This window comes from Lactuca serriola, chromosome 9 (assembly GCF_051521515.1).
Source record: "Lactuca serriola cultivar US96UC23 chromosome 9, Lser_US96UC23_V15, whole genome shotgun sequence".
In the NCBI taxonomy this organism is placed as follows: domain Eukaryota; kingdom Viridiplantae; phylum Streptophyta; class Magnoliopsida; order Asterales; family Asteraceae; genus Lactuca; species Lactuca serriola.
In genome coordinates this window covers 46,763,577-46,835,665 of record NC_136416.1, presented here as the reverse complement: position 1 = coordinate 46,835,665, position 72,089 = coordinate 46,763,577, and the positions used below count along the sequence as shown (strand labels likewise).

At 38.1% G+C, this 72,089-nt stretch overlaps 1 protein-coding gene across 1 annotated transcript; it reads left to right on the top strand.

Annotated features, from left to right (window-relative positions):
- Positions 1-37,946: 37,946 nt before the first annotated feature.
- Positions 37,947-60,635, top strand: LOC145075656 (uncharacterized). Its single transcript, XM_079021817.1, has 5 exons — positions 37,947-38,198; positions 59,057-59,192; positions 59,410-59,855; positions 59,968-60,358; positions 60,445-60,635. The coding sequence occupies exons 1-5, from the start codon at positions 37,947-37,949 to the stop codon at positions 60,633-60,635; spliced, it is 1,416 nt and encodes a 471-aa protein (XP_078877943.1).
- The last annotated feature ends 11,454 nt before the right edge of the window (positions 60,636-72,089 follow it).

The window sequence follows — 72,089 nt, the reverse complement described above, 5'->3', positions numbered from 1 at the left end:
CCTGAAACAAAACACTGAACTGTAAGCCCGAAAGCTTAGTGAGTTAACCGCAAAATACCAACCACACATCAACATACTCATAACATATCACAAATAGAACACCCGTGCACATCGGGTCTACTGTGTGACTGGTCCGCCCGCACCGGGCCTTCAGTCCACCTGGTCCACCCTCTGAGTCTAGCCATGTACATCGAGTCTACAGTATGACTGGCCCACCCACACCGGGCCTTCAGTCGGCCTGGTCCACTCTACGAGCCTCGGCACGTCTGGTCCGCCCTCTTGGGGCCTTCAGCTTATCCGGAACACTCGCTGGGCCTTCGGAATATCCGGTCCACCTGGGTATGTTGGCCTACAGCACAAAGCAGGACCCGCCGCAACCCAACCCCGTCAAACAACCATGTGCACATAAAACAATTAATCACATAACAAATCCTTAACCAGAAAAACAGTCTAACAGATCACATAGCATATCAACATCCTAACCAGGATACCGACCTAACCGACCACTAACACAGCATCATCCTATATACCAGGATACCGACCTAAACCAGATCACTAACATAATACTGTCCTAATTACCAGGACGTCGATCTAAATAGATCAATAAGCACATCAAATAGTACACGTACAGATATCAGATATAACTATCTCACTGATCATCGATCATAGTAATCTCTCATAACCAAAACACCAACCTAACCAGGTCACTAACACACCAATCCTAACGGATCATAAGAGCATGACAACATATTGTCTATCCGTATACCGATCTAACATATCATAACCATATGTAGCATACTGTAACCATGATAACAACTAAAAGGGCCTGCCTTGGTGCCTTAGACCCTATTGATATAGTGAGGATAACTCACCTTGCAACTGCCGAACCGAATCACGAGAGCACAATCCCGAAGCACTGCATCAAACTCCAACACCTATATCCATCAATAACCATTGACGTAAATATCCAAATTACCATAATACCCCTGAAGGTCAAAGTCAAAGTCCTCAGTCAAAGTCAACCTTCCTGGTTGATTCTACTCGTCGATTCAACCCATCGACTCGTCGAGTTCCTATACCCAGAACCTCCCACAACACGACTCAACTCGCCGAGTCGCCCCAAGACTCATCGCGTCCAACGATCTCCGAGTCTCATCCTACTCAACTCACAGAGTCGTCCCTCGACTCACCGATCCGAAGCTTTAACCAAAAGGGGTTAGGGTTCCACGACCAGACTCGTCGAGTCTAAGAACATACTCGCCGAGTCCAAGGTAATCTTCAACAGACTCGCCGAGTTGTCCTTCCAACTCATCGAGTCCATGCACGTGTTCATACAACTCATCGAGTACACCCATGTGACTCGCCGAGTCTCTCCATTTCTCAATCCATTGAGAGGCATTTCGAGCCATGCTGAGGCTCCAATCCGTAGATCCACCCTTCTACAATATATCCCTCATATAAAGTTGCAAACTTTACGTGAAACCAAAGAGATATAGGCCCAAAACACAATAGGGCTTGGGTTTTGGTCAAAAGGGCTTCACCCACAATTCAATAACTGATGCTTTATGACTTTCTGGACCCATACAAGTCTAGATCTGAAGTAGCAACCTCAGATCTGGACTCCAAACCCGAAGTGGATCCCAATCATACAAAAATGGCCCCAAATCTCATTCAAGAAGAAATCTAGGAGCAACAAAGGAAAGGTAACAGCTCATTACCTCCAAGATGTGCCCAAAACTGCAGTAGATTTTGGATCTACACTACTTTCTTGATGTAAACCCTTTTGATCTTCAAGTTTCTTCCACTAGAGCACCTCTCAAAGCTTCAATCTCCCTCCAATGGCCTTATACACATGAGCTAGGGTTTACTGGATCTCAAAGGGGGCTAAGGGAGCTGAGGGGAGGACATTAAGTCCTTTAAATAGGGTGTAACCCTAAGATTATGGTTTTTCTCATCCCAACACCAACTCGTTGAGTCCAGCTTCCGACTCGGCGAGCTGGTCACTTAATTCGCGACCCAAACCCGCTCCGACTCGACGAGTAAGCGTACCTACTCGTCGAGTCCCTTCTTCGAAATTACACTATAAAGTGTTAAGTCGTACTCCTGAAATTTGGGATGTTACACAAAGACAATATTTTGGGTTGACTAACTTGCCAAGTCGTCCTATAAACTCGCCGAGTTCGTTAACTCACAATCCTGAAGTCGTGACCCAACTCGCCGAGTCGCCTCCTCCCCCCTCCCCCCCCCCCGACTCGTCGAGTTCTATCGGGCTGCTCATAGTCGTGATTTAGCAAATCAACTCGTCGATTCCCTTCATAAACTTGTCGAGTTCTATCTTAAGCTGAAACGGGACAACACGACCCAACTCTTTGAGTTCCCTTATGGACTCGACGAGTCCCTCGGTCTGTTTGGGCCATCTTAACAAATTAAGCCTCTACTCTCCAGATCCAAGGTCCATACTTGGTCTACTCACTGGAAATGCCCTTTTAGGGGTAAAGTTTCCAATTTTACCCACTAATAACCCTTTGTTAATGGGTTGAGCTAAAATCATAGTTCCTTAGGACATAGATCTTTGTCCAAAAGCCTTATTACTCTAACCCAAAGCATGAAAACCGAGATCCAGGTCCTAGACACCAAATGAACATGTAAAGTCTCAGACTTTGCTTCCATGCATGACCTTTTGGGCTTAAAAGGGCCACAATGACACTCTATGGCTCACATGGGGACTCCTATGGCATAAAGTTTGCACCTTTATGCCATAATAGTCCTTCAAGGTCCTAGATTTGGAAGAATACCCACTTGGGTCGTCCATTCTTCACATGCTAACATACTTGGACCAAAACCCTCATAAAGATGAAAAGAAGATATCAAGGAAAGCATTGAGCAAGGTTGGGACTTGCTATCTCCTTCTTGAGCCCTCCAACTTTCTCTTCTTCCACAAGATTCAAAAACACACAAAGATCACTCAAAATGGCTCACAATCTCAAGCAAAGCACTAGGGTTTCGTGGATTAGGTTTTGGGATTTGGAGACTATAAATGAAGCTGAGGGATGGGGATTAAGATGCTTAAATAGGGTGCAAAACCCCAAATTTAGGGTTTCATCCTGGAAACCCTACTCGTAGAGTCAAGTCCTTCAACTGGTTGAGTAGGCGACTTAAGATCCAGCGTCAAATCTGATTTCTACTCGACGAGTTTGGGACCTCCAACTCGTTGAGTAGATCTAAAAATGCGGATAAAGTATAATTAAATGCGTATCAGGAACCATGCATTACAAGTTATGACTATGTCAAGTTGGAAAATAGGTGGAAATCCTTCGCTATGAGGTGGTGAGCAGATCACCACGACGTGGTGGTCACCATGAGGGGGTGAGTAGGTCACCACGAGGTGGTCGTTGTGTAACCCAAGCCCATGAATTTTAGGATTTCAAGGTATTTAAAGGTAAGGTTCAATGTTTTAGGTTATTTTCTCAGCTTCGATCACATCTAGAGTTCCTTAGGAGAAATCCTAGCCTCATTTTAATATATTAAGCTTCGTCCTTCTCCCCTCATTATATTTTTGTTTTGGTGCATTCCTCATGAAGGTGGTGTTAGTTGGAGCATCAAGAAGGAGTCTTCCAACGTAGTTTTTGATGGGTTTTATGTACTATAACATTCCTATGGTGCACATACAACCCTAATGCTTTGGATCTAATTTTTCTCTAATTATACATGCAATAAACATTTTCCAAAGCATGAAGCCTAAACTAGCATGCAAGGTGATATTTTTTTGGAAACAGTAAAAGAATTAAGTGGAGCCTACTCACAATATTTCAACGAGCACCCCGGGTTCGAGCTCTTTACAGGGCAAACCAAGCCCCCATAGGGATTTCCAGGGAAAAATTCCCCATATGTGGCACCACAAGAGGTAGTTTAAGGGAATAGAACTCCCGACCTCACGCCCCACATGGGTATAAAACCCGGTGCATCAACCCAACTAGGCTGGATATCACTTGCATGCAAGGTGATATTTGAATCATAAAAACTAGTAAGAATATTACCTTGTGTAGTAACTTGTAGAACTTGGCCTTAAGAAAGCTTAGCACCTCAAGTGTGATGCCTCAAATGGTTCACAAAACACCAAGAGCAATTGGATGAATATAGAAGAGGTTAAGGAGACTCAAAATCGGTTATGCCTTCTTCTAATACAAGTAGTAACCGATTTTAGGCACTAGGGTACATATTTGTACTGTAGAATTCTAAGAGTCACATGTAAACCTAATTCACACACTTAGGTTTATGATCCAATTGATTTGGATTACCACTTCATGGATTAATTCATAAGCTTAGCCCACCAATAAATCAATCATGGATCATTCGCCCAATCCAATGTATGACTGATTTACATAATCAGTCCCCGTTAATTTAATTAGTCTCTTTTGATCACTAAATTAATTCCAAATTAATTCTTGATCAATACTAATTAAATAATATGATTTCTTAATTAATATATTATACTTAAAAAATATTAATAAACCACAAATAACCTCTTTCTCAAATATCCATCCTATCAAATTGCTTTAATAAATGCAACCCAAATGGACCATGCTACTATCGGGTCAAGTATATACCAATTATAGTTATGGACTTAGACATATAATCCAACAGTCTGCCACTTGGATAAGTCTAATAAATAGAACTGCCAATGCAACTTAAAATCCAATTAGCAATCGTAGCTTTCAAAAATCCCATGTCTAACATTCACGCGTCCATTAGATAAGGGATCATATAATCCTCTGTTCTACAAGATATCATATGGACAAAGACACGGAATAAAGTCATACTCATTGTCCAACAGTTTGTTTCCCAATTTCCGATTTGTTTGACATTGAACTTAACTGAACACATCAATAGAGTTCTGACCGGGCCCGAAACATAAGTCAAAACAAAATCATCGAGGGGCCCAAGATATCGCTTTAATCCTCTTAAGATAAAATGAACAGATAAACTTCGACTTATATGCTTGTACAAACTATTCGTTGAATCATACACAAAAACACGTTTTATAACATCGAGTTACACATGTGTTTTCTCACTATAATTGTACAACCAAATCATAATCGCCAACTCATATATCTTGCTTTGAATACTATACGATATTATCGTCTCATAATCACCCATGATAAATTCCATGAAGTGATTCATGTGAGCGTGGATTTAATCCAATACTCAAATATTATTTCAAGAGCACTCATGAATGTTTGTAGCAATATTTTGCTATGTCTAAAACCTTAGACAATCTTACAAAAACCCATTCATGATAGTCTACTTTCATAACGTAATTCCAAAGTATGATCGACTATGGATGGTTGGAATAATCTTATTATTTTGGAAGTCAAAACATGCAAAATGAAACAATAGTAATAATTGACACAAGACAATAACTTTACTTATAAATAAAAACTCCTTTTATTCAAACATCAAATTTCAATTACATTTTAGCTATTACAAGTTTCTAAATGTCTATCTAATTATTAAAACTATTATCGTCCTTCAGCCCGATACTTCTTGCATGCTGCAAGTGCTTAACCGTGCTCAGTCCCTTCGTAAGGGGATCTTCTGGGTTTTCTTCTGACGATACCCTCTTCACCACAAGGGGTCCCTCTTCTACTTGATGTCTAATGAAGTGATATTTTCTGTTGATGTGCCTGGATCTGCTATGATCTCTTAGTTTGTGGGGACGATCCTAATCTAAAACAGGCCAAAAACTCGAAAATTCTGCTCACTGAGGACCCAACTCATCGAGTGCACTGATGAACTCGACGAGTTCATCATCATAAGGCACCTACTCGCCGAGTTCATTGATGGAATCATCGAGTAGGCTCTGGTAGAATCAAGAATTGTAATTTTTCAGATTTTGAAAATCACACAATTGCATCAATATAATAGAAAACACCCATGGCTCTGATACCACTGATGGGTTTTATGTACCATAATATTTTCTCATGGTGCACATACAACCCTAATGATTTGGATCTAAGTTTTCTCTAATTATACATGCAATAAACATTTTCCAAAGCATGAAGCCTAAACTAGCATGCAAAATGATATTTGAATCATAAAAACTAGTTAAAATATTACCTTGTGTAGTAGCTTGTAGAACTTGGCCTTAAGAAAGCTTAGCAACTCAAGTGTGATTCCTCAAATGGTTCAAAAAGCACCAAGAGCAATTGGATGAATATATAAGAGGTTAAGGAGACTCAAAATTGGTTATGCCTTCTTCTAATACAATTGGTAACCGATTTTAGGCACTAGGGTACATATTTATAGTGTAGAACTCTAAGAGTCGCATGTAACACTAATTCACACACTTGGGTTTATGATCCACTTGATTTGGACTACCACTTCATGGATTAATTCTCACCAATAAATCAATCATGGATCATTAGCCCAATCCATATGTATGACTGATTTACATAATCATTCCTCGTTAATTTAATTAGTCTCTTTTGATCACTATTAATTCTTGATCAATACTAATTAAAGAATATGATTTCTCAATTAATATATTATACTTATAATATATTATTAAACCATAAAATAACCTTTTTCTCAAATATACATCCTATCAAATTGCTTTGATGAATGCATCCCAAATGGACCATGCTACTTTCGGGCCAAGTATATACCAATTATAGTTATGGACTTAGATACCTAATCCAATAATTTTTTCTACTTCTCGTCACCTTCAGGGCCTTTGTAAGTTATAAAGTTCCTTGCTTTTTGGTGTGTTGTCTTTGGATCTTGAAGTATTATGAGTTTTATTCAAGATAGATGAGTTTTGAGTGTGTTTTGGGAATAAAGTTTGCAATTTCATTACTGGTCCCAATAACATTTTATGTTTCAGATCTGGACTCACAAGTTTTTTTTATGTCATTCATGGAATTTTGACTCCATTTCTCACCATTTGGACCTAGTTTTGGGAAGGACACGTATTGGAAATTCATGCCCATAACGTAGGGATTTTTATGGACCATTTGGATGCAAAGAAGCCTTCTAAAAAGTTTGAGTGGCTAACTTATGGATTAAGGACATAATGGAGTTTTGGATCTGTTGCTTTGCCACAATGTAGTTAGTTGATGACCATGACGTAGAGGGAAAATACATCGTGATCTTCTTTGGACGGACCGTGGAATGGCCATGCTATTTCCATGACGTGGTGGTTTGCGAGTTGACTTTAACCGTTGAAATTTTGACCAATGTGACTTTTGGTCAAACTTTGGTAGAATTGAGTGTTTAGCTAAGAACTAGTTCTATTTTGGCTTTAGGTAGCTATTGTTACTTGTTTCTGTTGCTGAGGTTTTTGTAAGATTCTGTTGGTTAACCCAGGTGAGTTTTCTTAGTTCTGTGTGCTGAAGGTGAGTTTTCTTAGTTTCTTACTATACTTTGTATTGTAGTATGTATCCTTTGTTTGTTAGGATATTGATACGTTGTAGTGATCTGTTAGACTGGTAGTTCTATTATGATTACATGTGTTTTCTTGTTTTTGTGGTTTGTATATGTCAATATGTTATGATTGGTTTGAGGTGGTCTAACTGTGTGCTGAAGGCGAAGAGACCCGGGGCGGTCTGATTTATATTGTAGGCCCAATGGGAGTGGCCCTGCTTGGATGATATAGGCTTCGGTGGCGGTCCAACCTTGTGATATAGGCCTTGTGTGCACGCATTGTATGTGTATTGTTGTTTGTGGTATTTTAGGGAATCACTAAGCTTTGGGTTACAGTTGTTGGTTAAATGTTTTTCAGGTACTTTATTAGTTCGTAGGAAGGCGAAGACATGATTTTACTCACACGTCAACGGTTTTATGATTCAAGATTCTGTATTGCTTTTCCGTTTAACTCTGGTTTTTAAATTATGGTTTATGAATAAATGATCTTGCCTCATATGTGTCTTTATAAAATGGTTGTTTATTTTATTTTAAAAATTAATTTTTATTATGAAAATTAGGACGTTACATAGATGAATGTGATGAATAGTAGTGTATGCTATTAGATGAAGAGTAGATAAACATGAAAACATATTAGAATATAAATCACCATACATTATTGTTTGATGTTGTAGGGATGTTTCATGTGTTGTAGGTTCAAGTAACAGCCGGTGTATGTGAAGAAGATAGGAGCACAAGGACTTAGACTAAGTTTTTATTTTAGTTGTATTTCCTTGTTTTTCTTTTATGACGAGATTTTATTGTAAACTCGTGATTAAACTTCGGATTTAAAGTGTTTTGATTTTTATAGAATTATACATTGTAGATAAAACTCTAATAACCCCTTTAGATATTATGTTAGAAAAATTTGGGTCGTTACAATGTATGTGTTTGGTGTTTAAAAAAAAAAGACTAATAATTTTTATATACAAAAAAGAGCTAATAGTTCTTAATCATTACAAAGTTAATGATTATAGGCTAAGTCATGTTTCCATGTTCCTTGATCATCCATCCTAGTCAAAATATAGTCTAGGAAGATTATTTTCAAGATCATTTAGAAATTTTACTTGTTTTTGCATAATGTGACTCAAGTCTACAATGTGATATTCCTCAACCCTTTGATGCTTCTCAAGATTTTGGTGTTTCTCAACCATTATATACTCCTCATATAAATAGTCTAATGCTCTTTAACCGTTGTGGCTTCTCTAAAATAGTTTGGCCCTCCACACATTAATGATCAACATGCTTATGTAAGTTTTGGGTATGTTAGTTTAATCTTATAATACTGAAAAATATTAATTGTTGTACATGTTTAATTCTAACAATTCTTTTTACCCACCTTTCATGTAGACTTTACAACAATTTTTTTATCTGAAATATGTTGGTCCATATTATCAGTGTACATTAAGTGTGACAATTGGTAGTTATATTTTCTCATGTAAGTCAATAAAACTCTATAATTTTTGTGACAATTAGTTTGAAAGAATTTTATCTTTTTATTTAGAAATATATGTTAGTCAAACTTTCATATAGTTTGTATTATTTTATGTTATTTTAAATTGTGTACCATCTAGTCATGTACCTTTTATGAGGGTTGTAGGAGTCCATTTATCCCATCCCTTTCAATCTACATGTTGCATATGCGTCATATTCTATCTCTCTTTCTTTCTATCTCTGTCTCTCTCTGTCTCTCCCTCTCATTTCCAAACCCCCCACCCCTAAACACCGAAGTTCATCATTCTAAACCCATATACTTTGGCACAAGTATACAAGCACAAATTAGAACTACATACTACATAATTTTGGAGGGTTGGACAGGTTCAGTAAACAACAAAGCCCATACATTCATGCGGTACCACAATGGATGAATGGTGTTCCCTTAGGTACCGACTATACCATAAACCATCCCACACCATCTTTCATGACTTCGTGCACTCTAATGATCTACCTGAAGCTTTTAAGGAATCTTGTGTTTAAGTAAAGCGACCAACTAGAGTAGTAGTGCTTGTGAAGAAACCAGATTGTCGAGTCATAACTTTTTTTGTGACCAGTTCGTGTTCAATCTAGGTGATGACCTGATAGTGTTAATGGGCGACAATGTGGTGTACCAATAATATTTTCGGTTACAATGGAAAATATTACTAACATATAATCTACCATATGTAAGATTTTCATTGTACTACTATACATAGATTGTTTATTATTTACGTGCGTGTGTAGTTCATCAGTGAACTTATGGATGTATAATTGCTCCAAATAAAAACTAAAAGATAAAACTAATAATCATCCTTGTCTCCTTATGGCCCACTCGTTCTGGTTCCGTCGCCACATATTGTCCATAACTCCTCCCCAGTAGGAATGTAAGGGTAATGAGGTGGCATTGTTGGAGGTCGCTCCACATTAAGATGCGTAAATAAGACATCAATCGCTTGGTTGTGGTAATTGACACCCTCACAGAGATTGTCCAAATAAGTATCCACCCGACTTTGAAATGGGTCGGTTGGCACTCCTTCCTCAAATGGTTGAGGGGGTTGTTGTGGTTGGCCTCTTTCTCTGCAGGCTCTAACATTGCACCTTCCCATTTTCCTAGGTAGTTCCACTTGCTGCCCTATGGGTTGCTCAACATCCTCTGGAGTTATAAAAAATCCTCTACCCGTGTTCACCACCACCTGCATAACACTCAATACTTGGACCGTCAAATCATTGTCCTAGAAGCGTGTAAGGTTCCTAACAAAATTAGGACTCAAAATACCATAAGACCGGGCGAGCCGGTGATAAAATGTTCACCTATAATGGGACTACCGTGTCGAGAACTAGCAGCTTTATTTCCCAAAAATTGTGCAAGCATATAAGGAAGGTCACAAAAACTCTGGGTGTAATGATGCTCCAAAGATAAAATAAATTTCGAGTAGGCACCGTATCCCAATGATGTATATGGTTGATTGAGAAATTGATAAGACGATGTAGAAACCGGTAAATGGGAGACCGGATTTGTCCTTCACAAGCATCACGAGAATTGTACTCATGATTTGAAACGCTCCTCTAAAATTAGACATCTATAACTCCCGAGGTGAGGTCCCGAACACAACCTTGTAAGAATAATATAAAATGAGGTGATTACGTCTCTTTTTTAGTATAAATCCCCATTCGCCACGAAAACTCACGAAGGCTACACTCTTGGTATACACCTACCAAACGGAACGCAAGAGCCCAGTTGTATTTTGGATCAGTAGTTTTGTCTTCAAAGTTCATGGTAGCAAAGAATTTGACTGATAACTCCCGATAAATGGGTTCTTGAATAGAGAAAAGATTCCTCCATACGTTGCATGAAAATGTAAACTTGTCTCCAAAAAATAACTTAGACCAATGTCTCTCCATTTCTACAACCATTCCTACCCTACGTAGCCATGCCCAATCCACTATTGGAGCAATTACAAACTCTTGGTTATACAACCACCCTAATTTGTTCATATAATTGTTGAACATTGCTTGTGAAATGTTCTGCAGAAATTGGTAAAGTGGATGAATGCTTGAAACGTTAATGTGATCTTGCTACTGTAGAACTGTTCGATGAGGACCCATTATTCTTGAAAAATAACGAATAACAAAAAAAAAGAAGCAAAACACCAAGGAATTAAATAACAAAGAAAAACAGAAGGTTGTTCGTCCAGATTCCACGTCGTGGCTTGAAGTCCTTGTCGTGGAGTTGGTTCGTGACGTGATTCTGATCGGTCCAAGTAGGGTCCAAACAAACTAAAATTTTCACTTGGGGTTTGTCCAATCTGTCATTCTAAGGCTCTATATCACACATACAATCAAAACTTATCAACCAATTGACTCGATTTGGGCATTGTAACTCCGAGAACAACCTTAGATTCTAAATGTATATAATGGGTAGAAATTAACAAGAACTTGAAATGGATAACTTACCAAAGGTAGACATGAGACTAAATCAATAAATTGTGGAAGAAAAGTGTAAAAATCCGGAATGGGGTTGCTATCCTCGTTCGTCCGTGCGTAATGACTGGTATAAGTTATGGTCAAAGGCTAAGATAGTATAGAATGGTCCCCCCTGTGACTTTTTAAAATTCACGTTGTGAATTAAAATTCACGTCGTGAAGTTGATAATCGGGCTAATAATTTTCCGGCCAAATCAAATGAACACGAGGTGGGTTGTAAACCCACGTCGTGTTATCGAGTCCAATTGCCAAAAATCCCATTTTTTAAAAAACTTCTATTTATTCCTAATAAAATTCTACCACTCAATACTTAGGAACCTCACACTTGATTTTTACCTTGTTCTAAAAAGTAAAATGACTTGGGTGATTATTTAACCTAAAATTTAACTAAAACGCAGAAACTAAAAATGCAAATAACAAAAAGATAAATTGCAAACCAAGCTCAGGTTGCCTCCCGAGAAGCGCTTCTTTTTGTTGGAGTCGTAAGCTGGACTCTGTGCCGCCTCACATTGAATTTTCAGTAGTTTCCATCACCAATTTCACCTTTTGGTCCTTCCATCGTTTCTTGTAAGCCCGCACCCTCGTAAGATAAGGATTTTTAGAATTTTCCTTTTTACCCTTTGCTTCACCCTTTTCAAGCTTCCTTTTTACCCCTTTATCCACCACAGGTTGAGGTTTTGCTCCTTATTCACCCTTTAGCCCCATAGGTTCAACCATCTTTTCCAAAGTTAGCTTTTTTATTTCTAAAGTAACATCGTCCTCATCACCCGATACTAAGTCTTCTTCACTCTCCTTACTCACCAAAGATGTTGGAGTTTTGTAAACAAAAACTTTAAAAACTGTTTGAATGGATGCTCTTGGCTTCGTAAGTTTGACTTATTGAATTGACTAAATTTATTCTTCCATTAACTTTTCCAATTCTTCAAGCTCATTTTCTTCATCAATGTTAAAAACTTCACCTTGATAATTATTATTCTGAAATCCATTCGCCACTCCAAAGGTAACCTCTTCATCTCCAACTCTCAACGTACATTTGGACTCACATATATCTGCCAAAGCTCTAGCAGTATTGAGTAAAGGGAAACCAACAATTATTGGTACAATGGTATCTTCTTTCATTTCTAAAACAGCAAAATCAATTGGAAAAACAAATTTCCCAATTTTCACCAATATATCCTCCACTATGCATTAAGGATGAGTCACTGAACGATTAGCCATGTGAAACATCATTATAGTAGCCTTCAAATCTGGAAGATTTAGCTTTTGATGGAACGAGTAAGGAATTATATTTATGCTTGCCCTGGAATCGGCAAAGAATAAGTCTTCATGTTATTTCCAAATTCACACGGAAGAGTCAGGCTTCCAACATCTCCCATTTTCTTTGGTAATTCGCCTATTATCACTCTAGAACTCTGCTCACTAAGGATCACCTTAGACTTCTTGTCTAAATGATGGCGAGTATGGGGCAAGTCTTTCAAAAACTTAGCATATTCAGGAACTTGGGACAATGATTACATAATAGGAATGTTTATTGGAATGTCCTTCACTTGTTTTATAAAATTCAAATGATCCTGCTCCAGTAGGTAAATATTAGCTCTAGACAAAAATGGAAGCGGAGGACGAAAAACCCAAGTATCAAAATGAAAATATGTCCAGACTCCCTCCATGTCGTGGAGACTGGATCTCCACGTCATGGCGTCGATATTTCAGCAACAATATTTCCTTCTATTTTCGACCTCTTTGGTTGTGGTCCAGGCTGATGTGGCTCAAATTCAAGGGCTTCAAAGAAGTCAAAGATGGTATCTTCTTTAGTTTCAATCACCATTACTGTAACATCCCGAGACCAGGTATATCTCAATAGCCCTTACTTTATTGTAGTTGTCAAGTTTGGCCCTTAATTCAGAAAATGTGGTAGCTGAGTACGCAGAGCGTACGCATGTGAACATTGAGCGTACTCATGTGTGTGTTTTGGACGTGAAAGCCACCTAGTACACTGGGTATACCCGAGGGTACGCTGGGCGTACTAGGCCCAAAATGGAAACCCTAATTTGTGGTGTGTCCCTATTTAAGGAACATGATGGCTCCATTTTAGCCACCATTTCCAGTCTTCAACTCCCCTCAAAACCCTGGTTTTCGTTTTCAAGCTTAAGTGGCTATTTGAAGCTTTTTGAGTGATCTTTGTGGGATTCCTTAGGTGAAGAAGGAGCTTTGAAGAGAGTAGAGTTGGTGTGCAAGCTTTGGATCTGAGTTTCCCTGTGGTTGGTGCATCATTTGGAGGTATGAAGCTCAAAGCTTTCTCATTGTTTTGATTTGTGCATATTGTGGTTCATTTTAGGGTTTATGTCCCAAAGCTTGAAGCTTTATGAGTTTGTTGAACTCCAGATCATAATATATGTCCCTTTTAGTGTCTCTAGTTGTGTGGACTCATAAAAATGGGATCTTGAGCATCAAAATCTCCCCATGCATGATATATGAGAACTTTTGTGATAAGGAGTGAGAGTTAATGAGTTTTAGACTTGCTCAGCCATGCTAAGGCTTAAAGTCACAAACTTTATGGAGTATTAGCCTTTAGTGAGTTCAGATATGAGATTATAGCTATGGTAATAAGGGATTAAGACTAAGAGAGTGGGAAAAAATAAGTCTGGGATGTACGCTAAGCGTACTCCCAGATATGCACATCGTAGCGTTGAAGTTTCCCCATGCATGCATGGTGAAGTAGTACACCCAGCGTACGCACTTGCTGTTGACTTTCAGGGTTTGGTCAAACTGTGGACTTTTGAGGTCATGGAAGGGTAAAATGGTCTTTTATCCTTCTGAGAGTTAGTAGAGGGTTTAGCCTAACATCTTTGGGGGTCATTTATTAACTAGAGTTAATTAGGATATATGTTAGGCGGAGGCTAGACCAGTGGTTCGAGTACATGACATACTTGCTTTACTTACGAGGTGAGTTTTCTCACTATACTTACCTGAGTGGTAATACTGTGTGACAAGAGGGTCTTATTTGAGTTATCGACCGGAGGGTCCTATGTGCTTATATTGAGTTATGTGATATCATGCATTTTGTATTTGTGATATATGCTATATTATTTTGTGCCTTACTGAGTTAGGACCGGAGGGTCCAATCGAGTTGTGAGAAACGGAAGGTATTCACTAAGATACAAGACTGGAGGGTATGTGAGACCAAAGGGTCTTCACTGAGACACATGACCGGAGGGTCCACACCGAGCCATGAGACCAGAGGGTCCTCATCGAGACGGATGACCGGAGCGTCCATGCCAAGCTATAACCACGAGAGGCTTATTATTTGTGTATGTGGTAATTTGGGGAATTGACTAAGCTTCGTGCTTACCGTGTTGTGTGATATGTGTTTTAGCCTTTTAGGTACTTCTCAGGATCACGGGAAGGCACCGACTTGATTATACACACCAGTTAGAGATCATGATTTTGAGGATTCTGGGATTTTATAAAACATTTGTTGACTTGGGTTTTGACAACTTATACATTTTGTAGTTTTTTGGAAATGTGATATGGAGTTTATGTGATTTTAAAAATGAAAATTTTATTTGAAAATTAACAGTGTTATAAGTTGGCATCAGAGCCTTGGTTTGAGAGATTTGGATGTACTCTCGGGTAAGTCTAGACTCAAACTGAGCATTTGAGAAAATTTTCTAAAAAGAAATGATTTTTTTAAAACGATGATTTCCCAAAATACCATCAGCTAGAGCTCGAACGGTGATTTCCTAAAATACCATTATTTGTTTATATTATGAGATACTTATGAGGTATTAGCAGTGTTGTAAAACTCGCCGAGTTGGCCGGTTACTCCTCCGAGTACTCGCTACTTGGCCCTTTACCGAGGCGAGTTACAGAATCCTTAGTACTCCCTAATTGGCCCCTTACTGAACTGAGCAGTGTTGTAAAACTTGGTCAAAACGGTGATTAATATGTATAATATACTTAATGATTTATTATTTAACACACACACACAACATGTGATTATTACTACATATACATCTTAAAGTTTCAATAATTATTCACGAAGTGAGACCATTATGTGTTTTTAAGTTTTTGTGTTATTCACATGTATTTATTTTTGTTATATATTTCAATCAACTTATGATTTGAGCTTACGATTTTGACGTATATAATTTCCCTAAAAATATTTCTACATGAATTACCGAATCCGAGTACTCCCCGAGTACTCGGTACTCGGTAGTCGGCCGAACAGGCACCGAGTAACGATTTTTACAACCTTAGGTATTAGAGCTGCATGCTAGAGGATAGGCTAGGTATTTTAGGAATTTAGAGCTAGAGTTGCCTGATTCATGATGCCTTAGCCTAGGAGATGCTATTGATTGATATTATCTGCTATTTGCTCTATGTATGTGCTGAGTAGGAGTTCGTAGCAGGAATCTTTTAGAGAGAGCTTTGAGTAGAGGAGTAATATAGGAGAGATACCTAGATGTGTATTTGAGGAATCTACTGAGAGAGTAGTTAGATACCCATGAGAGGTAGGGTTGCCTGAGTTCGCTGATGCCTTTTGAGTTGTGGATAGAGCGAGTGGAGTTGTAAGGTAGAGTGGATTTATGTGCTGTTAGAGGATATTTGATGCCCGAATGCTGCTTGCTTTGTGCTTTGTAGAACTCTTGATGATTGGAGTCAGCTACTAAGTGAATATGACGATATTTAAGAGGTAGATGGTTGGCACCATGAGGAGTTCTTCAGCAGCTGATGGCAAGGAAGTGTGACACCTGGGAGAGACTAGGGAATAATTTTAGTGCGATGAGTATGCTGTTTAGAGGTGAGTATTCACTAGAGAGTGAGCATGCATAAGGGGATGGGTGATCGAGGAGTTCGAGTAGCTACTTAGGAAATTTGGGATGATCTGTGTGGAAAGTATGGGTAGATGTGGCAGGTAGTATGGGCTCGTACTATTGAAAGCAGAGGAGCCATACTCGAAACAGGGAGAATTCAAGAGGTTCTAAGTAGCTGATTGAGGGGGAGATACTATGGTTCGAGTACCATGATGTGTAGCAGAGAGTACTTCCATCCTTACCAGTTATCCCGTGGTGGTTGTTCAAACTGAGAGTGGATATGGTAGATTGTGGGGCCAAAGGGACATGTCGGTCGAGCTTCAATGGGGGTGTACCTTGCGAGGAAAATTGAGTTAGATCCCGAAGGGTTTGACTGGTGAGGTGTCAATTGGAGTCGCAGGACTTAAGGAAAAGTAGACGTGATGCTTTATGGAGGATTACGGTCTGGGTTAAGTGATCGGCCGATGGTTGTGGTGTTACTTTTTGTGATGAGAACTACACTATTTTCGTTTCCCGCGTGGATCGAAAGAGATAACGAGCTTCAAGTTTCAGAGTTTGGAGGTAAACCCCGTAGGGTAGCATATAGTTGTGAATTTTTGCCAGAGTATTTGTGGTATGTCTGCCACGAGGTATTTCTTATACCTTTAGAGAGCCATCAGAGGGTACTGAGATGGATAAGGACAAGGATATACCTTAGTTGAGTATAGTAAGACATATTTTAGCAGCAGTTACATGTAATCAAGAGGAGTATATCGGGGCGGCGACCCTCGTTGTCTACGTTGTATAACGACTGTGAGAGTGAGGTCTCTTGGTTCTATGATAATTCAAGAGATGGAATGTTGGTAGAGGAATCGGAGATGAGGTGTGTATGACAGTTCATTATTTTTAGGTTGAGAGTCGTAAGTAATTCGGGACAGTCGGGATGTCCGATGACGTTTCGATATGAGATTTTGGGTGACTTAGAGGCAGTCACATTGGGAAGATTCCGAGGTTTTCATCTGATATACGCGATATTTGGGGTTATTTGTTCATTATCTGGAAGAACATCGAGTGATGCATGTACGTTCCATGAGTCAGGAATGGTACATCGAGTGAGCCAGTCTTAATTGGGGTCTGTTGGTATATCAATGGACAATGGTTCGAACCCTAATTGGGGGAGAACTGGGTATTCTGTAGGGGAGAATCCTTAATCTGATGTGGGGCAGAAGTTTGGGTTATGGGGATCCGTCGTCCAAATATATTGGGTTGGGGTCGTGTGGTAGTCAAGGCAACACACATAGCACGATGATGCATGTTACATATGCTTAGGAGAGAATGAGTGTCTTCACAGTAGGTGGCCATTGGACAGGAATCCGATTAGGGTCCATGTTTCTTCAGAAGTGCCAATGTTTGAGTTTCGAGACGGTTGGGTCGCTGAGGTCAAGATTCGATTGCTAAGAGATTGATAGTTCGACATATAGATTGTTATCTGTCCTCCAGGAAGGGAAACAGTTGATTTGTCAATATACTTCAGAGTCGGTATGAGTAGTTCCGCATGGGCTTGATCAGTAGAGGATGGGGCTTTGGATTGTCGTCAACGTGTTGTCAGTCATTGATGATTCCTCCGTGCTTCACATTATGAGTTGGATTATTTCAAAGTTTCGAGTTATGTGAGTGGAGGATTAGTGGTTGTGGTAAGACATCGTGAGATTCTGTGATGGTGTATCGAGGTATCCAAGTATGATGCCCTAAATTGTTTGATTATTACGAGACATGGGTTGTCAGACGACAAATAGGACATCAAGCGACTATATTACCAGATGTGAGATCATCAATTAATTGTCGCTAGATAGGGATTATCCAAGGGTGTGACTGTACTGAGGAAAATTCCTTGTCTACGAGAACTTTCGTCAAGAGTAGTGATGCATAATAGGGGTAGGTGTGTGCACCTAACTATGTGGACCGCAGAGCATGAGAGAGTTAACTCAATGTGGTGACGACTTGATGATGAGATTGTGGGGTGATAAGAGAGAGAGAGAGAGAGAGAGAGAGAGGATCCGGGTGGGAGTAATCACTTAGGAATGTAAGGGAAAAACCGTGGGGTGAGCCTATGGCGAGTGAGAGAATATTATAAGACAGCGGAGGGCCGTAACATTCACGATTCAGTGAGAGGGAGTATCGTATAACTGCAGGGAGCTGTAGCATACATGAGTCAGAGAGAGAGAGAGAGTATTGTATGACTATAGGGAACCATAGCATACATGAGTCAGAGAGCGAGTATCATATTACTGTGGGGAGCCGTAGCATATATGAGTCAGAGAGAGAGTATCGTAAGACTGCAGAGAGCCGTAGCATTCATGATTCAGCGAGGGAGAGTATCGTAAGACTGCGGGGAGCTGTAGCACTTGTTAGTCGGTGAGAGAGTGTTATAAAACTACGGGACCTGTAGCCTTTACTAGTCAGGGTGTGACGCAGAGGGGTTCTTAGGCGTGGGTAGCATTGACAAATGAGTCTGTGGGAACCTGGTGGCCAGACCAGGGGCGAGATTGGGGTCTTTGTGATGGTAGGAAACCGTATTATCTTGACTGAGGGAGAATTTATCGCAAATCAGAAGGATCAAAGTGTAATGCATGCGTAGATTCGTGGAACATGTGTCATGAGTTGAGTATCAGATTGGATATGAGTGGTTCGAATTCTTTGTCGGACCAAACTCTTGTGTTGAGTTTAGGCTCTATCTGTGTGGAGGACGAGCAGGTTGGGATTTAGGATTTTTCAGATGGATTAATTCTAAGTGGGAATGTTTCTCATCTGATGTTTTAGACTTGGGAGAATCGGTTCAATGGTTTGAGGAGGACCATGACACACATGAATTAGCAAGTAGTGGACAACAGAGGTCGGAGGTGAGGTGCTAATATATTAAAGGAGAAATCATATAGTTTAGTTAATATTAGACAAGAATTAATTAAGAATTAATTGTGTGGCTAAAAGAGATTAATTAAATAAAAAGGACTGGAACTGTCAATTGTGTGATAGTTGATTTTGGCTGAGAATCCTTTTGGAATTAAGGGGTGGACGAAAATTAGAGTGGGAGCCCATCTAATTTCGTCCAAGGCCTTTATTCTGGAAGGTTCTTTGGACTGCTTAAGGCCTAAGCTATCCTGTTAGTGTTTTGACTGAAACCCTAGCAGCACAAGTATAAATAGACCACTTAGGCTTCAGAAATCTGCTAACCCTGCTTCTAAGAGTACCAGAGCCAAATTCTAGAGCTTCCAACCTCTCTCCAAGATTATCGTCATGCTTGTGGTGTTTGTAAGCCATTAGAGGAGTGACATTTGTGACTCTAAGCTCCAAGGACAAGAAGATTCAAGCTTTGAAGAAGAGGTAATCATCTAGATACGTTTTGTTATGTCAAATTCGAATTATATACACTAGATCTAGGGTTTGTAAGTCTTGGATGAATTGTATGTATAATATAGAAACCTAGATCCAAGCATTAGGGTTTGCATGAGTACATAGGATGTTCTTTTGGCTCAAACCCATCAGGTGCAACTTTAAATCGGTTGTAGTAATCACTTGGGGTAAAGCGAACTTCATGGTTTTATAGTTCAAGTGTGATTAGTTGAGACAACTCGGTTTGATACAACGACTCTGAAGTCGTATGGTCGGATGTGCTAGGGTAGCCTTGAAGGTTCAACTTTTAGGTCGATAGCTGACCTGGTACTCAGAGAGGGAAGGAACATTTGAAGGGAAGTTGAGGCTTACGGTTATGGATATCAAAGGATATTTCCGACAAGGTATAGTCATTCTTATATTGTCGGAGGGCAGAGTATTGAGATTCATTCTTCAGATTCGTTCTGATTGTAGTGCCGGTGGTTGGTTCTTGGCGAGATGTGACCCCTCTGTTCCTTTTGAGTTACGGTCTGGTTTGACTGATCTGTCTGACATGAATGATCAGGAACTAATTATGGTCAAGGACTTGTCCTTATATGTCGCAATGAGATAATCAGAGCTAGAAATGTTTTATCAGTCCGTGATTCGATGAGTGATTGACATAGTGATATTCCGTATGGCGGTCTGTCGGGAGGACATACCACTACAGTTTCCAAGTTCAGGAGAGATAAAGCTGATACTGACATAAAAAAGGGGGTCTGTCCCTCTTCGGGCGGAGGATTCCTATTTGGATATGGAGTGTCTTAGTGAGTCCAGATCTGAGATTATAGTTATGGTCTTAACAGATTAAGACCAAGAGAGTGGGAAAAAGTAAGTCTGGGACGTATGCTAAGCGTACTCCCAGATACGCGCAATATAGCGTCGAAGTTTCCCCATGCATGCATGGTGAAGTAGTACGCCCAACATACGTGCTTGCTGTTGACTTTTAGGGTTTGGTCAAACTGTGGACTTTGGAGGCCATGGAAGGGTAAAATGGTCTTTTATCCTTCTGAGAGTTAGTAGAGGGTTTAGCCTAACATCTTTGGGGGTCGTTTATTAATTAGAGTTAATTATGATATATGTTAGGCGGAGGCTAGACCGGTGGTTCGAGTACGAGACATACTTTCTTTACTTATGAGGTGAGTCTTCTCACTATACTTACCTGAGTGGTAGTATTGTGTGACCGGAGGGACTTATTTGAGTTATTGATCGGAGGGTCCTATGTGCTTTGTTAACATGCTGTCACGCACGTATTAAACAAATAAATTTATCACTGTTGGTTGCACTAAAAATATAGCATAGGGAAGCAGGGTCGAATCCTCAGGGACATAGCCTAATGGTCAATGCCTTTTTGCATCAGGCACATCTTGTCAAGAAACAAAAAGTATAAAAGGGGGATTTTGAATTTAAATAAAAACTAAAAACTAAAAATGCAGTGATATTAAACTAAATGAAAATCAATAATAAAAATGATTTCAGTTCTGCTGTGACTTTCCTAATCATGTAACTGATCCATATCTGAATATTAGAGATACGTTCTATCTAAGCTGGTACTGAGAAAAACTAACAAGCTCTAGTAATTTCTCTTTTACCTAAATTAGTTAATCAAAACAAGCTCTTCAATTAACCCTAACTTTTTACTGTTCAATTCAACAAGCTCTTAATTGAATCAGAAAAATTGCTTTAAGTTCTTTGTAAAATTCCCATCAATACCCAATACTTCTCACAAGCTCGGAAGCGTAAAGATATGATTTGTCAGTTTATACCAGAGTTAAATCCCAAAACGGAACCAGTCTGATACTTGTTACTTTTACCAATTTATTAGAACAATTACGGATTCTATTAACTGATTAACTAGAATGATAAGACCCTAGCTAGGTGATCAGACTAACAAGAATTCAAATCAAACATTCATTAAGCTTAAAACTGAAGAATCTAGATAGAAACACAAATCAAAAACCAGATCTAATGATCAATCACATGAAAAGTACTTGTCTTTTTCAGAACTGAAAACTAGGGTTTAGCCAGACATGGCTAAAATCATATCTAAAACAATAAAAAGAAACATTAAACTACTAAATCTTAATAAACTAAACGTAGGAGATGATCCACAATCTTCAGATCTTCAGAAATTGTTGAAATCGGAGAAGAAACGCCTCCAAAATCATACTTTCGTCGTCTAGAACCTCTGGAATCGTCAACTTAGGTTACAGGATTGCTATCAGGGCCTATTTATACGTCCAACAACAAAAACGGCGCACCTGCGATCGCATGTACACAAGCTGCGATCGCAGGTTTTGAAATAAACGTGTATGGTGCCTTTTTAATGAAGTAGGATGCTATTTTGACACTTTTTGGCCAACCTACGATTGCATGTACACAACCTGCGATCACAGGTATTGATTTTTCACTCCTGGATGAATTTTGGGCACAAAAGAACCTCAAAGACAACCTGCGACCAAACCTGCGATCGCAAAAAGGGTCACCTGCGATCGCAAGGAGGCAACCTACAATCGCATATTATGCCTATGACGTCCGAAATTTTGTCTACTTTTCAGATCATTTTGAATCGCGTCAATCAGAGTTACGGTTCTCGAGGTATGGTCAAAATACTGACAGGGGGTCAAAGCTGCCAGCAACATCCTTTAACTTTAGATTGCAGATTCTATCTTCGTGTGATCAATTCGATCGAATGTTTCTTAACCATAACATCTTGAAATCATTCCTCAACATACTCCATAAGTTCCAAGCTCCATTTTATGTTCCAAATGTGCATCCAACTGCTCCACTCGAACTATCTGAAATTGACATAAAAACATAAACAGTACGGGAATTCTAACAAAATACATGAGCTGAACATTATTTAAATAAATGACATGCAAATGTACAAAATATGATGCTAAAATGATGATAAAAACTACCCTATAAGATGCATAAAATGGCATCTAACATGCTTATATTGGGTTATGTGATATCATGCATTTTGTCTTTGTGATATATGATATATTATTTTGTGCCTTACTGAGTTAGGACCGGAGGGTCCAACCGAGTTGTGAGACCAGAGGGTATTCACTAAGATACAAGACTGGAGGGTCCAACTCGTGCTGTGAGACCGGAGGGTCTTCACTGTTACACATGACCGGAGGGTCAACATTGAGCCGTGAGATCGGAGTGTCCTCACCGAGACGGATGACCGGAGGGTCCATGCCAAGCTATAACCACGAGAGGCTTATTATTTGTGAATGTGGTATTTTGAGGAACTGACTAAGCTTCGTGCTTACCGTGTTGTGTGATATGTGTTTCAGGTACTTTTCAGGATCACGGGAAGGCGCCAGCTTGATTGTACACACCAGTTAGAAATCATGATTTTGAGGATTCTCGGATTTTATTAAACATTTGTTGACTGGGGTTTTGACAACTTATACATTTTGTGGGTTTTTGGAAGTGTGATATGGAGTTTATGTGATTTTAAAAATGAATTTTTTATTTGAAAATTTAGTGTTACAATTACTTGCGGTTGAGGCTTTTTGTCGGTAATGTTTGGATAAAGTCACTCATAAACCAAAGTGGTTAGTTGTCCAAGTTGAGCTTTGATGTTTTGGAGTGATTCTTGATGATTCCATAGCAAAGCTTGCTGGTCCATCATGAGAATTTTCTGGTCTCTTATCATCGCATCGGTCTCATCATCTCTTTTTTTCGAAGCCTCCATGAATCAAGTGAGCATGGACTCTAAATCGACCTTCTTTTCAGGTGATTGCTCTTTTTGATCAAATCCTTGGCCAGTTTGCCTAAAATTTTCTTCTTTTTTCTTTTTATACTCATCATATGGCAACCACTCTTTCTTTGGCTTCCTCCAATCTTCATCGTATTTGTCTCCACTAGAGTAGCATACTTGAACCTACTTATTTTTGTTCTTGTCTATTTGGCAATCTTTGGTCAAATGTGGACCATTGCATCTTTCACAACCAACTCGAATAACATGTATGGATTGGTCCATTTTTGTCATTCTTTGGTCCATAGTGTTTAGCATAGCTAAAAGCCTAAAACAACATCCATATATTCATAACTTCCACTCCCAATTCCTTTTGCTCTATCATGTCTCAGATTGTAGTATTTACGCGAACTCTTCAATCAATTCCTTAATATCACATGGATTTTTCTTGGTTAACGGTCCTTAAGAGTCAGGGAGTTGCCCTGTCATCACCTTTACTCCATCATAGAAGATTGATACTTCTTTTTCCTCATTCAAATCATTTTGGGGACAATTTCTTATCAATCCTTTGTAGCGTTCCCATGTCTCGTAGAGTGAATAACCCGGTTGTTGCTCAAATTTTGCTATGGATTTCTTGACTTTAACAACTTTAGAAGGTGCGCAAAAATGTTCAAGGAATTGTTCGCGCATTTACGCGCAAGTAGTAATTAAACCGGGTGATAGTGCCTTCAACCAATCTTAAGCAACTCCCTTCGGGGTGTTGAAATAATCAGTTATATCTTTGACTTCGTCAAGGTGCTTGTAAGCATCCTCATGATCTTTCCTGGAAAATGGGACTTCCTTAAGCACGAAAATAATCTGTCCCTTTAGCTAGAATGTTGCGGTAGAAGGAATTGCAGGTTGCACGTGTTGAGTCTTGTTATGTTGCGTCATGGGCTTATGTTTTGCATCTAAATTGGACCTGTCCATCTGTGATTATCTAGTAGGGTTTTACTATAAATAATGCATGCATGTATGCATTAGAAAATAGTTGTGATTATCATTAATTGTTGTTTTGTAACCGTAAGCACCTCTACAGTCGAAGTTCTTAATCGAGCTCTTATGAGGTGTTGAAGTTTTAATCATACGACATATTTAAAGTCATTCTTGTGTTCATAATTACGTTCTTAATTGTTTGCCTGCATAGAATCTACCGATCCTAATAGAACTTTGTTCTAACAATTGGTATCAGAGCAGGAGACTGTGTGATCAATACAGATTCCTTCTGTGTTAAGAATTCTTTAGGGTTTCTGCTTTTATAGAATATAAAAGAAGTTGTCTTCTTCTTGTCGATGGTAACTCTGTTTCTGATAAAACCCTAATCTAAAGTTTACATGTCTGATTCTAGCGTCTCACCATGTCTCACGAAGATTCTCAAACAAATCCCATCAACATCTCTAACAGTATTGGATCCACTACCAGGATTCATATTCTTTACACTCAAGACTATGAAGTATGGGCGCACCACTTTGAAAATTATGTGGTCGGATCTGAAGATAATGGTTATCTCATCTGGGAACTCATCACGCTTGGGCCGTTCGTTCATTCTAGAATGAACACAACTGTTAAGACCCAAAAAGAATATAAAAAGCTGGTGGCAGACGTAGACAAGATGCCACAGGATGAGAAGGACAAGTTGCTAAGTAATGTGAAGGCCATGAGAATGATCAGATTCGCCTTGCAATCTGACACTTTTCGGTTAGTTGGTTCATGCACAACGACCAAAGAAATCAGGGATAGGTTGAAAGAACTTTACTCGACCGATGAAGATCTAGAACACTCCATTCAAACCTTGTTGCTCCCCCAATTTGGAGTTTTCAAACAGAAACCAGAAGAAAAACTGATACAAACTTTCGATGGGTTCAATCATCTCCTAAGTAAGATGATCAAGCATGGAATAGAAAGAAAGTTGATCGAGCAGAAGGTAACCTTCATGAACAGTCTGAGACCAGAATGGATGGTTGTGGTTTCAACAGTGAAAGCTCATGAACAGTTTCAATCTTACTCATTGGCGAAACTTGTGGGAATACTTAAGGCCCATGAAAGTGTGGTAACCAAGGAGGCGAAAGTTGTTTTGGGTGTGGGATCGTTGGCCCTTGTCTCAAAAGGAAAGAGTATTGTAGAAGAAGGAGAGGAATCGGATATATCTGAGTGTGACCTTACAAGCGAAGAATATGCTATGATGGTCACTAATCCAAAGAAGTTTGCACGAAGAAAATTTCATGTCAATAAGAATCGAAACTGGCAAGGAAGTTACAGTTCTGAGAAGGTGAAAGATGAACCAAAAATTACTTCTCAAAAGGATGATGACAAGAAGGAGAGCAAGCTTACAGGAGACTCTAGGTTCGACTGCAATTACTGTCACGGTAGGAACCACTTTGCCAAAGATTGCATGCTAAGGAAAATGGTTGAGAACAGAGATGGTGAAGACGATGAGGCGTACTACATGCGAAAGTTGGAAGAGATCAAGAAAAAGAAGGCTTCTAATAGTTCTATGAATGCCTTGATTGTGCAGGAAAATGCAAAAGAAGATGAGTTCGGCGGCGTTGAAGTTTGGTCAACCGATTCTGAAGATGAAGAGGTGAGAAAGCCCACTCATGGAAGAGCTTATGTGGCAAAGGATGCAGGTTCGGCAGGAAGATGTTTAATGGTCACAGCTGGTGGATCAACCGAAAGTGAAAATAAGGAGCCGAACCTAACTGAGGACAAATGCTTTGCAACCAAGCCTGTGAGCGAGAAGATCAATGATTGTGATCGGCTGATCAAAAAGGTACACTCCATCCTTGAATCAGTTAAAGTTCTAGCAATAGATTATAAAGAAGAATTAAATGAATTAAAATTTAAATTTTCTAACTTAAGTGGTAGTCTCATGCAAACTCGCTTAGCGAATTCTAACCTAACTGAACAACTCACCAGGGTGTCTTTAAAAAGTGAGGAGAAAAGGATGTGGATTGAGCTGAAGGAGGCAGAGTTAAATAGGGCTAGGGATGAAAGTATTTATTTGCAACGAGACAATTTAAATTTTTTGAAACAAAGGAATGTTTTTTGTTTAATTGCTAAGCGCTTATATACTAATATTGCTCAATTGCATTTAAGTTGTGAAATAGGGAAAAAGATTCATAAGATGATCTTACCCTTCCTTGAATTTAAGGAGGATGAGGTCATTGCTGAGTGTGAATCAATAGTGTCCTCAGAAGCTACATCCAACGCTTACAAAATTGGACTGGATAAGATAGAGACCTTCATTGACTCTAAGGAACATAAATGTATGCTAAAAAAATCTTTTAGATGAAAATGATACGTTAAAAATTAAGTGTGAAACCATTCAATCATTTGACTCTTCCAACGTTAAATTAATTTCAGAAAATAAAATGAACATAGAAAATACGTCTGAATTTGATGAGGGAAGTGAGATAAGCGAAATCTCAGTTGAAGACGTAGTTGATTGCTCTGTGTTTATGAAGAGCGAAACCGAAAATGAGAAACCCCTCATTTCTGAAAATTCGGTTGAATACACTCGCCTGTCAAAGGACAAGCCACAGATACTCAAGGAGAAAGCCATGGTTTATCATAAGGTTCAAACTGTGCCGAATCAAGTGTATGTTGTTACAGGAGACACTACAAAACAAACGGCAGAATTAAAAATCTTGGTTGACAAAGACAATGTTGAAGGGTGCGACAATTACTTATGGTCAGCCCCTATTGACAACGTAGACGAAACCATTGGCTTATCTGAGCAAACTTCATGGAGAGTTAAAGGAAGATACGTTGCTGAACCTATCAACAAACCCTCAAGTTTCGACAAATCAAGCACAAGTGGAACAAAAGAAATCCCTGAAAAACCAATGAGAGAACCAGTTGTTCCAACTAAGACAACTGAAACTCAAAAGAAAAATCCAAAATCAAGTTTCAACATTCACAAATCTCAAAAGGAGTTAGCTGAACAGAAATGCCAAAGAAATCAAAGATACAATAAAAATCTGAATGAGTGAAAACATTATTGGCAATCTCAAAATCCCAACTACGTACCTTCTAAGGAAGAATCAATTGACAAAGGAAAGGAAAAGCTAAAAGGAAAAGAAAACTTCAGTCCAAATTCCTAGTATTCCAAAGCTCAGAACTGAACGTCTACTTTCGGTTCCAAAACTGCGCGCAGAACCAAATGTCTAGTTTCGGTCCAAACGTCAAAGCTAGAAACCAATCATCTCAGAACCGAAAGTCAAGTTTCGGTCAAAAGTGTAGTTTCGGTCCTTCCAACTCCCAAAGAAAATTCAATTCAGTGAAGGACATCAAAGGAAAGGGAAAACTTGATTCTAATTTTGATATCAATAATAAGAAAAAGTCAGCTAACCCTAGGATTCAAAAGAAAATACCAAAATCATCTAACAACACACCATCGAATACACCAAAATTTAAACAAGATAAAACCAAAATCAAGGTGTATACCATCAAAAGAAAAGATCAATCCACTCTAATAAAAAGAACTTATTTGGTTGATGTTTCTACTGCAATTCCTTTTTCTATGAAAAACTCACCAGGACCCAAGAAACTTTGGATTCCTAAATCGGCTTGAATTTGCAGGTGATAAGTGATGAGTAGTTCGATGATGAATTGTATATAGACAGTGTCTGCTCGCGTCACATGACAGGAAGGAAGGAAGAGCTGAGGGATTTTCGGTCCCTAAAGGATCGTGGATGTGTGAAGTATGGCAATAACTCATATGGCAAAATCAAATGATATGGTATGATAACCAACGGAGACTTCTCGATTCGAAAAGTAGCGTATGTGGAAGGATTGCAGCATAACCTCATCAGTGTGTCACAATTAGTTGTTGGAATAGGTTTGAAGGTTTCATTTGATGATGAGGGATCTGAAATAATTGAGAAGCAATCCAAAAAGGTTATGTTGAAGTCTGAACGCAAGGGAGAGATGTAGCCTTTGAATCTCAACCCAATTCGAGGAAAACCAGCAATATGCTTGCTATCAAAGGCAAACACTGATGAAAGCTGGTTGTGGCATCGACGCCTATCACACCTTAACTTCAAAGACATTAATCAATTGGTGCTTGGTGACCACGTTCGAGGCCTTCCTCTTCTCAAGTTTGATAAGGAACATTTGTGTGCAGCGTGTGAGATGGGAAAACAAAGCAGAAAGAGCCATCCTACATGAATCAATACAAAGATAGTTGAAGCTCTTGAACTTCTGCACATTGACTTATGTGGACCTTCGGCTATCGAAAGCTTCAGTGGTAGTAAGTTGATTCTTGTCATAGTAGATGATTTTTCATGCTTCACCTGGGTTTTCTTTCTTAAACAGAAATCATATGTGACGCCCAAGTTGATGACATTCATCAAGCAAGTGGAAGTACAGTTGCGGAAGCTGGTGAGAAACATTAGAAGCGACAACGGGCTAGAATTCAAGAATAAAGATTTTGAGGATTTTCTGGCTGACAAGGGGATATCTCACAACTTCTCAGCCCCTTATACCCCACAACATAATGGGATTGTTGAAAGACGAAACTGTTCCCTATGTGAGCCAGCTAAAACCATGCTAAGCTTTGCTTCTCTTCCACTATACTTTTGTGTTGATGCAGTTGCAACCGCGTGCTACACTCAGAACTGATCCTTGCTCAACAAAAGAGTCTCAATCACTCCATATGAGATTTTGAACAATCGAAAGCCCAATCTTAAATTTTTCCATGTGTTTGGTTCAAGGTGTTTTATCTTTAATTCAAAAGAGAACCACAATAAGTTTGACGTCAAAGCCAATGAGGGAATTTTTCTTGGTTATTCACTCTCTTCAAAGGCATACAGAGTTTTGAACAAACGCTCCAAATGAATTGAAGAACATATTATGTAACCTTTGACGATAATTACATAAATAAAGCTCAAAGGAGAGAAAGTGCCTTGGGGGAAATATTTCTTGAATCAGGACAAGTCTCAGTTCCAATATCTAACTTGTTTGAAGAGTACATTTGGTATTTGACGAACCAACGAAAGCAGCACACTCAGAAGCGAAAACAGCAGACAACAAAATCGACAATCTCAAAAAGATCATAGATGAAGCTGCCAAAGAAATGGAAAGTGAACTTCCTAAACCGACAGATGGTCAACCCTCCAATGACTCTCCAAACAACGGCTCATGTTCAAGGGGGAGAGTTCATCAGCACCAAAGACAACCAAAATGTCTTTCGAGGGGGAGAATCCAATTCCATCTCCAACTCAAAAAGGTCCAAGCGAGGGGGAACATACAACTCCAAACCCACCCAATAATAGTCCAATCGAGGGGGAGAATTCGACTCCCACAGAAGATGAAAACTCTGATCCTGACACAGGTTATACTTCGCCAGTCGAGGGGGAGAAAGAGAATATAACCGACGAAGATGATCCATCAGAACTTGAAGAGGAAGTAAATGCAGAGTTGGATCCAGTCTATGACCCAAATTATCCTCCTTTAGTGAAATGGATCAAGTGTGACATCCCCAAAATCTCGGCCAGAAAAGACCGATTTTCATTTATGCTTTTAAATATTTTCAGAGTAAATCCTTTTGATTTGAAAGAGTTGCGGAATTTGTTCCCCAAAACAAAACATGATAAAATAATATTTATCAAAGCATTTCATCAAGAGATGCATTTCATTATATAATCAAAACTCGGGATGTCATGTTCCGATACAGACCATAAAGCATAAACGATAAACATTACAAGTCATTCAACAAATATATACATATACAGACTTGTAAACAAAACAACAAGATGATCCATCCATCTTACGCCCTTGTGCCACTTCCTGTAATACAAATAAAACTGAGTGGGTCAGGCTTGGGAGCCTGGTGAGCATATAGGGTTTTCAACCCACAATAAATAAGTTATATTTAATTTCACCAACCAATCACTATCCCGATTACCCATTCCAGTTATCCTCACTTTACGTCCCTAAAACAACTATCTCAAGGGACCTAATCTAGGATTTTCATCGGGACGGACATCACTGCGAAGGGGTTTCCTCAACAATAGATATCCTAAAGGCAACCATGAGGGGGATAGAGTACACCGGTGAACACATCGTTCACAACACCTACAGGTTATGAACCTGCTAGCGTTCCACTGGACTGTCTAGAAAGAGTCCGTGGTCGTTATCCATACTCTGCTGAATAACTAGATCAACAACAACAACAACATCGAGGCCTCTCATCTGTTTATTACACACCAACTATCTACCCATGTTCTACCTAACATATTAGTAGATAAAAATATACATTTGTATACATAGTTTAAAGAAAACCTGTATAGCATGCTTGAATCAACACATATATCACATACCAGACGAGGCACACACACATAACACATATCTCATAAAGAAATAAGCAGATCTATAAGATAGAAGAGAGTGAATACTCATTCACACATAACACAACCAAATATATACACATAGCACGTATTTTTATATAAAATACATCGTATTATTGTATTAGAAGAAATAACTACACACTCACTTGATCAGAAGATGATCGGACAACGCTACGGCTTATAGAAGTAGTATTCCACAGCAGATCTGGAAGATCTCCTCGAAAATCGAACTTCTCGCGGGCAGAGCTTCGACTCGGGAACCGCGCTTCTCAGGATCTTCGGGGTCTCGAGACTTGCCTCGGGGCTAGAGTATGATACCGGGGCTTCGGGGTAGCTTCGGCACGAAAAACGATGCAAAAGACTAGAGAAAAGAGAAGAAAATGAACAAGAAATGAGGCTGTCTTCGGATCCTTTATATAGAGGCTGGAACCTCGGAGTACGCGGGGCGTACAGGCGTACGCAGCGCGTACGCGTCCGAAATCGTCATTGCATGCGTCATCCGAAGTGTCGACACTATCGGAGTTACACGATAGCGTAACCTCGTACGCGGGGCGTACTCCGGATTACACCGGTGACTCGGCTTCGGATAATGCCTCCGATTTTGAATTAAATAAAAATATAAAATGATTAATAAACTTCGGAAATTCATAACTTCCTCATACGAACTCCGTTTTTGACGTTCTTTATATCCACGCGAAGGTGAGACTACGCTCTACGACTTTCGTTTAGACTCCGTCGGCTAATTTTGACTTTATTTTTATTAATTATTTTTAATAGGCCGCGACAGAAACTTTCGTTATAATTTCATAACTTCTTCGTTTGACGTCCGTTCTCGCCTAACTTTTATCGCTTCGATACCAACAATGAGATCTTCGATTCTCATTTAGATTGCTTCGGCTAACAACCGCTCGATCTCAATTCGAGTATAACAGGCTGTATACCGCTAAGCCGGAACTTCGATAAATCATAACTTCCTCATACGAAGTCAGATTTGGGCGTTCTATATATATTCGGAAACCTCGTTTCGACTACTACAACATTAACCAAATATATTAAGTTCATTTTACACTTAAAATTTGACGCTTATTTTTATTCTTAATTAATCAGACCGCATAATTAAGCAATTAAGCACAAAACACATAATACTCAACTAATACATTCTTATTATTTCAAAACAGGTTACAAAGGTTAACCTAGACTATTATATTGCTAAATATGGCAAGCCCGGAAACACAGGCGTTACATCAAGGATCATCCCAAAGCACAAATCATTGGTGAATCATTTGAGAAAGTTCTCACTCTTTCTTAATTGAAAGCGAAACAAACTGCATTATTCTCTAAAGTTGAATTATGTATGTTTAATTCGTTTGTCTCCAAAGTCGAACCGAAAACAGTTAATGCTGCACTTGATCATTCTGATTGGGTACAAGCAATGCAAGATGAGCTCCATGAGTTTGAACGCAATCGAGTTTGGAGGTTGATTCCCACACCAAAGGATGCTTCTGTGGTTGGCTTGAAATGAGTCTTTAGGAATAAATTGGACAAAGTGGGGAGAGTTATTAGAAACAAGGCTCGGTTGGTAGTAAAAGGATATTGCTAAGAGGAAGGTATAGATTATGAGGAAACCTTCGCTCCAGTAGCAAGGTTGGAATCAGTTAGAATTTTTCTGGCATATGCTGCTCATAAAAACTTCAAAGTTTTCCAAATGGATGTAAAATGCGCTTTATTGAATGGAGAACTAGAAGAAACAATGTATGTTGATCAACCTCTTGGGTTCGTGAACGAGAAATTCCCTGATCATTGTTATGTGCTGGATAAAGCTGTATATGATTTAAAGCAAGCACCGAGGGCCTGGTATGAAACTTTAACTCGCTTTTTGAAAATGTCAAAATTTAAGCAAGGTTCGGTTGACCCAACCTTCTTCCGAAAGAAAGAAGGAGAACATCTAATGATAGTTCAGATTTATGTCGATGACATCATCGTCGGCTCCACGAATCCTGGCTTAACGGCTGAATTCGGGAAGTTGATGGAGACTAAATTTGAAATGAGCGCAATGGGTCCAATTAATTTTTTCCTTGGTTTGAATATTAGACAAAGACCAGAATGTATATTTATCAACCAGGAGGCCTACACAAAGAACTTGCTGGAAAAATTTGGTATGACGAGAGATTCAAAAGGGAAGGTTCCTATGGCATTTGGCTCTAAGTTAACACCTTCTCTGGAAAAACCTGCTATTGACATAACACTATATCGACAAATGATAAGGTCCCTTATGTATCTAACAGCTAGTAGACCAGACATTATGTTTTCTGTTTGTTATTGTGCCAGGTTTCAAGCTAATCCAAGAGAACCTCACATGGTGGCAGTGAAAATTATTTTCCGTTACCTGAAGCGAACCTCGTCTCTCGGTCTCTGTTACCCTGCTAGATCTGGATTCTTTATTCAATATTTTTCTGATGCTGATCTTGGAGGATGTGGTCTGGACCCAAAGAGCACAACTGGTGGATGCCAATTCCTTGATGGTAAACTTGTTAGCTGGCTGTCCAAGAAGCAAACATGTGTGTCACTTTCAACAGCCGAAGCTGAGTATATTGCTGCAGTATCCTGTACCTCTCAAATAATATGGATTCAAAGTCAACTAAAAGATTATGGGCTGAGTATGAAGAAGATTCCTCTCTATTGTGACTCAGAATATGCAATAAGAATATTTCACAATCCAGTGCAACACTCAAAGACTAAGCATATTGCACTTATATATCATTTCATCAAGGACCATGTAGAAGATGGGAACATGGAAGTATATTTCGTTCGTTCCTCTGATCAACTGACTGGCATATTCACTAAAGCCTTACCTGAAGCAAGCTTCAATAAAATTTTACAAGGCCTGAGAATGATGGAAGCAGAGTCGGTACCAAATTCTCAAATTTCTCACTAAAAAATTATACAAGCGAAATAGAGCGAATGCTCGGTCTATTTCGGCTCCATAATTTTCGGGAACTGAAATGAACCGAACGCTCGGTCTATTTCGGCTCTAGAATTTTCAGGAACCGAAATGAACCGAACGCTCAGCTTATTTCGCTTCATTCTTTAAGATAAGGTTTCGGTTGTACATTTTGTTTATTCTTTTAATATTTTTTTAAGTGTTTTGTGCTACTTTATTTCTATCTTTCTGTTTTTATTATTTTTCAGAAAATTTCAAAACTTCAATATATATATATATATATATATATATATATATATATATATAAACATTTTTTTCTGGCTTGTATGTTTGTTTTGTTTGTGTGGTGTGTTTGTTTGCTTGTTCTTTTAATTAGGTCCCAAGTATACCAGTACAACATAATTTGGAGCAAAGGAAGGTACGATTATTTTCATCTGAACTAGTTAAGAGTCCCTAGAAGCATGTTGTTGGATGTTGACCGAAGCCTCTACGACTAAGAGCGAGGCCATAATGATTCGATCTACACATATTGTTTCTTCCCAAACAGGCTGTTAAAATCAACTCAAGTCCAGAGCTACCTTACTCTTCTCAAAAGAGTTGAGAGTTTTCTGCTTTGTCATGTTAATATAGCAGAGGTACTTTCGATTCTTTAACCATCCTCCTTACATTCTCCATCAACTTTCGGTTCACCATTGTAACCCTCGAGACTCTCGGTCTTTACCACTGAGGTTTATGGTTGAACAAAATCTATGTTTGTGATCTTAGATACGTACACCACGTGCTGAGTGAAACCCAAAAACCAACACCTACAATGAATTGACGGTGAATCATTATATTCAAGATCTTACTTGTTACCTAATGAAATCTCATTTTATTTTTGAGTGGTCTTTTATGAAATTGTCTAACACCAAGGCTTTTCTTCCCAAAAAGATCCAGTTAATTTTTGTTTTTGAGATTTCTATCACATCTTAAGTCACTATAAATTATATCCATCCTACTTGTTCAACAGACCAAAATGGTCTCATAAGTACTTCTTCCAACGTTCGGTCTTATGTTAAGAATCGACGTTCGGTTGAAGATAAGCTACCCTTCGCCTATAATTTAAAAGAAGCTGTTCAATGTTTCTCTACAAACACTTGATTGTACTTCTCGGGAAACCACACAAGCACTTCAAGTCTCTCTTGACTTCGAAGGAAGCGATTCTTGCCCGGAATCATCTGTTTTATGTCTTCCTATAGACATCACTCACATCCAATACACTTTTTGCTTTATTTCTTTATCTTTTGTCACCCTATTGCATGAATTTTTTTTTATCTTCTAACATTCTGGTTGCTGTTGGTTCGATTTTTGTTTATCTTTTGGAGCAACAGAGGTTATCCTAAATTTTCGAGCGACACTGAATTTCAAACGACGGATTGAGGATAAGCTTTTGGGCGCGTGAATTTGAACGGTCCCTAAACCCACGCGTGCTGACATATACCTGGGAGAAACCAACCTGTCACATAACACTTTTTCAGGCGACATTTCAGTGATCTCATCATTATCATGACGATTCTTTCTCTCTCCTGGCAACGGTATATAAAGGGTTTCTAATTCTATTTATCTCTTTTACCTGCAACAAACTCTCTCTATATACACGGCAATTTACAACTGTTCATCTTCTTCCTTAACTCAACAATGGCGACTTCTTCACCGGCTCACGATCAAACTGCTTCATCCACATTGATCTCGATCAAACCAAACCAGAACATGATCATTGAACTCAACCCTTTTTTTGTACGATTCGTATATGCTACAAGTGGTTGAGTGTTTGAAGTATTCACCTCTGGTTCTAGCCCTAACACAGGTGGAATCCATCCCAATGTCACTCCTATCGCAAGTCTACACTACAGCTTTGTATGATAAGAACAAGAAGAGGATCTACTTCCAAATCTTCTCTCACAAGGCTTCGATTTCAAAAGGGAGATTTTGTTCACTATTGCAACTTGCTGTGGATTCGTCTGTGATCTCACCGGACTTCATCACCACTACTCAACTATTCTCGATGCTCTACGAGATGGGCTACACTGATGTGCTTACAATAGTTACGAAGGTCAAGAAGTCATGCTTACCGCCAAAATGGAATGGATTGCTTACTCTTCTCATCAAGAATTTGGTCGAGAGGAGTGGTGGGTCTGATGGTACCAGCATGGGTTTTCTAACCCTTCTATACGGTCTTTACAATGGTATCAATCTCGAATATGGCTCGATTATCTGGTCACAAGTGGTGCAAAGCCTCAACACTTCATCGAGGCACTCTGAAATTTCGTGTGGTTGGTTCTGGACTCTCATTACTCGAAGGGCGATTGATACTTTGTAGATTCTGGTAATGAAGGATTCCCTAGTCGCTTCTGTGGCTACGTTTCACACCAAGAAAATCATCATTTCTGATCCTAAAAAGTTCCCTCACAATGGCTCTATACCTGAGACAATGTACAGGTGTGTCTCAGCCGAGAGTAAGGTCATGGCTGAATATCGCAAGATTCCTCCCAAGAAACCAAAAGTCTTATCTCCTGATCAGCAGACTGCCTTGGATGCTGTGGAGAATCCTGGAAACCAAGGAAAAAGGGGTACTACCAAGAGAGGGACAACCGAGGATGATCAGTCTAAGTCAAAGAAGCGAAAGTCTAAGAAAGGGGATTCTTCTAAGCCAAAGAAGATTATAAAGATGGCTAAGAAATCCAAGAGTCCCTCTGCTTCCAGTTCAAACAACGATGAGGAGGATGAAGAAGATGAAATTCATCATATATCACCGAGAGGTGACACCCCTCCCCGATCACCCACTCCAACCGAACCTCTTCATCACAAACCTCCAACACCACCTCCATCACCGAAACAGACAGTTCCTATTTCGGTTGCTCCTATTCCCCCACCTATTACATCTCAAACAACAACTTATATTCCACCACCGCCACCAGTTACTACTATTCCTATTTCTACAACTCCAATCCCTCCTCCAATTATTTCCCAATCAACTTCCACTACTATCCCAAAATCGACAGTAAGAGTCAACATATGTGATACGGGGGCGAATACTGAGACCGAACCTCCAGTTACTTCCAAACCACTTTCACCCTCACCTTCAACCGATTCCGGTGCCACTCTCGGTGGTCCTAATGATGAGTTTGATTCGATCTACTATAGTCCCTATAGGCTTCCTACAGATGATGATGATGATGATGATGATGATGATGATGAAGCTCCAGTCACACACAAACAATTGCAGAGCATTGATGAGAAACTTGATAAACTGCTTCATGCCAACAAGTCCTACAATGATGTTGTGCTCAAAGCTTTCCTGGATACTGCTCGTGAGCAATATACTGAGTCAATTGACAAATCAACAAAGGCTGTTAATGAGTCTACTTCTTCTTGCAAGAAGGCCACTATTGACGTTGCAGAAATTGTTCACAGTACTCAGATCTTTCTTGAGTCACTCAAAGGGCATGCTGATACCAGTGCAACCAAGGTGAATGCCTATGTGGATTCCTTATCCAAGTCCATTCAAGCGGAGCAAACAAAGTTTGAGGCTGTTCGTTCTTCAATACAAGCAGAGAATACTCCATTTATCAGTTCTATGAATTCTCGATTTACTTCTCTTCATGCTGAATTAGCAAAGGAGAGTGATCTAAAGGAAGATCTTGCACGCCAAGCCTCCACAGTTGAAGTTCAGAATGTGGAGCTCGCTCATGCTGAAAAGGAATTTTTTTGTTAAAGACGGAGAGATTTGACTTTGGTAGCTGTGCTGGCGATGTCAAGTATATGCTGACCAGTCTCCTTGGTGCTCATGATCCTAGCCTTACTTTGACTATAAGGAATCACCTAACTTCAAAACTTCTTCCTATCCTTGTATTGTTACACGAGATGAAGGGTGTTTCGGAGAGATTCATATCTCCAAAACAAGGGGGAGAAGGTTCTCAACCGAAGGTTATTATAAAAACCGAAACCGAATTTGCCCAACCAAAAGTCAAAGTTACAACCAAACTGAAGGGTAATGAAGCTTCGGGTTCTGGTTCTCAAGCTAAGGGGAATGATGATGATAGTGATGAAGAAGAAGATGAGACTATTTTTGAGGCCCTTAAATGAAAGAAGAGGGACATAGAATTGGATGAAACCTTGAAAGTTGCAAGGTAGGCTGAGGAAAAGGAAAGGAGGAACAAGGAAGAAGAAAAAGCCTTAAACTGCAAGAAGGCCTTGTTTCCCCTCTGGACAAAAGAAACACTTATGAATGAGGCAATAGAGTTTCCAAGCGTCTACCGGCTGGAACCTATCGCTTCTTTTGATTATGACAATTCTAAGGACTCACAGTTTGACATGCCGATAACACGCAAGGCATTCACGTTTCATTGTTTTGATTCGACTGTTGAAGTTCCTTTCCCTCATCCAAAAGTTGATCGTGAGCTTATCGACTTTTATCTGAAGTATGGTCAACCGCAGTACTTGACATGGTGCGCACAGAAGATAGTTACTGTCAAGGTACTAAAACCTTCGCCTGCTGGGAAGTTCAAAAATGTTAATTTCAAAATCACACGAGGATTAGCAAACTCGGTGTCGATTATTTCCCTGGCAGATCTTCCGAATTTAAATCCTCATGACTGGATCCTATTGTTTAACATTCTGCTTACCAATCCGAAAAAATATGAGCCGATACTAGATCTTTGAAGAGGTTGTTAGCCTCTTACATCCATTAGGTTGTTGCTATGGATCAGGAGATAGCGCAAAGTGATGAACAAGAAACCGACTGTCAAGCTAACACCGAAACTAGGAGATGTGAACAAAATGAAGATGGGCCAAATCGATTCTATACATCTTACTATGATGTTCATAAGAGGCGAAGCCAATCGTTTTCTGTTCTCTCTTGCTGATAAGCATTTATTCTCAACTGACTGCTTTGAGTACATTATCGATATTATCCATCGGTGCAAGCAGAATTCAGAAGTAGACAAGAAGAACTTCACGGACATGCTTCGGTGGTACATTACGTTTCACCATCACCTATTGGCCATCATACCGAAGGTGTTCAAGACAATCAAGAAGTCTTCTGCAGCTCAACCGAAGTGAGCTTTCGGCTCCATTGACGCAAAGGGGGAGATTGTTGAGTCTTGTTATGTTGCGTCATGGGCTTATGTTTTGTATCCGGATTGGGCCTGTCCATTTGTGATTATCTAGTAGGGTTTTACTATACATAATGCATGCATGCGTTAGAAAACAGTCGTGATTATCATTAGTTGTTGTTTTGTAACCCTAAGCACCTCTACAATCGAAGTTCTTAATCGAGCTCTTCTGAGGTGTTGAAGTTTTAATCATACGACATATTTAAAGCCATTCTTGTGTTCATAATTACGTTCTTAATTGTTTGCCAGCATAGAATCTATCGATCCTAATAGAACTTTGTTCTAACAGCACGAAACCAGGACCGGTGTCCTCTTGGATTCTTTTCTTATATGCCTCTGTGGACATGTTGGCATCTCCATCTCGTCTTTTGGCTCATCTTCAGGTTTGTTTTCTTCTTTATCGGTTTCTGATTTGGAATCAGATTTGTGAAGATTAAGATTTTGCTCAAAGCTTTCTAACTTGCTTTCATTCTTTGCAGAATTGCTTGATTCACCCACATTCTTCCCCTTCTTCTTTTCGAAATCTGATTTAAGGTCTTTGAAAGTTTACTTATTTGGTGTGTTGGTTTCTCCTGCATTTTTATCCATCTTTTTACGAAGGGCTGACTCTAGATCTTCTAGCGGTGGTATCAAGGGTGTGTTGGATCCACGAGTCATGTACTACTGCAACAAAAACAAAAATAAAAACAAAAACGTAAAATTGAACAAGAACTACTTAATAAGTCCTACTAAACGTTTACATCGTCCTGGCTAGTAATCCCACATTGTGAAGTCGTAGAAATCCTAAACAGAAATGAAAAACAAAAACAAACATGAAATAACCGAATGCACGTCGTGAGCTTAAGGTCCACGTTGTGAATTCAGTTCTAAAAAAAACTAATGATGAAAATTAACTTTTTGTAGGTTTTATCCCACAAAAATGATCTATTAATCTAAACCAAGTAAATTTTGAACTAAATGGTCGTTCCCCGGCAACGGTGCCAAAAACTTAATGTGCACTAATTATATCTATCAACTTTAAATTTATATCCTAACAAACTTATGCTAAGTATGCACCTATAGGCGGTGTACCTAGTCAGATTATAGTATAGTTTTGGGTAAGTCGGGTGTCGAACTCAGGGAACGGATTTAATTAACTAATTTATCTACTAAAAATTAATCTAAGAAAATAAAAAGTTAATTTGATTTTTATCCGATTTTACAAGGTTAGACAAACTTATTCAGTCAACTATCAAATTCAATCAATGACTAAAAACACTTCTGTTTAGTTTGAATCCACTTCTCCTCAATGGTTAGCTACTAATTATGGATAATTCATGTTGGTTACCAATTATTATATTATTAGTAATTAAAGTCCAAATATACTAATGTTTAACTAATTCATGTAGAACTATGCATGGTCACACATAATTTAACACATAATCAATTATGAATTATGAATGGAACTATGTAAGATTGATTAAGCAAATACATTTATAGTCACAATATTTGTTCTCCAGCACAACCAAATTCAGTAACTTTAAGTACTTATCTAAGATTGGTTCGACCCTAGCTCTAGTAATCTAATGGTCACTAAATTACTAGGTGTCAAGTTTATGCAATTTGATAGTCACTAAGCTACATAGAACATGAATTCAAGCAATTTAAGTGTCAAATATTAGCATGCTAGGTATTAACAATCAAACACAAGCGTTTAACCAACTAGTAAAATACATAACTAATAAACCAAACCATGAGTTAAAGCTTAATCTAGCTAAACAGAAACAACTAGATTCAGCTACTCATGACTGAATTCAAACACACAAATTCAATAATTAAAAGCATAGTTAAATGTACCAACTTAAACTAAAAGTTATGATCTTCAATCTCTTCTTCTTTGAATGCTTTACACTTGAATTCTCTGGCTTGTTTTTCTTTAGAATTTGTTTTCTAAACCTTCCAATCTCCCCATGAACCCCCAATTCATAAGTACCAAGGATTTATATAGTTTTTGTAATTTATATATGGATTCTCCCCCCCCCCCCCCCCACCATCTTTTGTTGCTTGTGTTCCACCCCTATCGGTTTGGAATCGGAACCAGTTTTCCTAAATTATAAGAATCAGGAACCGGACCACCTGTTCTAATGTCGGTTTCGATTCCGGACCCGATTTTTCGGTTATTTTTCAAACTAGAAGCGGTTGAAATATTATAGATGATATGTTATCTTCCGGAGCTTGTAAATGATTCAATATTTAAACAAATTATGTCTTTTTACATTCTAAATTGAAGTACAAACACTAACGGGATGTTTGGATAAATTTGATTATAGCTTATTAGCTTATTTGCGGTGGGAATAAACAATAAGCAAGGGGTGCTTATTATAATCAACTTATTTAGCTTATCCCTACCACAATAAGCTGATTTTTAAGGATTTCTATCCAAACACTCAAACTTAGCTTATTGTGGTGGGAATAAGCAATAAGCACCCTCTTTTTTCCCTATCCAAACACCCCTAAATTACATTATGAAAAAAGAATTAAGTAATTCCGACTTTATATGAGTGAGTTATGCGAATTTGAAAAGCGTGACAGATTCCAAAAAAAACATGTTGAAACAGAAAATGTGCAGCATTGATATGTTGTCTTCCGGAGTCTATAACTGATTCAATATATAACCAAAATTTGTGTTTTTATAGTCAAAATGAAGTACAAACACCAAATTACATGATGGAAAAAAAATTAAGTAATTCCGACGTCATGTGAATGACTTATGCACATTTAAAAAATGGGACAGATTAAAAAAAATGTTGAAATAGAAAAAACGCAGCATCGATATTCTTTCTTTCAAGACATGTGTCTGATTCAATATCTAACCAAAACATATGTTTGTACAATAAAAAATGAATTCCAAACTCCAAATTACATGTTGGAAAAAAATAAAATAATTCCGACTTCATATGAGTAAGTTATGTGCATTTTAAAAACAGGAAAAATGTCAAATCGGTTCCGGTTTTAGAACCGGGACCGGTTTTCATAAAAATGGAGAATCAGCAACCGGACCTTATTACCAATTTCGGTTCCGGTTCCGGTTCGGTTCCAGTTATGGTGGCTCTAATGCTCATTCCTAGTATGTTATGAACGGTGCTAGCTGTCTCTGTGACTCTTGCATTTGTATGTCGGATTGGGCCTATTGTATGACGGGCTGGGCTCATTGTATGGCGGTCTAGGCCCAATGATATGTATGGTATGTGGTATTTTGGGTAACTCACTAAGCTTTGTGTTTATAGTTTTATGGTTATGGTTTCAGGTACTCCTGGTTCGAAAGGGAAGGGACGGACTTGATCGCAGCGCATCCACCCATGTTTCTGCAACTTGATGATTTAGGATTGTACTCTGATAACTATTTTATTATGATATACTTTCGAATGTTTGGAAAAAGATAATTGGTGTTTTTGGCTGAATTAAAAATGAAATTTTTACCTTATAATTTTTGGATCGTTACACAAGATAAGAAAGTTTTAAGTCGAAGGAGATTAGATAGGGTTGTAGGGCTTTTCATTACCTTTCCAAGCATATAAATAACGACGAAAATGGATTTGGTATGCATAATTTATGGCCTTTGGAAGTTAGAATGGCAAAGGGGTTTCCTAGTACGTTAGGAATACAAGGTATGTATGATGGGCGTACTAGGCTTAAGTGATCGTGATGATTCACCATAGTACGTTGGGTGCACATATATTACGCTGGGCAAAATTACACAGAATGCAAACCTTAAATTTTAGGTTTTTGACCCTATTTAAGCACCTTATGTACCAAGGTTTCTCTCATTTCCAGCCTCCACTATCCCTAAAAGCATTATATCGAAACCCTAACCCATTCTTAGAGAAATTAGATATGTGTGTTTGTTTTGGCGTGTGTTTGGTGCATCTAGATGAAGAAGATCTCATTGGAGGAAGATTGGTTTGCTTAGAGATTGAAGATACAACATTTTATTCACCTTTGCAAGCTTGTGGAGGTATAAAGCTTCAAAAGTTATGACTTCTTATCTTAGATCTAGATTTGGGGATTATAATTGCTTGTTTTAGTCCCTTGGTTTGGTTCTTGTGAGTAGGAGTTACTCCATAACATGCTATGGTCATTTATTAGTGCTTCTGGAGTTGTAGAATCATAAAAATGGCATCGTGATGGGTTAAGCTCAACCATGCATGAGTTGATAGCCTTTATATTAAGTTAGAATGATAGAAATACATGTTGGGTCTCTTTGATCCATGCAAAGGCATCAAGTTGATGACTTTATCGTTTAAGACATTCCTTAAGAACTAGATCTGCAAATTGGATGTTTAGATTTAATGCATTACCGCTTAATGAGATTTTGGTAACATGGACCGTACATGATGCGTACATAAGCATATGTTGAGCGTACGCATATGATCCCCCGTTTTCTTTTGTGGTGTAATTTGTATGTGGGCGTGCATGAGTAGTACGCTTAGCGTACTCATCAAGACCCCTTTTGGGCCTTACGTTTTGAGTCACTATTGGACCTTAGGTCTGTTGGGCTTGGGCCATAGGTTGAAGGGCCCATTAACGGAAGGGTAAAATGGTATTTTACCCTTTAATCATTTTAGTTGGTAATTTGGACCTTTTATGAGTTATTAACCTGATCATTTGTTAAGGTTAGTTTGGAATGTTTAGTGTGAGGTGTCGTGGTAGCAGTAGCCCGAGAGTGTGATTTGTCTACCTTCAGACTGAGGTAAGTCTCCTCACTGTACTTGTAGGCCGAAGGCACCAATTTCGGCCCACTTAATTATGTAGTAGGATAGTAGTGATCTTTATGACACTTACCAATATGTATGTATGATCTTGTTATCTTTGTGACTCTTGCTGGTATGACTGTATGCTTAGTTGTAAGAGGTGAAATAGACCCGTATTGGTTGAAAGATATCGATGGAGTTAGAAGGGACTCAGGGGTGAAATAGACTCATGCATCTTTTTCTATGATATGTATATATGATGTGAGTATGATATGAATGGTATGTGGTATTTTGAGGAAACTCACTAAGCCTTGTGCTTACAGTTTTATGTTTATGGTCTCATGTACTTTTGGTTCGAAAGGAAAGGGCCTGACATGATCGCACCGCATCCACCAACACTCTGCATTTTATGACATGATTTGTACTATGATAACTATTTTATACATTAACTCGTTTTAATGGGTTTTGAAATGATTGAATGATGTTTTTGTTGGCTTTTAAAATGAAATTTTTTACTTATTAAATTTTGCGATGTTACAAATATAGCATTTTCTACAGCTTTGCATGCTTTACCTTCTTTAAAAAAATGCATTGCTCCAAGTTTTAGGGTTCCTTGCCATCATGTGTTCAAAAGCATTCCCATTCATTTCTTTGAGTTCCTCAATTTTCCTAACAAAAGAGGACTTTTTGGTTGACACTGAAGCTGCCTAAAAATGTCTCTTATAATCTATCCCACTGTACACCTTTTGAAGTTGGCATACACATTTCTGGTATACTACCAATGTGCAACTGATGGTAAAACCTCTTTCATATCCTTTACTAAACTCTACATGATACAACAAAGCTACATGATACAAAAAGAGTAAGAATAAAAAAAAAGAGTTATTGTATATTCCTTATGTTGATAAGAAATTATTGTAAGCCATTCACCTAATTGTAAACCAAGGTCTTCCATAAGCAACTCAATGAACCACAACCTTGTTGACATGTTTTCAACATCAACCAAAACCCATGCTATTGGGTATACCTAGTTGTTCCTGTCCTTGCCTATTATAGCGAGTAACTCCCTTTGTATTGGCCTTTTAGAAAACTACCATCTAGGCTAATGACTCTTCTACAACCCCTAATCCACCCATCATTTATAGCCTTGAAACATACATAAAATCTTTTAAACACACTGTTACCATCTTCTTTGAGATCAAGTCCAACATTTCTTGTACTACCAGGGTTTGATTTGATGATCTCTCCTCCATATTCCCATATATGAGCATTATGTTTTAATAAATTTTTAGTTAAAAATTCTTGTTCTTTTTTCCCCTAGAGCATTGTCCCTAGACACTACGCATACAAAATTCTGATTTATTTCTTCTTTCATCTACATGGAATTTGTTCTTGGTCTAGCACTCAACTGTTTCAAGAATTGTTTGACAATCTAGTCTGGATTAACAAATATGGCATGCTTGTACTCCCTAACATAACTATGCTTACTAGTAAGGCCCTTAATTTGAAAGGGTTTCTCATTGTTCATCCATGATGCCCACAAGTTGAAGGTACACCTCTTACCTTTATTGTCAAAACCATAGTTTGCTTCAAGCCTTGTATTAGAAGTTTTGGTCACCTTAATTGGATAACCATTATGAACTGCATAGTTATCAGACAAAACCTTAACTCGTCTTTACTAGCATGCCTTTCACCAAAATATGATTTCATTTTCTTCCAATGGACATACAGGTCATGAACTAATTGGGTTGGATCTTGGACAACCCCATCCTCTTCCTATTCAATTTCATTATTAGTATGACCTTCTTCTCTAGTTGCTTCATCAACATTTTACCTCTCATTGTAAATAGGAATGTAGCAGAAATCATAAAGGAAAGCATCAAAAGGTACCTTCAAATGTTAAGAACTTGAGTGTTCATTTGAATCACAGTCATCCAACTCTTGATCAACAACAAATTCCCTTTTAGAGTCGCTCTCCAATAATGAATCACACCCACTTGCTTCGAACATGATTCATAATAGGGTCCCCTTTCCATACGATTAGATAGTTTTGGTTGCTTCACGGTATGGTTTCAACTTTCTCCCTTCAATCGATAGCCTATGATGAACATACGTGTTGATGCTGGTAGAAAATCTTTGAAGTTATAGAGTGAAAACTGTATTTAATAAGGGTTGGTGTGTATTTTGTTGAGATGAGGGTAAATGAGGGGGAAGAAGTAAATGAGGGAAGATGATAATTAGACAAATGGTTTAATGAAACTCGTTGACATAGACAAAGTAGCACAAGATGTAATAGAATGGTAACCAACAAACTAATTCTAACACGCCAAATTTGGGACAAAAGGACAAAAATACATATACGAGTATTTATAGTAACAACATTAATAACACAATGTCAAAAAAAAAAAAATCTAGTGTCAAATTAGAATTTTTGTGTAAACTTAATGACTTTTGGTAATATTTAAAACACAAAAATGTATATACAAGTATTTATAGTATTCATGAATTTTTTTTAAATGTATGTATATACATATTTTTCGGCGATATGTATGTTTATGCGCATTTGAAAAACGTGGACACATGCACATTTAAATAAAATTATTATTTTTTGGAAAGATAGTTCAAAACCGATGTATATACATAGACTTATGGTATTTTAAATTGGAAAATATTATAAAAAATAAAAAGGTTTGTAGGTTTTTTACGATTTGTAATTCGAATATACAAACAAGTCTTAAATTACCCTATGATTAAAAGTTGGGACCACGATAGGTGAATCCGCTATCTTTTCAAGTCAGCACTGAAGTTGTACTTTTATACATCAACTTTTTATTTTATAATTCTATCTAAATATAACGTATATGGAAAAAAAGTTATACATCCATCCTACCCACTATGAAAGATGCACATCTAAAACGTGACTATGTAACCCATCAATCCAAATAAATCAATTCCATTACGTAATTTATATAATTGATTGTTTTCAATAGCCGACACTTGTTTTCAATTATTGTAATATCTTTGTATTATCTCCTAAAACAATAAATTAAGGACAAACGGACCTAATGTAACATCTGAAATTTTGGACATATTATGTGTTATATTATTTTAAAGATAAATAATATATGGACCTTATCGGTAACGGTGGTGCTATTTCAATAAAGGTGTTTGAGCATTATTTGAGATGATGTTGAGAATTATAACTAAATGGAATTGTAATTATTTATCTTTAAAATAATTACAGGACATGGTTTAACTTATAAGTATGAAATGGAATTGTAATTACAGGACATGGTTCGTAGTAAAGATGTCAAAATCAAGATCTTGTGATTGTTTTACATTTTGTATGATCATAATCAGAAGATCTTTATCATAATAGACTAGTTTTCAATTTTTTCCAAAATGTTTTATTTGTACACTAGCTATTATAACTTGTCGTTGATTAGACATCAATGATGCAATCAATCTTCACTTCTTAAACAATAATCATAATTTTTCTACACACAAATCGTAACAATTAGAAAGAAAGCATCTTAATCAGAAAACAAAATAATATAACGTAACCATGCACAACTAAAGATACAAGATCACAATACGAACTATTAGAGATTATTGGATAAAATTGTGATTCTCTTTCAACCTTCCGTTGATTTGCAATGATCAATTTCGAGTTAAATGGCCAAAATTTTGAGGGTTGATTTCAAATTTAAAGGACAAATTTTAGGCTCTACATGAGATTTTTTTAGCAAAATGGATGAATTTCCTACGGTTTAGAAAATTGAAGATTTGACTATGGAATAAAAACTGAATATATAAGATCAAATCATAGTAAGATACTAAGTTTTAGGCGTGCTCCTAAGATGACACCACATATCTTGTTTCATAATAGGTACTCCTAGTATGATTGTGATTGTTTTTTGTATGTAAGATCTTAAGATCAAGATTGAGATTTTAGCATTCATGATTTGTTGAATATAAGAAATTTGAATTTCAGAAAACAATTGTAACTTTACAAAATTTCTTTTTCTAACGGGATCAGATGTCTCTCTTATTCGCTTCTTCCGATGGTGGATCATCAATCCTCAACAAAGATGCGGGTCTAAGTTTTCTAATGATTCTATTGTGGAGCGGCTGTCATGTTATGTGTATGTTAAGAACTTTTCATCCCACTTTACTGTACTTGAGCTCTGGAACACATGTGATTGTTTTGGGAGGATTTTTGATGTCTATATTCCCAAGAATATATCAAAATTAGGGAAACCTTTTGCTTTTGTAAGGTTTAACATGGTGGATAACATGAAATAGTTGATTAATAACCTTTCCTCAATATAGATTGGTAAGATTAGGATGAAAGCAAATATTGCTAGATTTAATCGAGAACAAATAAATATGCCTCTTGTTGTGATCCCTCTTATTAATCCTATTCAGGAACCATGTGTGAAGGATCGATCCTATGCAAATGCAGTCTAAGGAAATCAGCCACGTTTGATTGATGATTATGACTTGCCTACTTTAGTTCTTGACAAGGTTTGTGTTAATTCACAGGAGATGCTTTAATTCTTGTGGCTTGTGTTCGAGAATTCCAAAATCTTCCTAAACTAAGATCTATATGCGGTAATGAAGGTTTTACAAGTGTAAAATTGAGATATCCATGAGGTTTTCAGTTATGTTGGAATTTCAATCTATTCGGGCATGTCATAAGTTTAAAAGACATGATGGCATTAACTCTTGTTTTCACAAATCTCTAAATGGTTTTAAGACTTTGAGGTTATAGATTGTGTTGCATGGATTGATGTGGAGGGTATACCACTCCATGCTTGGTCAACACATACTTATTCAAGGATTTCTTTTAAATGAGGATAATTACTTTATACTGAAGATTCCAAGGGCTCTAATTGTTATAACATTTGTTTTTGTGTTAAAAAGGAAGTCTCACATCTTGTTATAGAGTCTTTTAAGGTGATACTTGAAGGTAAAGTTCATGTTGTTTGAGCTAAAGATATTATAACTTGGGTTCCAAATTTTTGGGAGGATGATTCCAAAGTCGAAGACGAAGAAAATGAAAAATGTGCACATGCTCACCAAATGAATGACGAGGAGCTAGGAGAAGTCGTTAGGGATAACAACTCGGTAGAGGTTGAATCTTGGGTTGATGAGGATGAGGAGGAAAAAGTTCCAGATTCTTTTTTAATTAAAAGCAAGTCAAAAATTCCTCAAGTTAAGAACACTTTTCAGGTTTTAGATGATCCATTTGGTCAAAAATTAATCTAGTTCAATATGTTTTTGGTGAACCTGTTGCACAAAAAGAGGACAAACATGCTACACCTCCTCTTTCGCCCCACTATGGTGGCGATACTGGTTCTATATCAGCCACTAGAAGCTCCAACAAAAGTTAAAAATCGGTTAGTAAATAGCCTCAGGTACTCCCGGTACCTACCGTGGCAGTCAAAATAACTCCCGTAGCTGCTGGGAGTGATTTTTTACGTAAGGAAGTAACTTCAATAGAGATTTTACATAAGCATGGGGGGATGAAAAAATTGTAGTCAAGGGTGAGAGATCCTCGACTACAGGTCCTTTACGAGCTGATTGTGGTGACTCTTTTTCTCAGTATAGAGACTCTTTTATTTCTCCAAAAAAATCAGTGAATAGTGTGTTTTTACTTGAAAATTTTAATGATTTTATAGAAATGGGGAAAGCAATGTGATATGCAATGAAGAGGTGTGAGAAAGATTTGCATGATTTTCTTAATCGCATGGAAAGAGATGATAAGTTGCGATGAATTTTGTATCTCTAAATGTGCAAGGATTTGGGGTCCAAGAGAAAAATCATGGGTGAGAAATTTAAGTATTAAAAATTGTGTTACTTTTCTTTCCTTGCAAGAAAAAAAATCGGTGATATTGATATGTTTGAGTTGCAAGCTATTTGGTGCAACATCCCAAAATTTTCAACAAATTTAAACCTTTCAAAACAACCCATTTACTAATAAAAGCGTTTACAAAATCATTGTTTCAAAACATTATTTAAAATCAGAGTCTCCCAAGATCCAATCAGTAGTAAAACTAAGGATGTGTATGGTCACACCTTCGCCTCGCCACGCTCCTCCAAAGAACCTGAAACCATAAAATAAAACTGTAAGCACATAGCTTAGTGAGTTTCCCCAAAGTACCAACACACAAACAAATAACATATATAAATAAGCAGGATCAAATATACATGCCTGCCCAATCAGCTTCGGGCTGGAATAGCAGGCATGTCTACGATGGGCCCTGTCATCCTCGGGATGGAATACCCTTGTATCATAAGCATGTTGGTCCAATCAACCATCGAGTTGGAATACCCCAAGCCTATTGACTAATGCACAAAGTTGTCTGGTGTCACCATATATCATACAATCATGTCGGGTCAAATCAATCATCGAGTTGGAATACCCCAGGCCCAATCAACCATCGGGTTGGAATGCCAATATACAACGGGTCCTGTCATCCTCAAGATGGAATACCCTCGGGCCCATCAACCATCTAGTTGGAATTCCAATATACAATGGGTCATGTCATCCTCGGGATGGAATTCCCTCGAGCCCATCAACCATCGGGTTGGAATGCCCCCGGTCTATTGGCTCACGCACATAACAGTAAAGCCTCAACCACCAATCAACATATAACCAGTCAACAGACGATTGGGCTGATCTACAGATCACTAAGCATAACATCATCCTATATACCAAGATACCAATCTAACAGATCACCACATCCTGATAACATATTATCATATAACAAGATATTTAATCCAATGGGTCGACCTTGGTGCCTTCGACCCTTAAGTATGGTGAGGAAGACTGACCTAAAGTGTTTGAATATCTCAGACAAATGCTCGAACACTTGATCCGGAAATCCCTGCATGCTACCGCCATCAAATATCATCCGATTAATAATTGAATCTCGACCCATACTCAAGAATCTGAATTGCTAGGCTAATGACCATGTTAAAGACCATTTTACCCTTTTTCTTACTTGGCCCAAAACCAAGGCCCGATATGACCCAACTTCCTAATTGGGCCCAAAAACCATCATGAATCAAATTCTAAGAAAACACATACTCAATCCAAGGCCCAAGGTTAGAAGTCCAATGGTCCAACAAAGCCCAAACCAAAAGGCCCAAATTTCACCTCCTAGGGAGTACGCCCTGCGTACCAGAGGTGTATGTATAACTCACCCTCTATGCGCAATGTATAACTCATTAAAGCATTAAAAATCCAATTTATGCTAGCGTACTTCTGGGTACGCCCAACGTGCTCATCAGAGGACAAAAATTCATATTAAGCTCTTATTGGGTTAATTCAAAGGCATCTAGCCATTTCTCTTAACCCTAAATGATGTCTTAAACCATAAAGTCGAAACCTTTAAGCCTTATCATGGCTAAAAAGGGATAAATCTCCAAAATCCTTTCTTTCACAACACTCAAAACCACTTAACTCTTGCATGGTGTTAGGGAAACAATCAAGCAAGCATTTTTTTGACTCATTACACTTCAAGACCTCAGAAGGACATCTAAAATTCTTTGGCGTACTCCATACTCACAAAGATCCAATATTTGGGACAAAATCATATGAAATTATGCCATGACAAGATCTAAGAATAGATTCATCAAGTTTGAAGCTTTATACCTTGTGAAGATAGATCATGATGCACTAAGCCTGGATCCACAAGCTCTAAGCAATCCCACACTTCTCCAAGAAGTTCCTTCTTCTTCTATGAGCACCAAGATTCATGAAATACCACCAAGAACTCAAGAACCACACCAATAGAGGCTAGGGTTTCATTTCTAGGGTTTAAGAGGATGGAGGCTAAAGATAATAGGGTTTGGTCGTGAGTTACGATGCTTAAATAGGGTCCAAGACCCTAAATTAAGGTTTGGGACTAACTAGAGTATGCACAACGTACTTCTAGTGTGCCCGGCGTACTCAATAAGGCATGCATGATCTAGTTACCTAGTACGCCCAGCGTACAACAATATACACCGCACGTACTGGCATAAATACTAGTATGCCATGCATACACACGTGTACGCCCCCGTGTACTCGATTTAACCCTAAAACCATGAAACTTACAAAAGCCATAACTTCTTCGTTATAAGTCCGTTTGCAACAATCCTTCTATCCACGAAGAGGTAACAAGAAGCTCTACACTTCTATCAACTCATATTTTCCTTAAGACTTCTCGAACAAAAATATAATTTCGATAAAAGCCCGAACTGACACTTTATAGAAATACTCATTGGCTCAAAAACACCAAACGAACTCCCGGATCATCCAAATTACATTACCCAAACCCAAATGGGTCTAAATATATTTTCCTCAAAGGCCTTTAGCCTGATGATACTCGATCTTCGGGTCAAAGACTCGTATTAGGAAACGACTCGGAACAGGGCGTTACATTTGGGGTAATTCTTTTTCGAATTTTTATTGAGCCTGTCTAGAGGGTTGTTATGTGGTATTATATGTGTTTAGGATACAATAGCGTTCTAAAAATCAAAAGTTACTTACTTGATTTAATTGTTTTATTGTTGTGGAGGAGTTTGATTTCCACTAATATGAAGCTTCTAGTCATTTTTGTTTATGCTCCTCAGGAGATTGCTACTAAAAAGTTATTATAGGGTAAAATTTCAGATTTAATTACGCTTAGAATAGCAAGGTGATTTTGATGAGAGAGTTCAATGAGGTCATGTTTAATTATGAGAGACATGGCTTGGTTTTTCATAGATGTCATGTAGAGTTTTTTTTAATTATTTTATCTCGGACAGGTGTCTTGTTGATATTATGTTAGAAGGTTATTCTTTCATGTGGGATAAAAAGAGGATGGGTAAAATGAGTCATTTATTAGATCATAGATTGATTATTCTTGAAGAGATGGTTCTTGACTATGCTTCTATTCCTTTTCGATTGTTTCATTCATGGTTTTTGGAAATTGATATTGTTGAAGTTGTTAATGAGTCATGGAGATCTAATTTCACACCCCAAACCGAAACGACGGAAACGTTCGGGGGCGGAGGACGTCATGTGTAGTATCACAACAATTGAATAATAGTAATCAAAGCAACAACAACCATTGTATTAATAGTATAATGTTTGAATTGTATTTGAATTATACACGATTGACTCCAAAAGTGAATAACAAGTAAAGACTTGAAGCTACTATGCTCCATCTTCTTGAAACCGGTGCGTGTACCTGTCTACTAGTGTCCTGACAATACAAATAGGTTTTGAAAGAGTATTAGCATAAAGCTGGTGAGTTCATAAGCGGTTTGTTTTGGAAAACTTTTCTTTGCCTTTTCGAAAAGTACATTATGTTTCTCCAGAAAAACTTATATTTTCTGATGTAATGAATGTTAAGTAAAAAAAATGATTCTTACTAGTTCTTCCTGCGACTACTTATTGTATAAAAATCATATACAATCCAGATCGAACAAACAATCGATTGGGTTGTTCTGCCCCAAGCCCACAACCAAACAAGGAACAGGAAAAGAGGCAGAGACCACTCATTCCACTGGTTATCGGATCCTCATGTACATAATCCTGAAGTATTCACTAGATACTTACAACATTAACTGTATTGATCCTTTGATATCTGTTGAAAGTGTTCTTCAAGAAAATCCAATATTTTCTTATGAAAAGTATGATTAACCCATTCCTTCTATGACTTCTTAGCTCATACTAGTTACGTATAAACCAATATCAGATAGGCAGTTAATTGTGTGGATCTGCCTTAAACCCACAACCAAACAAGGAACAGGGAATGAGGCGGAAACCACGCATTCCACAATCTATCAAATATTCTTCATATGTAACCCTGAAGCATAAACTAAGGACTCATGGAATTAATAATGAATATTCGTTAGTTGATTAGTGAACCATTCGTTTGTAGAGTACTGATGTTTATCTTGGAAAATCCTATATTTTTCCTAAGTGTACATTATTTAATTATTTGTCCCAAATCGTAGATTGCAAGTATCTACCATACTTATGTTGTTTAAGGATTGTTTTGTTTGAAAACCCTTGCATGAAAACCTTTGTAAGAAAACCCTGGCTACCACCAATAATGTATAGTAGTCTTATTACATAAATAAAACTAGTTGAAAACGTAGTGTCCTGTATCCTGAAAGTGTTGTTAATACCCTCATGTGATCACTCAGTACATACGAGTTATAGAAATCTAGATCAAACAAACAGTCGATTGGGTGATTCTGCCCTAAGCCCACAACCAAACAAGGAACAAGAAATGAGGCGGAGATCACACATCCCACTGCAAGTCGGATGTTAATTTCATATTACCCAAATGTACATACTAAGTCATCACATAGTTACTAGCCCTGTTGATTGTTTGTTAGGTATATTATTACGTGAATGGGTCAATGTTTCACCTGTGGATTCTTATAACCATACTATTGACGATCAACATTATGACGTACTTGGACGTATGTCATAAAAAATGACGTTTGTCACCCTAGGTTGACTATAGCTAATAGTCAGGGTGCGGGATTGTCATTCCCATATAGATCTATACACAAACTCACGCTCTTCTTCCAAGAGACTCTGGTTACAAGGCGTCACACACTGTAGTTCTCTCAATGAATCCACGAATAATACTATGAAAACCCTTTTTTCTATTAACGTGAATCCTTATAAAATAATATCTTTTATTTTATAATTAATAAGCTTGTTTGCTTTGTTCTAAAAACCGTATTTGCATTATTTAACTTAACATGTTTATAAAGTTGTCCGCAAATCTAGTAGCAACTTTGTTCATCATATTTATTAAGTTCTATGATCAATGTATAATAATGATAGGAAAATATAATAAACTAAATTATATTTTTAAACACAAGATTACTTGTTCTTTTACTTGTATTCCCCCCATTGAAAACATTAAAAAAAAACTCGGAAAGATATAGGGGTATGAACTCACCGTTAGTTGTGTGCAAGCATCGAATCAATGAACTGGAAACAAAGACCCTCGAGTTGTTGTACGTGGCACTTAACGAAATCCTAAGAACAATTAAATACATATACGTGTCTAAATTAGTGATTTCATTAAATAAAGTGTTGGAAAAACACTTGCTTTCGGTTAAGGAATGTTACCGAGACTTGATTGAATCGAGGAAAGCGGGTTTTCAGCCTAATGTACTACTTAAGGAGTGTGTACGGCCGTGAAAGGGAGTGTACGGCCGTATACTGCCTTGAAGGGTGTACGACAGCGGATGAGTGTACGGTCAACGAGCTTGAAGGTGTACGGTTGTACACTCAAGAACCAGGGTGTTTGATTTCAAAGAAAACTTGTTCCAGATGCTCCAAAATGACCCCCAATGGTGATTCTCGGTGTTTTTCGAAAGGGTTACAGTGTTTGAGGGGTGTACCGTCAGAAGTTCTAAAGAGAGAATGAGAGAGTTTTCGGCCAAGAGTGTTCAAATGAGGGTGGGGGTCCTGTATTTATAGGTTGGGGGTATGGTCGGTGGTGGGGTCCACTTGGCCAAAAACTAGTGTGCGTCCGTACACTGGTGTGCAACCATACACTCACTTAGACCAAAAACTAATTTGTTTTGCAAGGACTTCGGGTTTTCGCGTGATTTGGTTCTGAATCGCTTATATAAATTTAATTATATAAAACTAGATGATTTCCTAAACCATGAAATTTTGACGGAAACTTAATAAAAATCAAATTTTATTAATGGAATTAGGATAATGGAAGCGGAAAAAAGGTTCGGTTGTCACATCTAATGAGGTTACTATTTGTAATTGTAATATCCATATTCCAGGTATAAGTAGTTTATCTTTCTAAGTAGAGTTTTTTGGATTTTTTCGCACCACGACACGATAAAAACTAGACCACGATGCGGGACACATCAATAAGTGTTGGCATGATGATGGTTGGGGCTCAAAAAACTACACTTTGGGTCTTGAGCCCTATTTAAGGGCTCTAACTTATAAGGTTGCCTCATTTAGCAACCCCCATCCCCAGAGAATCTACCCTCTCACAAACCCTAGTTTCATTGTTGTCTTATGAGCTTTTTGGCCTTGGTTTTGTGAAGAAAATTTAAGGAAGGACTCCCTCTTGGTGCAAGGAAGCAAAGATCCAGCCTAGCTCCAACATCTAAATCAGATTTCAGAGTCATCTGAGGTATAAATCTTCAACGTTGGCCTCTGTTTATCTAGATTTATGTTTTGACCTCATTTGTGTGATTTTGAGTCCTTTCCTTATTGTTATTGGAGTTTAGCATCTTTAGAGCCTTATAACTGACACTTGTGAATTTTGGAATGTAGTATTGTGAGAAAGATGTGTTTGCATGCTTCCTTTTGGGGGTCATACTTGTGTTTTGGCCCTCTAGAGAGTTAGGTTTGAGGTTTGGGTGAGTTTGATCTATAGGAATGGATAAAGTCGGAAACTTAATCCATTTAAGACCTTTAGTGATATCAGATTTGAGCTTTTGAGCACTAGAGATTAAGGATTAAGTGCTTAATCCATTAAGTTGTCTTGGACGCTAACTACAACGTGGTGAATGGGTGGTCATGTAGTGGTATCAGGGATTGATTGCATTTTTTGTCATCTGGTTACCACGGTGTGGCTATGGGGTTGGCCACGACACAGTGGGTTAACCATTGACTTTTGATCAGTTTAACTTTTGATCAAACTTTTGGGTTTAAGTTCATAAACTGAGGTTGACATTTTATTTAATATTTAGGTGGTTTGTAGTACCAACGTTTTCATTCACTATACTATGTTGGATACTAGATTCCTATTGTCATTGTGAATCTTTATATTGGATGAGGCCTACTATTATGTTTATTAGGTGAGACCATCGGGGGAGGACTTTTTACATGTTATTTTGGGCGAGGCTCGTGGGTGAGACCTGTTATGATATGTGGTATCTTGGGTTGTAGGCCCTGCGAGGCGGTCCAGTCAGGATGAATGCTCATATTCACGTACTTTGTCTATTATGTTGTGTGATGGTACTTTGGGGGAACTTACTAAGCTTCGGATTGTAGTTTTAGTTTATTGTTTATTGTACTTTTGAGGATCGTGGGAAAGAAAAAGCCTAATCGTTCATATCTTCCTATTTTCATGACATTGATTTTTGGAACACTCTGATAGGGCCTTACTTGTAACGTCCCAAAAATATAAACCAAAATTTTTTAAATTTTTAATTAACCAAAAAAATTATCCAAACATCATCATGATCATAGAAAGTCCGAACGTATCATCCTGATCATAAAACATCTGAGTAATCATAAAAATGCGGAACAAATAGTGTGTGCAATGTAGTCACCCCGAGCTGTTCCCCTTTGCACCAGAAGTACTTGAAACATAAACTGAAAACCATAAGCACAAAACTTAGTGAGTTCCCCAAAATACCACATACCATATATAATAAACAAATATTAGGCCCTCACCCTTCATTGGGCCTCGCCCGACATCGAGTCCCACCCGACATCAAGCCTCACTCGGTTTACAGATCTGACAATCATTAGGCCCCGCCTGGTACACATATAAACATATAAACATTTAATCAGGCTAACACATGCGATAATCACAAAGACACTAGCATACAATACAGTCATTGGACCTCGCCCGACATCGAGCCCCGTTTAGTATACATACAAACGCATAACGCATACAAGAGTCACGAAGACATCTAGCATCCACACATAATAAACCATGGGCCGACATTGGTGCCTTCGACCCGTTAAACCAAGTGAGGAAACTCACCTCAAACTGTTGATTCACTTAGACAAATCTATGCCTGCTGGTCCGACAAATCCCTACGCTATCAATACCGATAACATCCAATTAATAATTGCATCCCAACCCACAACCACTAGTCCAAAAATTTGGTCCCATCAACAAGCCATGATACCATTTTAACTTTGATCTAACTTGGCCCAAGACCAAGTTCCAATTCAACTACTATGAAGGCCCAAATTCTACTTGGCAAGCCAAGGCCCAAATATGGCCCAATCTTCCAAATTGGGCCCAGATCCATCATGGGCCTAAAATCCAAAGAACCTAAAAGACTAGCAAAAATCCCAAATCAGAAGTCTAATGGACCAACAAGGCCCAAATGAAGAAAACCCAACGTATGGCCCAATCTGAGATGCAAGCCCAAAAAGCCCATCTGCTGAGTACGTAGGGTGTACTCAGCTTGCACGCTTAGCGTACACCCTCTAGGGATTGTACGCACAACATACTAGCTTGGTACGCCCAATATACTCCCTAGTTGGTCACCACACTCCATTAAGCACTTAATCCATTGAGACTTCAAGCCAAACTCTCATATTTGATTCTATAAAGCTAATTATCACATAAAGTTGGCAACTTTACACACATGCATGGCTTAATGGGGCTCAAGAGCTCAAAAAGAGCTTAACAAAGGTCTTAGCACATGCTTGGTTCAAGATATACCATAAATCTTGCATTTTTATGAATAACGAGACCAAAAGAAGTCTAAATCTAACACCAGTACTTCTGGAGTGAGTCAAGAAGCTCATCAATCACTCCAAGGACTCAAAATGAATAAAATAACAACATAACTAGATCTAGCATCATGGATCATCAAGATGTTACATTTTTATGTCAAGAAGCTTGCAAATGATGAGCTAACCCCGGATCTTCCGGCTCAAGACACCTCTCCAAGTGATTATCTTCTTCTTCTCCTTCACAAACCACCAATAAACACTCTTTAAGGCTTAAAACTCACAAAAAAACACTAGGGTTTCAATTCCAAGACAAAGGAAGGTCAGTGGCGAGTTTGTATATATATTTGGTGGATCACTTGACCCACCTTTTTTATATATTACTAGTTATATATAATAAATTAGTGGCACCCACTTTAAAAAAAAATATGAGTGAACCATCTAAATATTTTTGACAAAAATATATATAATAATAAATTAGATATTTAGAGCCTTTGTTCTATGTTTTAGTAGTCCAATGTTTTTAGGGTATAAATCCAATATTCATAGCCCAATATAAATTAAATTAAAAAAAAACAAATTAAGGTGCCTCACGAACAGCGGCAGTTTTTCACAGAGGCTTCAATTTCATTCAAGCAGCACCATTTGGCATTTGCCCACCATAGGTATATTACTCAATTACTCAATTTTATTAATTTTGTCATAATTTTGATTAATATATTATTTTTTGTTTTGGAATTCTAATACCACAAATGGTTAATCCATGATTTACAATTCCCAAATCACAAATCTTCACAAATCCCATGAATTGCTCAACTTTTATGATTGTTAATTACTTAATTACCGATTACAACTATTTTAATAATATTGAATAGTTACTGTGGGTTTTTTTCAATTGTTACTTTTGATTGCCTTATTCCATGATTCAAATTTTTAAATAGGATTTTTTTATTGTTTCTAATTTTCATTGTCAATTGATTATTGGATTGTTATTCGTTTGTTTGAATATTTGATTGTTACTTGTTTCAGAAATTAAAATCAAGAATGTCTTTATTCAAGTTTTTTAAAAAGAGTGATAAAAATACAGTAGAAGAAGATAATGAGCAAGATAATCATATGAAAGTTGATTTAAGTTCACTACCCATTGACCTGACAGAACGACAAAGTATGGAATATTATCATGTGGATCAAAGAGATGAAATTAGAAGAGAATACTTGCAAAAAAGGACCTTTCCAACCTCAAAACTATAAGTTTCCACAACGTGCTTTTGGAGGTAAACAAAAAAGATTCAATATATCTTGGTTTGGTGACAATAAATATTGGTTAGAATACAGTATAAAGAGAATGCCGCATTTTTAATGTTGTTATCTATTTAAATCAGATATACCAAACCAAGGTGGATCAGATCTTTTTGTGAAATATTGTTTTAAAGATTGGAATAGGAAATCAGGACTAGATGATCATAAAATTGGAACTCCACAAATTATTGTTGTCCAAAAGTGTCAAAATTTGATGAACCACAGGCAATCCATAACTACTGCTTTTGAGAAACAAACCACTTTGCAAGAAAAAGAATATCGTATTCGTCTGAATGCTTCAATTGATTTTGTTAGATTCTTATTGCGTCAAGGATTGGCATTTCATGGTCATGACGAGACAGACGACTCAGATAATAAAGGTAACTTTCTTGAACTTTTACAATGGTTAGCTGATCGATGTGATGTGGTAGATCGTGTTGTGTTAAAGAATGCTCCAAAAAATACCCAATTGAAATGTAGTGATATTCAGAAAGATATCGTGCGTGCATGTTCAGATGCAACAATAAATGTTATTATGGAAGATCTTGGAAAAGATTTTTTTTGCAATTTTGGTAGACGAGTCACGTGATATTTCATGTAAAGAACAATTGGCATTAGTATTGAGGTTTGTAAATAAAAAGGGGGAAGTTGTAGAAATGTTTGTTGGCCTTAGACATGTCAGTGACACTTCAACTTTGACACTAAATACAACCATTTATGATATGCTCTCGAAATGGAATTTAAGTAATACTAGCATTAGAGCGCAAGGCTATGATGATGCTAGTAACATGAGTGGTGCATTTAATGGATTGAAGACTTTGATTATGAATGAAGCAAAATCTGCATACTTTATTCCTTGTTTTTCTCACCAATTACAGTTAGCCCTAGTGTTTGTTGCAAAAAATCACACGAAGGTTAATGGTTTCTTTGACGCGGTTTCTCGGCTATTAAACATTATTGGATCTTCCTACAAGCAACGAGATAATTTAAGAATAAAACAAGAGAATAAAGTTATGGAAGCATTGGTTGAAGGTTTGCTTTATAATTGTACTAGATTTATTATTAAAATATTTTGTGGTTATGTTATTCTAATTAAACTTTTATATGGTAAATTTTAGGTGAGCTTGAGAGTGGTACCGGTTTAAACCAAGAAGTGGGTCTCAAACGACCATCTGATACTCGATGGGGTTATCATTTTTCATCTCTATTGAATATCAAGAACATATATTCTTCCATTTGTGAAGTACTTGAAGACCTTGGTAGAGATAATAGTGATCGTGATCGTAAGCTGAAGCAATTCGCATATTAAGGTTTTTAAAATCCTTTGATTTTGTGTTTTCTCTACACTTGATGGTTGATATCTTGGGATTCACAAATCATTTAGATACAACATTACAAATAAAAGACCAAGAGATCGTAAATGCCATGAATCAAGTAAGTAGATCTAAAAAAGCAATTCAAGAAATTAGAGATGTAGGATGGGAACCACTTTTAGGGAATGTTACGTACTTTGTTTTGCGATAAACGTGATGTTAGAATTGTGGATATGGAAGATGAATATTATGATGGATTCAGTCGCGAAGAGTTTCACATGTTGGTAACGTTAGATATTACCAACTTGATTTATTTATTGTGTTTTGTCATTAGCATGTTAATGATTTTTTTTTCAGGTTAACAACTTGCACCACTATTATGTTGATGTATTTAAGGTGGTGATTGATATGCAACTTCAAGAGCTTAACCATCACTTTAATGAAGCCAACACAAAATTACTTCTTTGCATAGCTTGTTTGTGCCCGAGTGAGGCTTTTAAAGCCTTTGATTTGGATAAACTAATGGAAATGGCTACACTTTATAGGGAAGACTTTCCAACATAATATGATCTTCAAGTTCTTGAAGTTGAACTTAAAAATTACATTAAGGATGTGCGAGAAGATGAACGATTTAATCAATTGAAAAGCATTGGAGAACTTTCCAAAAAGATGGTCAAAGTGCAAAAGCATATAATATATCCTAAGGTTGACCTTCTCTTAAAACTTGCATTGATCTTACATGTTGCAACAACGAGTGTGGAACGCGCATTTTCAGCAATGAAGTTGGTAAAGACTGATGTACGCAACAAAATGGGTGATCAATATTTAAGTGATAGTTTGGTGTCATATATTGAAAAAAAATGTTTTAGATAGTATTAGTAATGATATAATTGTGAAATTATATCAAGCTATAAGATCTCGTCGAGTACAACTATAAGAACTTAATTCTTTTCTTTGCTTTTACGACTCGACCCGATCCGAACCCGCAATAATATATATATATATATATATATATATAATATTTTTCTTCTTTTATCAGTTTCTGTTAAATAGTGAACCATGTGGCTTTACGTTCTAGACTCGCCACTAAGGAAGGTGGAGGCTGGCTAAATATGACCAAATGAGGCTATCATAAGGTTTAAATGGGGTGCAAACCCTAAAAATTAGGGTATCACTCATGCTATGTACGCCATGCATACACCACGTATGCCCTGCGTACATGGTTAAGACTCACACTCAAGAATTGAACCAGTAAGCCCATCCTACAAGGAGTATTCCCAACGTACTCCAACTTTTCTGAAGTTGGAAAATCTACCCCTAGGGACCAATTCTGCAAAATATTAACACACCATGGGTCTAAACTGAAAAGTACTTTGAATCAGGTGTTACAACTCTCCCACACTTAAATTAGATTTCATTCTCGAAATCATTCCTTACCATCCCAGGTATGCCAACTAACTTCAAAATTTTTACCACAACTCTGATGCGGACTGAGTAAACCCGGGCATACACCAGTCTTCCAAAATGCAACCGAACCCAGCCTTAGAAGGGCTCCCAAATTCTTCCGATGAACGGATCCTTACTCAACTTAAATTAACCCCTGAAGAATAACCATTTCTACTCTTACTGAAATCTAAAATCCTAAAACTTGTTTGATTCTCTGACAGATAACCCATATTGAACCATTGCTATTTCAACTCCACTTCGTATTCCAAACTATTCCTTCAACTTCTGATTACCTTGTTGATTCCACTGGAAAACAGATTCACCGACTATTCGTTGTTGTTGGAAACTTTTCACTTGATAATAGGGATTAGATAATCCTTCGAGTAAAAGACTCATCCCTATAATGGTTAGACTCAAACGAGAGTTGTGCAGTAGAGTCGAATTAATTACTTTGAGATTATTTAACATATGCAGCATGGCTAACATGTTCACTCAACAACAAGACAACTCCTAACATGAACCTAATCATTGGTACCACTTCAGGTTCATCTTGTTGCCCCATACTTGCATCCCTTATGCAACCAAGACCTCCCGGGTCTCATACTCACCCACTAACTTACCAATTTATCAGATTTCTAATCGGTTGTTGAGGCTGATAGTCTCACACAATTGCACCATGTGACTCATGAACGAGGTTCTATCTAACAATATTTGACCTATCTAGCTTGCCATAATGGCTACAACAACCCTCCTGATCCAACCAAGGATAGCATACCTAATCATTTATGACAATAGACTCCTTCAATTGAGATCATGGGTTCCTCCCAGTACAAGTCTCACCCTAAGTACCAGACCAACCTGAAAACTCGCATCCTGATAACCAAAATTTGCATTCAAAACTGTCTAAGATCTCTTACATCCATGGTGACTATAATAAACATAAAATTCAAGCCAATTTAAAACATTTCAAAACCATTAATCATTAAAAATTTGTTTTCAAAATAGTTCCATATCAGAGTATCCCAAAAAAAAGTCATAAAATGTGAGGTGTTGTATGATCATGCCTTTGCCTTCCTGCGATCATCTGAGGCACCTGAAACCAAAACTAAAATTTTAAGCCCAAAGCTTAGTGAGTTCCCCCAAAATACTCATACACACAACAATATACATATAATCACGAATAACATACTATGGGTCCAGTCAACCATCGGGTTGGAATACCCCAGGCTCTCAACCATATGGTTGGAATGCCAACATACTATGGCTCCAATCATCCTCGGGATGGAAAACCCCAGGCCCACAACCAACAGCTTGGAATGCCCACATACTACGAGTCCAATCATCCTACGGATGGAATACTCACGGCCCACAACCGTCGGGTTGTGGTGATTGTCGAGGCCAAAAAAATTAATAACCCTAATTTTTTTACACTAAAATAGTGTATAGTGGTAAAAGGATCGTATCCACGGAGATTAGTTCAATTTAAATCTCTGTGTAAATCTCTTTGTAAAATACTTGCAAAATAAAATTAAAAGTAAAAGGGGGGGGGTGTTTAGCTCTTTCGATTGTTTGACAAAATTAAAACTAGCTAGAATGAAAATATGACAAGTAAACAAGTAAAAGATTGGATTAAATTCAAAGAAGTTGAATTGGTTCATTTTGGGGTACACCTCATGGATGATATAATTGACTTATCATTAGACTTAATGGAATAACACTTGTGAATTGGTTTAACTTGGCTATAGCAATTCATAAGCACAAATTGCCTCAACTCTTCTTAGAAATTAAAATGGTTAGAGGAGCTCTTAACACATTTCCTTAATTGAAGTCACAAAATCAATGAAGCATAAAATCTGGTGAAATTAATTAGCTTTAAGTTGTAAGAGTTACCAAGTCCAAAAGATAATCAAATGCTTACATTATCATTATGGACGAAACATTTCCATGGTCTAAATGAAATGAAAACAAACATATAAACCATTTGTTGCTTACTAATTTGAAGGTCCATTACTTAACCAAGAAATTAGTCAACAAAAACAAGCATTCATTCATCCAAGCTCATGATCAAAGATAAATAAACACAACAAGATGATTAACTAGGAAACATTTCCATAAACTTCAAACACAATATAATGATAAGTCTTTAAAGAAAATAATCAACCAAGGGTTAAACCCTAATCAACCAAATGAAAGTTTAGCCAAGCATGACCAAAGTAAAAGAAAAACAATATAGGTTAGTGGTACCAAACATTGTCTTAGATGCAAGATGGAAGGAAATTACACTATTCTTCCAAAAATTCTTCAAATCTTCCAAGACTTTTTTTTGAGAGAGAATATGGTGTATGTTCTTCAAGTCATGCCTCCCAAAAATGGCTCCAATCTCCAGTAAAAGGGACCTGATTTTTGGATTCAAAAAGGTGCCAAAAGCCACCCACCAAACTTCCACAAATAGAGTCAACAAGTAAAACCCGTAATCAGCTCAGAACAATTCACGTGGACCGCGTATGAGTCCACGCGGACCACGTGGGTCATGCTGAATGTGAGACTTGGGCCATTAATCATGCATTCTAGCCCAATCTTCAATTCTTTAACTTCAGCCCACAATCATAACTCTTTAGAGCCCATTTGTGCCATTCCAAAGCCTTCTAATGATTGACCCAATACTCCTTAAATTTTCTTGTAGCTCGATTCCGCGTCGCCTCATCAGCATCCTTGCTCACAAATTAGGTCCAAATTGATTTCTTCTTAATGCAAGCACCAAGCCCAATCACACCACTCCAAATCCACAAGCAAATCGCAAGCCTCTATAAGTCCCACACCTTCTAAGCCACCAATAACAAAAAGTATTCGATAAATCCTGCAAATAAGCTCAAAAGACTGGAAAGTGCCCGGTAAAGGACAAAAATAACAAAAAGAGAAAATATGCATGATGATTAACTAAAATGGGATGGTTTTAACTAAAAATAAACAACAGAAAGAAGTAATAAAATGAAGCTATAAGGTTGGAATGCCAAGGTCTATTGGCTTTCGCACAAAGCAGATAAGCCTCAACCACCAATCAAACATGTGCACATATAACAGATAACCACATAACAGTCCATAGACAAACAAACCGATCTAACAGATCATAACCGCATATAACACCCTATCTACTAGGATACTGATCTAACGGATCATAACAACATATACTATCCTATCTACTAGGATACTGATCTAACAGATCATAAAATACTCAAGCATATATCATATCAGGATAACAATCCAAAAGGGCTGACCTTGGTGCCTTAGACCCTTAAGTATAGTGAGGGAAACTCACCTCACAATTGTCAAACTGAAGTGATAAGCTCAAACTCTCAAATCACCGCGACGTACTCCACCGCGTATATTTACCATAGGACCATATTCATAAATTTCTCATTTACCTAAATACCCCATAAGTCAACTAGTCAACCCTTGTTCAAAGTCTAAGTCAATGGTCAAGGTCAACAGTCCATGTTGACCGACTCGTCGAGTTTAGTACACATACTCGCCGAGTCCTTCCTGAACTCAAGAAGTCGTGAAATCCCCCGTTGACTCGTCGATTTTGTCTACAACTTGCTGAGTTAATGCATATCCAAATGTTGGGAACACCCTATCTTACTCGCCGAGTCATCCTACTAACTCGCCGAGTCCATGCAAAAATCCTTGCACGACAATCTTCATCGGACTCACCAAGTTGACCATGCAACTCGTCAACTCCCTTTAGTCCTTTCTCCATTTAGATGCTTTTTAAGCCATTCCATAGCTCGATAATGAAAATCTAAGCTCAGAAGGCATATTTCTTATGTAAAGTTGCAAACTTTACGTACATACAAGGTGATAATGACTCAAACCAAGCTAAAAAAGAGATTCTAGGCAAGGAAAATGCCTTAACATGCTAGAGGGTGAAACTTTATGATTATAAGTGATGGGTTTTGAGCATTCTAACACTTCCTAAGTGTACATGCAACCCTAATAACCTTGGATCTATGTTTGTCTAATTATCATGCAAAGTTGAATTCCAAGGTTATATTCCTATCTAGCATACATGGGGAACAATTTTAACTTGAATCATAGATAGAATAACTTACCTTGTTGTTGCTTGTGTTCCTTGAAACCTTGTGAGCCTAGCACCCCAAGTGTGATGCCTCAAATGCTTCACACAACACCAAATGCTCTTGGAAAGACTCTTGAGATAACACACACTTCTCAAAATCGGCCAAGCCCTCTAGTTTCTTAGTGTTCAACTTGTGTGTCCAATTTTGTGGAGAATGGGACTCTTATATAGTGTTGACACATCTAGGGTTACACCATGTAAACCCTAATGTGTCATGACTCTTCATTTCCATGACCCATGGGTTTGTAACTCCCATGGAGCATCCTATGGGTAGAAGCCAACTTGATAATCCATGGAGCCTCTTAGCCCACTATACAAGATATGGATGATTTACATAATCAACCCATATATTTAATTAGTTATCCTTTGATCACTTAATTAATTCCAAATTAATTCTTTGATCAACTAATCAAATAATATTATTAATATATTAGAACTTATAATATATTAATAATCTCCAAGTGTTATTTCTCTCATTTAGTCTATCCAATTGCATGGTGCCATGCAACCCAAATGGACCATGCCGGGTCGGGTCAAGTACAAGCCCGAAATAGTTATGGACTTAGACACCTTATCCAACAGTCTCCCACTTGGATAAGTCTAATAACTATATCTCTAGTACTTCAGGAACCGACCGACAATCGTAGCTCTTTCAAGGTCTCTCGGAACTGAGAAGATGATGATACGCCATTTAAGATAAGTGATCATATAATCCTCTGTTCTAGATATCAGCCGGACAAATACATGGAACATGTCTTGCTTATTGTCCAGCATTTGTTTCCCGATTTCCGATTTGTTTGACATAGAACTTAATTGAACACATCAACTTAGTTCTGACCGGGCCCGGTACATGGGTCAAAACAAAATCATCGGGGGGCCCAGATATCAGCTTCTAATCCAAGAAGGAACAGATAAACTTCGACTCATATGTTTGTTCTACCACTCATTGAATTACACATAAAAGTACGTTTTATAACATCGAGTTACCAATGCGGTTTCGTACAGTCAATGCATAACCAAATTGTAAGTAACAAATCATATCTCTAGGTTTAAAGACTTATATGATATTACCGTCTCACGATCACTCGAGATAAAATTCCATGAAGTGATTCCAGTGAGCGTGGGTTGAGTCCAATGCTCAAAACTTATGAGCACTCATGATTGTTGTAGCCTTGTCCAACACCTTAGACCTCTACAACCAAACATGACAGTCTTGATTCATATCTACTTCCAACATATGACCGACTGTGGAGATTTGAATAATATGTTATACCAAACAAAATTATTCTGGAAGTCAAAACATGCAAAAGAAATATAGTAAACGATTGACAAGAGATAGCAACACTTTACTCATAAATAAAACACCTTTTATTCATCATCAAATGTCAATTACACTTTACAAATTTCCGGGTTATCTAACTACTAAAACTTATATCATCCTTCAGCCCTATGCTCCGAGCATGCTGAAGATGCTTAACCCTACTCAGTCCCTTCGTGAGGGGATCTGCTGGGTTCTCATCCGATGATACCCTCTTTGCCATGAGGTGTCCTTCTTCGATCCGATGTCTAATGAAATGGTATTTTCTGTCGATGTGTCTGGATCTCCCATGATCCCTTGGTTCCTTGGCTAAGGCAACAGCACTTTCACTATCACAGAAAATTTCCATTGGCTCTTTAATAGCTGGTACAACTCCAAGGTCTCCAATGAAGTTCTTCAGCCATATCGCCTCCTTTGCTGCTTCACTAGCTGCAATATACTCTGATTCACAAGTAGAATCTTCCACTGTCTCTTGCTTGGAACTCTTCCAAGAAATTGCTCCTCCATTTAGGGTAAAGACCCAGCCCGACTGAGAGCGGAAATTATCCCTATCAGTCTGGAAGCTAGCATCACTATACCCTACAACTCTCAAGTCATCACTCCCACCGAGGGTAAGAACCCAGTCCTTAGTCCTCCGTAGGTACTTGAGGATATTCTTTACCGCAGTCCAGTGTGCCTTGCCAGGGTTCGCCTGATACCTACTAACCATGCTCAAGGCAAAAGCTACATCGGGTCGAGTACACGTCATAGCATACATGATCGATCCTACAGCCGAAGCGTAAGGTGTTCGACTCATTTCTGCTATCTCAGCCTCAGTGCTAGGGCTTTGTGTCTTACTCAATTTGGTGTTACTCTGGATGGGTAACTCTCCTTTCTTGGAGTCCTGCATGCTGAATCTCTTCAGCACCTTATCCAAGTAGGTACTCTGACTAAGTCCAATTAGTCTTTTACTCCGATCTCTCAAGATTCTTATCCCTAGAATATAGGTAGCTTCACCAAGGTCCTTCATAGCAAAACACTTCCCAAGCCAGGACTTTACTTCCTGCAGGGTTAGAATGTCGTTTCCTATGAGTAGTATGTCATCCACATACAATACCAAAAAGCTAACTATACTCCCACTAGCCTTGACATACACACAAGATTCATCTTCACTCCTAGAAAAGCCAAATTCCTTGACCTTTTCATCAAAGCAAAGATTCCATCTGCGAGGTGCTTGCTTCAATCCATAAATGGATTTCTCAAGCTTACACACTCTATTAGGGTACTCGTTGCTGACAAAACCCTCTGGCTGACTCATGTAAACATCTTCAGCCAACTTTCCATTAAGGAAAGCGGTTTTGACATCCATCTGCCATATTTCATAGTCATGAAATGCAGCTATGGCTAACAGAACCCGAATAGACTTAATCTTGGCTACCGGAGAAAAGGTCTCATCATAATCCACTCCAGGAATTTGAGAGAAGCCCTTTGCAACCAGTCTAGCCTTATAAGTGTGTACTTTACCATCCATGTCGGTCTTCTTCTTGAAGACCCATTTGCACCCTACTGTCTTACGACCTGGTACATTTTCAACCAAGTTCCAAACTTGATTGTCATACATGGATTGTATCTCGCTATCCATAGCCTCCTTCCATTTAGCAGACTCGGGGCCTGCCATGGCTTCCTCGTAGCTGTTAGGGTCATCTTGACTTACTAGTGTTTCATCACTAATAAGTGTCTCACCTTCTACAGTAATATGGAATCCATAGTAATGCTCAGGTGCACTCCTAACTCTCGTGGAACGTCTCAGAGGTACAGATTTGTCAATTGGCTCAACAGGAGTTTCCTCCTCAAGTTGAGGGCTAGAGTTTGAAGTTCCTTCACCGCTTGATTCTTGAATTTCTTCAAGATCAATTTGCCTCCCACTTTCTCCTTGGCTTATAAACTCTCTTTCTCGAAAGACTCCTCTTCTTGCTACAAAGACCACATTGTCACTAGGTCTGTAGAAGAGGTAACCAAAGGATCGCTGTGGGTAACCGATGAAAATACACCTCTCGCTTCGAGGTTCGAGCTTATCATGAGTCTCACGTCTCACGAAAGCCTCGCAACCCCAAATCTTGATGTGGTCTAGTTTAGGTACTTTACCAGTCCACATCTCGTGAGGAGTTTTGGCAACTTTCTTTGTAGGGACTAGATTAAGAATATGGGCGGCAGTCTCCAAGGCATACCCCCAGAATGAGATTGGTAGCGTAGCTCGACTCATCATGGAACGAACCATATCTAGCAAGGTTCGATTACGCCTCTCAGCCACACCATTCAACTGTGGTGTCCTGGGAGGTGTCAATTGTGAGACTATCCCACATTCCCTTAGATAGTCGAGGAACTCTGAACTAAGATACTCACCACCACGATCGGATCGAAGCATCTTAATGTTCTTGCCCAATTGATTCTCGACTTCCTGTTTAAATTCCTTAAACCTCTCGAAAGTCTCTGACTTATGCTTGATCAAGTAGACATATCCATATCTACTATAATCATCAGTAAAAGTCAAATAATAACGATTAGCATCCCTTGTGGCATGTTTGAATGGTCCACACACATCCGTGTGTATAAGGTCCAACAAACCTTCACCCCTCTCACACGAACCTGTGAAGGGTGACTTTGTCATTTTTCCAAGTAAGCATGATTCGCAACTATCATCTGACTTTAGGTCAAACGACTCCAAGACTCCATCCTTTTGGAGTTGGCCTATGCGCTTCTTGCTTATATGTCCAAGACGACAATGCCATAATGATGCTTTATCCAAGTTATTATTAGTAGAATCAATACACAAAACATTATTTCCTAAGTTATCAACAACAGATACAGCTTCATACACACCATCACAAGGTAATGCTTTAAAATAAAGAACATTATTAAAGAAAGCATCAATAGAACCAACTTCATTATTAAATGAAAGGAAATAATATTTCTTGCCATTCCTGGCGAATAACAACACTTATTCAGATCTAAACTAAACCCACTACTTAGCGATAAAGTATAAACTCCAATCTTGGTAATAGGTATAGCTTTCCTATTCCCCATGATCAAGTTTATCCTTCCTTGCTCCACATCCTCACTTCTTCTTAGTCCCTGCAAGTCACAACAAATGTGAATACCACACCCGGTATCAAGGACCCAAGAATTAGAATGGGGTGAGTTATTAGAAATGATAGTGTAAATACCTGCATGGTTGGGTTTAACTTTCCCATCCATCACATCTTGCTAGTATTTTGGGCAGTTCCGCTTCCAATGAGCTTTTTCATGGCAATAGAAGCATTCAGCCTCCTTTGGGTCAGAAGGAGTAATGAAACCTTTCTTGGTTCCACTTGAAGAAGAGCCATCAAGGGTCCGAGCCTTGGTACCCTTCGAGGATCTCTTTCTCTTCCTCCATCGATTCTTCCCAATTGCCAAAACCGGAATAGAGTTTTGAGTAGGAGTGATAGCAACCGACTTCCCCTTAAGACCTGATTCTGCGGTCTTGAGAAGTCCCTGAAGTTTGCTGAGGGTGACTTCTTCCTTGTTCATGTGATATTTCATGCGGAATTGATCATAGCACGATGGTAAGGAATGCAAAATAATATCTATTGCAAGATCCTCCGGGAAGTTCACATTAAGCTTCAGCAAACGATCCACATACCTTTGCATTTTCTGCATGTGGCTCGTGACGGATTCCCCGTCCTTCATCATGGTTGTTATCATGGAGCAGATGATTTCATACCTCTCTTGTCTTGCACTTTGATGGTATCTTTCCATCAAATCTTGGTGCATGTCATAAGGGTAGAAATCCTCATAAGACTTTTGGAGTTCCGCTGTCATCGTGGCCGTCATGATGCAAGCCACTTTCGTAGCATCCCTTTCATGTGCCCGAAATTCAGCGATCTCCTGAGGAGTTGCAGTGGACTCATCAATCTCCTTAAGCTCCTTGTCAAGGACATATTCTTTGTCCTCGTAGCGGGTAATCATCCTGATGTTTCTGATCCACTCATTGAAGTTGGATCCATCAAAGGTGACTTTCCCACACAAGTTCATAAGGGTAAAGGATCCATTAGGATTAGAGCCAGAAGCATTGTTGAAAGACATCTGAAGGAAGGAGGACAAGATTAGTTTAGATATAAGAGAGTCCTTAATAAAACAACCAAATGTAATATTAAGGCTAGGATCCAATCACAATATAATATAACTTAGAAGAGGTATGCCGTAATCTAAGCTATATCATATTTGAAAGGTAGGTGAATGACGATTCACCAATTTCCACCACGAAAACCGCAATATTTTAGTATTAGGTTTTTGAATGGTTCTTAGAAATTCCTAGATTCTTTGAGATTCAATGAACTTTTCAAAGGCATGTTTCAATCTCGAGTGTGCCCTCCAAGTTTTGTGACTGGGATACCGAGGATCACAAAACGAGGTGTGAAGTAACCATGCAAATCACTTGGTACCCTTAAAGTTTATCACTCAATCGATGTGCCGGTTAACCACACACGCTCCATCGATACTATAATAAACCCTAAGTCACCCTTTACCTACCTT

What these genes read in the sequence shown, in the direction of transcription:
- LOC145075656 (XM_079021817.1), top strand. Translation starts at nt 37,947, where the DNA reads ATGAATGAGGCAATAGAGTTTCCAAGCGTCTACCGGCTGGAACCTATC. An exon ending in GTTCAGATGCAACAATAAAT is followed by an intron (nt 59,856 to 59,967) that starts GTTATTATGGAA and finishes GTAAATAAAAAG; the next exon opens with GGGGAAGTTGTAGAAATGTT. An exon ending in TATGGAAGCATTGGTTGAAG is followed by an intron (nt 60,359 to 60,444) that starts GTTTGCTTTATA and finishes GGTAAATTTTAG; the next exon opens with GTGAGCTTGAGAGTGGTACC.